Source organism: Rhincodon typus, chromosome 5, assembly GCF_021869965.1.
Source record: "Rhincodon typus isolate 14 chromosome 5, sRhiTyp1.1, whole genome shotgun sequence".
NCBI lineage: Eukaryota > Metazoa > Chordata > Chondrichthyes > Orectolobiformes > Rhincodontidae > Rhincodon > Rhincodon typus.
Window position 1 is genome coordinate 41,711,054 of NC_063336.1, and position 72,089 is coordinate 41,783,142.

The 72,089-nt window shown below is 39.4% G+C and overlaps 1 long non-coding RNA gene across 1 annotated transcript; it reads right to left on the bottom strand.

Annotated features, from left to right (window-relative positions):
* Nucleotides 1-10,101: 10,101 nt before the first annotated feature.
* On the bottom strand, nucleotides 10,102-38,972 carry LOC125483063. Its single transcript, XR_007262047.1, has 3 exons — nucleotides 38,871-38,972; nucleotides 38,452-38,568; nucleotides 10,102-10,201 (listed from the first exon to the last, which is right to left on the bottom strand). It is a non-coding gene; the product is annotated as an uncharacterized LOC125483063 (long non-coding RNA).
* Between the last annotated feature and the right edge of the window lie 33,117 nt (nucleotides 38,973-72,089).

Below are 72,089 nucleotides of genomic sequence, written 5' to 3' on the forward strand. Positions count from 1 at the left end.
CCCTATGGCTGACTGATTTCCATTTTCACCTCACAAAAGGATATTTCAACTTGACAATCATATATCCCCATTTACCTGATGTACATGCAATGTGTTTGCTGCATGAGCTGCTAATATTTGCTGCAGCTCTGATGTTGATGTAGTATGTTTGATTGTTTGATTACTCCCCAAATTCACAAAGTGCCTGCCGCTTCCTTTGTACTAAAAAGCAAGCTAAATCATAGAAAACAAAAGAAATGCTGGGTTCACAGCAGGTCAGGCAGCATGCATGCAGAGAGAGCAAGCTAACTTTGAGTCTAGATGCAATTGAGGGCCTTATCAACCAAAATGGGCAGGAAGCCATGTCAGCAGCACTGTTTTGGAAGGTGGCATCATCTGAAAAGATATGACACATCTGACCTATCACCCGTGCTTCTGCCCTTGCCCGTTCCCATCGCTCAACAGCGTGATCAGGTCCCCTTTGTTCTCACTTTTCATCCCACCAGCTTCCACATTCAAAGGATCATCCTCTGCCATTTCAGAGAGCTCCAGCAGAACGCCACCAAACACATCTTCCCCTCAGTCCCCAAACTGCACTTCGCAGAGATCATTCCCTCCGGGACACCCTAACCCATTCCTCAGCCACCAACAATACCACCCCTTCCCACGGCACCTTCCCATGTGACCACAGAAGATGCAACACCTGCCCCTTCACTTCCTCCCTGCTCACCATCCAGGAGCCTAAACAGTCTTTCCAGGTGAGGAGCATTTCACCTGTACCTCTCCAATCTTGAGAATTGTATTTGCAGCACCCAATATGGCCTACTCTACACTAGAGAAAGCAAACACAGACTGGGTGACTGCTTTGCAAAGCATCTCTGGTCCATGCACAAGCATGACCCTGACCTTCCTATGGCCGGTCATTTTAACACAGAGTCTTGCTCACATGCCCATTTGTCTGTCCTCGGCATGCTGCAATACTTCCAGTGAATCACAGCAAAAACAAGAGGATCTCATTTTCAAACTAGGCACTTTACAACCTTCTGGGCTCAATATGGAGTTCAACACATTCAAATTATGAATGCATTCCTTGCCTTTCTTTTAGCTTTGCTTGTTACATTCTCTATCATCATGTTTTCTCTCCCCTCGCCCTACTCCAGTAGGGCTATCTGTTCTTTCCAGTCTGGCAGTTAGATGCGATCTTTGTTCTCCCATTCTCACTCTAATCTCTAAATCTGAACTTTCAACAACCGTTCTCCCCAGGCACTCCAATTCCTACCCCACTCCACTATTGCATAAATGCTGCCTCCTCCACACTTCACTTCAGCTCTAAAGAAGAATCATCTGGACTTGAAATGTTAGTTTGCTCTCTCTCCATAGATGCTACATGACCACTGTGGTCTCCAGCACTTTGTTTTCAGTACAGATTTCAGCATCTGCAGTAATTTGTTCCTAAGATAAACCATAGAGATTGGCAACATGTATTGGCTGGCAGTTTCCAAGTAAACACTAAGTAAACAAGCATGAAGGAAGCAAACTAAAAGCCAATAATATGCATAATGTCTGTGTCAGCACAAACGTATCCTGTGTAGATACATGAGATACGTGCCTATCCCTTGTACCAACAGAAGCATGCAAAGAAGCAAGTTCCAAAGTAAACCGTATTGAAGACCTGGAGTGGTGGCTGAGTTGGTCCAACAACTGGGCATGATGATGTGGGGAGGCTGGTGGTTTTCAGAGGCAAGGTTGTTTAGACAAAGGATCAAGGAAAATTTTGGAGCATTCAGCAACATTTGGGTTAAGGTGCAGATAAAGCAACAGCACAATGGCTGGGACAGGCATCCTCTTCGCATTCTACACTCCTACCAATATGGTGTCATCAGCAAATTTATAAATCATACCTCTGGTTCCTTCATCCAAGTCATTTACGTAAACCATAGATGTTTGAGCATCCAGCACTGATTCCTATGGCATATTGCTCATTACATTCGACTAACTAGAATAAGGCCCATTTATGCCTATTCACTGTTTTCTGTCATTTAGCCGATCTGTTCTCCATGCCAATTTTCCACCCGCTACACCATGAATTTTAATTTTCCACATTATCTTTCACACGGTGCCTTATCAAATGCCTCCTGGAAATCTAAGAACTGGTTCCCCTTTACCCACAGCACATCTTACTTTTTCAAAGAACTCCAATCATTGGTTCAACACAATTTTCCTTTCCCAAAACCATGTAGACTCTATCTGATTGCCTTGAGATTTTCGAAGTGCCCTGTTATTACAGCTTTATTAATGAGTATTCAAGAAAATTTTATTTACCAATATTTAAATATTCTGACTCGAGGAGGAGTAAAATTTAACCTTCTCTTGGGTAATAAGGCAGGTGAAGTTATAGTAGGGGAATACTTTGGGCCTTGTGATCATAATTCAATTAGTTTTTAAAATAGTCATGGAAAAGTATAAGCCTTCCATAAAGTTTAAATTGGACTAAGACAAATTTTAATAGTATGAAACAAGAAATTTCAAAAATTGATTTGTGTAGACTGCTAGCAGGTAAAGGGATGTCTGATAAGTGGAAGGCTTTCAAAAAAGTGTGACAACGAGAGTTCAGAGTCATCATGTTCCTATTAAGAGTGAAAAGGTAAGGCTGGTAGGATTAGAGAACAATGGATGAATAAAGATATAGTCAAGAATAAAAATGAATCACATGTTCAACATAGACATCTGGGTTCAAATGGATCTCCTGAACAGTACAGAGTGGCAGGGGGGCATTCTTAAGAGGGAGAGCAGGAAGGCAAAGAGGGGATAGGAGATAGCCTTGGGTGATAAGGTTAAGGATAATCCAAAGAGATTCTAAAAATACATTAAGCGCAAGAGAGCAACTAGAGAGAGAGTAGTGCCCCTTAAAGATCAAAGTGGTCGTCTTTGTATTGAACCTCAGGAAATGGGAGAGATATTAAATAAATATTTCGTGTCAGTTTTTACTGTGGAGAAAGAAATGGAGGCTTGAGAATCCAGGGAAATAAATATTGATGTTTTGAAAACAGTTCACATTACAGATGAGGAAGTGCTGGAGATCTTAGAAAACATAAAAGGTGGATCAATCTCCAGGACCTGATCTAGTGTATCCCAGGACATTGTGGGAAGATAGGGAGGAAATTGCAGGACCCTCACAGAATTATTTGTATCACCTATAACTATGCATAAGTTGCTGGATAACTGGAGACTAGCTAATGACGTGCCATTGTTTAAGAAAGGATGTAAGGAGAAGCCTAGGAACTATAGACCAGTGAGTCTGGCTTCAGTGGTGGATAAGTTGTTGGAGGATTCTGAAAGATAGGATTTATAGACATTTGGAGAGGCAAGGAATGATTAGGGATAGTTAGCATGGTTTTGTGCGAGGGAAATTGTATCTCTCAAACTTGATTGACTTTTGAGGAAGTAACCAAGAAGATTGATGAGGGCAGAGTGGTAGACATTATTTACTTGGGCTTTAGTGAAGCCTTTGACAAGGTTCTGCATGGTAGACTAATTAGTAAAGTTAGATCACATGGGATTCAGGGTGAACTTGCCAATTGGTTAAAAAGTTAGCTTAACAGCACGAGACAGAATGTGATGGAGGAGGGTTGTTTTTTCAGACTAGAGGCCTGTTACTAGTGGTGTTCCACAAGGATCGGTGCTGGGTCCACAGTTATTTGATTTTATATAAATGATTTAGATGAGAACAGAAAAGGCATGGTTAGTAAGTTTGTGGACAACACCAAAATTGGTGGTATGTTTGACAGTGAAGAAGGTCATCTAAGATTACAAAGATTACAAGTCAATGGGCCGAGGAGTGGAAGATGGAGTTTAATTTGGATAAATGTGAGGTATTGCATTTTGGTAAAACAAGTGAGGGCAGGACTTAAACAATTAGAAGTAGGGCCTTAACTAGTTTTGTAGAACAGAGAGACCCAGGGGTTCAGGAACATAATTCTTTGAAGTTTGCATCACTTGTAGACAGGGTAGTTAAGAAGGTGCTCAGCACAGTTGCCTTCATTGCTCAGACCTTTGAGTATAAGGGTTGGGATGTCACGTTGAAGTTGTACAGGACATTGGTAAGGCCTCTTCTACAGCACTACATCCAGTTCTGGTCTCCTGTTACAGGAAGGATATTATTAAACTGGAATGGGTTCAGAAAAGATTTACCAGGATGTTGCCAGGAATGGAGGGTTTCAGTTATAAGAGGCCGGATAGGCTGGGACCTCTTTCACTGGAGTGTTGGAGGTGGAGGGCTGACCTGATAAAGGTTTATAAAATCATGATGGGTATAGATGAGGTAAATTGCAAATGTCTTTTACCTAGGGTGGCAGATTTCAAGACTAGGGGATATATTTTTAAGGTGAGAGGAAAAAGGTTTAAAATAGACATGAGGGACATTTATTTTTAAAACACAGAGATTGATTCATGTCTGGAATGAACTTCCAAGAGAAGTGGTGGAAGCGGATACAGGTACAACATTTAAAAGTCATTTGGATAAGTACATGAATAAGAAATGTTGAGGGATATGGGCTAAGTGTAGGCAGGTGGGACTAATTCAGTTTGGGGATATGGTCAGCATGGACTGGTCTGTTTCTGTGCTGTATGACTCTGTCTCTATGTCTATGATTTCCAACATCTTCCCTACGATAAATGTTTGGCCTGTAGTTTCCTTCTTTCTGCCCCTTCCCTTTTTGAATACATTAATTACATTTACTATTTTCTAATTGAATGTGTGGCAGGTGGTGCTCAAAATGTTTGGGAGATGAGTCACATTCTTCTGAGGCATCAATTTGCCCTGCTCACATTCCCAACAAAAGTCCCTCAATGTGTCCTCTGTTGTCCCCAATGATCCTTTGCCAATTTGGTCAGTCACAAGCTAGGTTTTTATGAATTGGTAGCGATGTTTGACTCTTTCAGGGATGCTTTGAGGACATTTCCAAAGCATTTCCACTGTCCAGCTAGGAGTTGTCTGTCTTGAATGAGTTCTAAGTAGAGCACTTCTTTTGGAATCTGCCCTTGTCCACAATGCTGATTTTGAGTGATTGCTTGATGTCTCTATGCTGCATTTGGCTTCGGGGAGGAGTTTGCTTTTGAACTTCTTTGCAACTATATTTGGAGGATCTTGTGAAGGGACTGCTGCTGGTAGTTTTTCAGTGTCAAGAGGCACAAATGGTACACTGTCCAAGTCGCCAAAACATAGCGATTACAGCTGCCTGGTCAACCATGAACCTTGTCTTAGTTTTGTGATCCTGGTTCTCAAATACTTCTTTCCTCAGTTGGCTAAAAGCTGACTTGGCAATAAGGCAGCAGGCAGTGTATTTCTCTCAGGTCTTCAACCTTGCATAGTATTTTACTGCTAAAACATATCACAGAATCACAGAATTGTGACAGCATGGAAAGGAACAATTTGGCTCTCATATCTGTGCAAGTTGATATCTGAATGAATAATTCAACTAGTGTCATACCCTCAGCTTTTCTGCAAAATGTTGCATGTTCTTTCTTATCATCCAAACATTACAATCAATCCAAGAAACTGAAGTTCCTCATCCTTGGAACGATTCTCATGAACTATTTTTACATTCTTTCTTATGCCTTCATATCTTTCCAAATGGCCACAGTTGAGTACTATGTGCAGTTCTGGTCGCCTCACTATAGGAAGGATCTCATTGCTCTGGGAGAGGGGGTGCTGTGGTCGTTGGTTGGGATGCAAAGGAGATTCATGAGTGTGTTGCATGGGAATGGAGCAGTTTAGCTAAGAAGAGAAGCTGGGTAAAGGCTGACACGGATCTGATTGAAGTGTATAAAATTGAGGAGCGTGGACAGGGTGGATAGGAAACGGCAGTTTTCCTTAAATCGAAGGGTCAAAAATTAAGGTGCATAATTTGAAGGCAGGTAAGCAAGAGGTTTAGTGGGGATTGGAGGAAACCAACTTTCACTCGGTGGTGGTGGGAATCTGGAAGGATAGTAGAGGCGGGAAACCTCACAACCTTTCAAAAGTACATGGATAAGCATTTGAAATGTAATGACATTCAAGGCAATGGGTCTAGTGCTGGAAAGTGGGATGGGTGTAGGTAGGTCAAAACAGACTTGGTGGGGTGAAAGGCCTCTTCTGAGCTGTTTGACTCTGACATTAAAAGGGAAGGTTCCCAATATTGGTTGCAATATCCAAGTTCAGGCCAAACTATTTTTTTTATTCAAAATTATGTAACTTACTTTTTTTTAAATATCCTAGTCTGTATTGATAAAGCTTTGAATAATAGACACTTTGTATTTAATCAATCTCTCAATTTGTCCAACATCTGCAATGACGTGCTCATATTTAGAATTCTACCTTTTAGTTTACATTGGGCTGAATCTTACTCTTTTATTGCCTTAGTTGAAGTTGTGTTGATTGTCTGGTGGAATTCTCACCATGAGGCCCAATGAGATTTCTCACTGTATCTTAGCAAAATTGCCTTAATAATGACTAACGCTACCCCTAATGTATCCCTCATTTCGGATTCTAGTCCCATGTTACTACCCGCCATTCCCAAAACAAGTCACTACTCACATGAATTCTGCCAAAAGCCCCCACACATACAAGCCTAGTCTCTCACCCTAGTTACTGTTTAACCACCACACCACAGTATATCCGCAATTAGCAACATCGCATCTCAACACCCTTTCAAGGTCACCACAACTGTGTCTCTAATGACCCCCGTAGACCTGTAGTTTGTCATTGTTCAGTGAGGGACCATCACAGAGAGCCAAGCAATTGGACAATTCCAAATAGGAGCTTTAATTTACAGCCTGCAAAATAAGCAAATATAAACAAAATGAACAGAGACTATAATTTGCCACCACAGTGCAAATCAAAATGTTGGCATCATGACCAGTGATTATTTAACACTCCATGGTGGTTGCTAGCTCTCATGGAACTAGGTTTTAATGATGTCCTTTCTGTCTTGTAGTGTAGCTGAACTCTGTCATGCACAGGAGAATTTCCTCCTCTTTGGAAGACTAACCCCATACTCCCAGATCTTCAGCATCCACACATTGCTTTGTTATCTGCTCCAAATGTCCAGAGCACAGCACACAAGGATAATGCAGCAGACCAACTGGAAGGTCCCCTAACCCAGTCCAAGCATCAGAATTTCATTTTCAGAAGCCCTATTGTCTGCTCCACCTTGGCTCTAATCGAAGCTTGGGCAGCATTGTAGCAGTGGTCTGCATCAATCAAGGGATTGCACAATTGTATTCATGAGCCAGGGTCATAGTGGGTAGCCCTTAAAACCAAGTAATCAGCTTTATAAGACATTGGACTCTCAAATACACCAGGTACACAAGGAATACTCTAGAATTCAGGTGTCATGGTAGCTGCCAGGGTAGTGGTAACAGATCACTTGAACATCAATTAATGGAACCCTTTCTTTTGATGAATTCTGTAGAGTTGTGACAAAGCCCTCACAGTGTGATGTATGAGTTGATAACCCTCTGCAACTGGAGGAAGCCAACTACATTTCCAAGTCCTACTGGCCAGGCTACAGCACTGACCTCATAATGGGACGAGCAATATGAGCTGGTGTGATCTTACACTGGCATCAGTCACATTCCTGATGTACTTATGGGTGCACAACTGAGAGGTCCCACACACATCACTTTTCTGAAGAACCACAAGGACTGAAACGCCAATTATTGCAGCAAAATTTGGTAAAATATGGTGAAAAAAAATGTGCTCAGCCTCACAGTGAGAATCACTTCTCCAAATCTGATGCAGCCAAAGCCATAAAATTCAGCCCATTGCATTTCCATTATATTTCTGTATCCAGAACCATGCACATTTTTATTCGTATTCTCAAGAAGTGGGTGACACTGTTAAGACAGTAATTAATGCCCATTCCTAGTTGCCCTGAGGGCATTAAGAATAAAATCCTTTGGTGTGGGCTTGGAATCACATGCAGTTCAGACCAGGTGAGACAAGCAGGTCCCTCCGTGAAGGACAGACATGTAATAATTGGATGTTTACAACAACTCAGCAGGTTTCATTACCAGATTTACTGCATGCAATTTCACAATTAGTTCTGATGGTTTGTACTGTAATGATGGCAGCCGTATACATGCTGTTGGGGTGCTAGTGGCGCAGTCATAGTTGCCCTGCCTCTAGGCCAGGAAGTTCAGGTTCAAGTCCTACCTACCCAACCAGAAGTATGTCATAACAAGTCCAAACTGTTGGATTAAAATAACTGTACATTCTATTATAATATAAGTTTGGAATCATTTCAGCCATGTTGCAAGAAATCTGATAGTGTAATATATAAACTGAAGCATATCAGAGCAACTTTGCAATATTACACTCTGGGTGGCCTATTCTCTGTCTTATAATTTAAACTCTAATCCCAAAATTACTTTGGTCCTTTGAGACTTTACGTAGTAATGTAACAGGAGACATTTGAGTGCAGTAATTCACAAAATTTTATTTAAGTTATACTTATCAAACAGGACGGCAACTTGACAGGTAAAAGTGCAGTTGATGCTTTCCAGCTCAGCTCTGGGCAAAGGCCAACCTATTGGTCTCTGGTATTTCTCCAACATTTTGAGGGTCTTCCACTACTTTTTGGAAGCAGAAGTTCAAACTCCTTGTATGTCTTGGTCGCTGAAAGTTGCCGCTCGGTAACACTTTCCAAGCTATAACTCACAGCATGATCAATTGCATCATTACATTCTGATTGGCCTAAAATAAGATGCGACTCATTGATCATTTGTTCCTTAAACCAATTAACAATCTCTAATCTCCAATCAGCTCTTAAGTGTGACAGACATTGACTGATGGCACATCCCACTATCTCCTGACTGGTTCCTTAAAAATTGTCTGTTATCCATGGGTCCATCTCTAAGTTTTATTATTGTCACTATTATAACTTTTTACCAGGATAAGAGGACGCTTTTTAAAAAAAAAACAGAGGCATGTGCAGTCAGGACTCAATGATTGATATCCTTGAGCTCATGTACCAATCCTTGTTGAATTAGTAAAGTTCGCAGTAAATCAGACACTTACTCATCACTGACCATTTGCTTTTCCTTAAAAGCACCTGTTCTAATTGGCTTTGTTTCTGCTATTTGAATACTTGGAAACAGTTTCATAGGCAACAGTTATGCACAGAGATGGTGTCCCTACCCCTGGATTGGAAGCCCAGTTCACATCCCACCTGCTCCAGTGGTGAGTAATAACGTCACTAAACAGATAAGAAAAATAGGTTAAAAAATATTGTATAAAATGTTGCTAATGACTTTAAAGCTATATAAAATGAATGCAGAAGGTCAGAAAGTACAAATACAAAATAAAAAGAGAGTGGAATTTTTCGCACATTTTCTTGAGTAAGATCTAAAAGATCAGACAATTATAAACTTGCCAAAGTTAACTCTAATACAAATGTTGCAATTTTTCAATTGTTGCAATTCTAAACAAGTTAAAGACAACTAGTAGAGAAACTCAGCTGTGGCTATGATTTCTTGATAAAGGCTAGCGAATTGGGAATAAATCAAATCTGCCTTCTTTGGCTTTAAAGATTGCATGTTCTCACAATCATGAAATGGGAATAAGTTTGGCAGCCTTACAGCTGTAACTGTAAAACGTTCGTGTATTATCTTCATTCTATTCTCAATCCCATTGTCCATTTGTCAGTTGAAGCTAAGCAGAGTAACACTTTACAGCACCAAGATCTGCATTGGCTATTCTTAAATAAAATAATGCAATAATTGATTAATCAACAAGTATAATTTAGCAGCATAATTATAACTAAAGTAAGTCAATCAATCATTAAGTGTTAGTTTCCCTATTAATCCTACATCAGGTTTTAACTAGCAGTCTTCATGATTTTCTTTTAGAAAGTTATTGACAGCAATTTTACTTTTTCTCAATGTATGCTCCTGACAGGTGTGTTACACCATGTGGAGCGCAAATTTATAGCAGTAGACTACTCATTATTCAGTTATGTCCAATTGACTTAATGATTTCTATTAATCATCACATGACTGAAAAGAACAATATTGTATCCACGTGTATGTCCACAAAAATTATTCATGTCACCATTGTTAGTGCTGGGAATCTTCTACAGCTGCACCACTATGGCCTTCTCCTCTTCACATTGGATACTGCAAGTTTGGTGTTGATGGTCCTCAAAGCAAGCTGAACCAAAAACTTCAGTGCCTCCTCCATCCTCTTAAAATTAAAATAAGAACAATCAATTCAGATTGACCATTTGACTGAAGTTTTTTTTACCAAAAGCAGTCTTTTTCAGGTATCCTTGTTTTTAAACAGATCATGCTGTTGTTGTGTGCCATAAGACTATTTCCAATGGAAGGTCTTCGTGGGGATTCTGTTATCATCTATGTGGGAGACATGGCTTACTTCGTAAAATTGAATTTTCTGGAAGGTGGTCTCCATTCCATTGAGCCAAGCATGATCCAGGAGCTTGATTAGTATTGTTTTGCCCCACCATTGAATTCTAACGTTGTAGGAGCAAATTATTGCAGATGCTGGAATCTGTACTGAAAACAACAAATGCTGGAGATCACAGCAGGTCAGGCAGTATCCATGGACAGAAAGCAAGCTAATGTTGAGTCTAAATGACTCTTCATCGGAGCATCAGAATTCTAATGCTGAGTCCCAGGAGTGTTTGACTGAGGTGTTCTTGAGCTTTGATGAGATACCTATATCAAATCCGGGATTCTGCACCAAAGACTTCAGTGGTCAGGTAGTGCTTGATTTTAGTCTTCAGTTTCATGTTATTTTATTTGTACATGGGATCTAGGTTTCACTGGTTAGGCCAGCACTTATGGCACATTCCTAATTGTTCAGAGGGTAGTTAAGAATCAACCACATTGCTGTAGTTCTCACATTATATGTAGGCCAGCAATTTCTTTGCCTAAAAGGGCATTAGTGAACCAGATAAGGTTTTAACAACAATAGACAGTGGCTACATGGTCACCATTAGGCTAGTTTTTTTTAAAAATTCTAAATTTTTGTTGAATTCAAATTTTATTATCTGCCATGGTGTGATTTGAAACCATATGGTTAGAACATCAGCCTCGCCTTTCGGATTACTAATCTAGTAGCATTACTACTGCATTAACACTTTTATAAACTACTCTGGTTCCGAACGTGATCATGGAATTGTCCAGATGCAGAATTCTGGATGTGTAACACAGGCAGCTTCACCAATTGTATACAGGGAATCCTATCACGTGTATGCCCATTATGGCACACCACAATATTGGGTGCAGTGTAATCAGTTGAAGTACTAACGAAATTCTGATTGTCACCATTTACTAATGATGACTAAATTGGAACACTTTGAGTATATTATTGTTTAACTCCACATATATTACAGCACACAGTCGCTCATTCTTTACTCCATTTTAGGTAACTAATCAATAATTTACAAGAAGATGGTGACTTACAATTAGCTATACAAAAATACATTAACTATTATTCTGGAAAAATATACACATCATAATTATGTGTGTATTTAAACAATTTCACCATCAATAAATGGATTTACATGCCACATAGAAAATGGGAGCAGGAGGAAACCTCTCAGCAAGATCATGGCTGGGCTGCCCAAGGCCTCAAATCCTGTTTTGTGCCAGCTCCCCATCACTCTCAATTCCCCAATATTTCAAAAATCTAACTGCCTCCTCTTTAAATACTTTCAGTGATCTGGCCCTGACAACTCAGGGGAGTAGGGAATTCCAGACATTCACTGCCCTCTGGGAGAAGGAATTATTTTATGTCTCAATTTCAAATGAATGTCCCTTTATCCTGTAACTATGTCCCCTAGCTTGAGATTCTCCCACTAATAGAAACATCTTTTCAAAATCTAATCTGTCAAACCCCCTCAGAATCTTTCATGTTTCAATAAGATTACCCCCTCATTCTCCTAAACTCTAAGGAATGAAAGATAACCTGTTAACCCCTTCTTCGCAAGAATCAGCTCAGTGAACCTTTTTTGAACTGCCTCTAATGCCAGTAATTCCTTCTTATATACAGGGACCACAACTGTGTACAGTACTACTGGTGGAGACTCACCAACACCTTGTATACCAGTAACAAGACTTCCCTATTTTGAGAACTGCAATCCCTGTAAATAAAGTTTGAAGTTCCATTTGCCCTCTTGATTAATTGCTGCACTTGCATGTTAAATGTTTTATGTTTCATGCTTAACAATGCCCAGATCCCTCTGAAATGTCCTTTTTTGGAGTTGCTGTTCATTTAAACAATAGTCTGCCTTTTACTTCTTCCTACTAGAGTGCATTACCTCATACTCTTCTACATTAATCACTGTCTGCCAAGTTGTTGTTATCTTGCAGATTTCTAATACCTCCATTATTACACAACCTCACACCTCGTTTTATGTTATTAGTAAATGTGGTACATTATACTCTAATCCTTCTCCAAGAGACTAATAATGTAAATATTTGAGGCCGTAGGATTGATCCCTGTGGCATTCTACTCAAACTAAAAATAAACCATTAATTCCAATTTTCTATTCTTCAGTATATTAACCAACTCTCAATCCATGCTAATATATTATCCCATGGACTCCTAACATTAACATTTCATGAGGCAACTTATCAAATGCCTTTTAGAAGTCTAAATACATTATATCCACCAGTTTACCTTTATCAAAACAGCTTGATATGTACTCAAAGGACTCAAGTAAATTTGTCAAACATGATTTCCCGTTCGAAAAATTCACGTTGACTCGTTTTGGCTGTATTAAGCTTTCCTAAATGCCCTGCGATTTCTTTCTTAATAATGCCACTTCTATTTTGTTATAAAAATAATACAATTTTGTTTCTTTCACAAGAAATAATAAAGAAATTTCATTCACAACTAAACATAGGATTGTTTTACTAGTTGTGATATCAAGGCCTCAATTAAAAACAAAATAACCAAGCATCAATGCAATTTGTCAAGCTTAAGTCAGTTCATGATCTGCCTAATGATTCAAGCAAGGAAAGAACTCTCATGAAATTATTTAACTTTATCAAAACCTGAGAAGCTTCAGTTTGGCTGGCCTACTCACATTCCCTCAAGCATGGTCTCAAATATTTACATTTCTGGAAATTATGGAGAAAACTAAAAGGAAAGCGTCACTTGGTAAGTATCCAAGCAATGGTTTAATGAAAATATTCACTTAAAACAGCCAGTTGGAATATCTTGTAGCAGTGATGACCCTGGGGAGGGAACAACATTCTTATATTTCTTGAATCATCTTACAGTAACCTTTTCCAAATTGCTAGTTACAGAACAATTGGTTTGATAGCTTTAGATAATGTATTGATTTTGGCTACTCCACAAACAAGTGAGGCCATGAGAAGTTCTGTAAACTTGAAAAACACAAATATGAAATAGCCATTTGATAATAGTTAGTTCATGTATCAAACTGAGAAATGAACCAACAAATGGACATCACCTATTTTGTTAAGTTGAAACAGTTACTATGTGTGTACTTGTTTTATTCGGTCTGCAAAGAACAGAGCCCTGTTTCTCAAAAATTGTAGCCTCCTGTGCATGCCATTCACTGCACAACAACCATAACAATCCAGTATTGATCGTCAGTGTAATCCTTTGTACTATCAGGATTATCCAGCAAATGTTGTCCAATTGCAGAATCACATCTAATGTTGGCAACTGTTGTGGAATACATAAACAAATGGCTTACATACCTTAAGAATAAGACCATAAGAAGCAAGAACAGGAGTGTGCCTTTTGGCCACTCAAGCCTGCTCTGCCAATCAATAGTTCATGGCTGATCCAGCACTCCTCACTTGCACATTCCTTCCCTTTCCCATAACACTTGGACTTCCTTACTAATCAAGAATATACTTATCTCAGTCTTTAAATCTACTCAAGGACTCTGCCTCTACAGCTCTCTGTCACAAAGAGTTCCAAACTCTCAGAACCCACTGAGAGAAGGGCTTCCTCCTCAGCCATAAATTGATGCTCCTTTATTCTGAGACTCAGCCCTCTGATCCTAGACTATCCCATGAGGGGAAACATCCTCTCAGCAATTACCCTGTCAAGCCTCTTAAGATTCCTATATGTTTTAATGAGATCATCCCTCTTTTTTCTAAATTCCAGTGAGTAGAGTCCCATTCTGTTCATAAGACAATCCCTCCACTGGGGACCAGCTGAGTGAACCTTCTCTGAACTTCCAATGAAAAGGTATCTTTTCTTAAAGAAGGAGACTAAAATTGCTCGCAGTACTTCAGCTCCTTCAGCTCACTCCAGACACCCTCTTCCTTTTGAAGAGAAAGGGTGGTGCCAGGAAGCCCTCAGCTGGAGGAGGAATTACACATAGGCATCCTCAGAAGTCTCCTCTCAAGACACTCAGAAGTGGCCAGCCCGACCATCTCCATCCTACCTGCCACTCTCAGCCCTGTGGGAGTACATGCCCTGAAGGGTGTACCAAAAAGAGGACAAAGGAGGCACTTCAGGTCACAAAACCAAAACTGCCAGACAAACAGACTCCACTGTAGGGGAGGCCCCACTTCACCAAAGTAACGCAGCACTGAAACTTAGTGAGAGGGTAAGAAAGAAGAAAACCTTCTGCAGGCACATAGGTGGCATGGGTGACATGTCAATGTTAAAAGGCTTTTACATTCATAAATATATGTTCAACTTTCACCATTAGCTGTGCTAAAGAATCTATCTCACTGCAGCTTCAACATTGCAGATTCAGAACCCGCCCATCCTTGTCAATACCGTGTTCAATGGTCCAAGCTGAGAAGTGAGCAGCTCCTCCACTATGTGTAGGCAATGGATAAATTACAGGTGACTGCTACTTTGGCAACTAGGCTCCATCATTCTAAATATCAAACAACTAACAAACTCCCATTTGGACATTGCCTCACCAGACTCTAAGCCACGTAAACAAAAAGAAACACTTTTGTTTTAAGAAATTGATAAATTACAATTTTCTTCCCTCATTTTTTTCTTTCTTTCTACCTTTGTAGGTGTGAATGAAGTAGCAAAACAATTTCCCTCATTTTGAATGCTTTGTTAATAAACACAAGCTTGGATTGCATCTTAAAAGTTTTTGCTGTGGGTTTGAAATTGAAAATCTGAATTTGGGAAATTCCAGCTTACCTTAGTAAAGGATAACAGTAAAATGGGAAAGGAATAAACCAAACAAAACCTCACACTAATGATAGGAAAAACAATCATAATTTAAGTTCACCATCATTCCCCCATGACATTAAACAGAAGCATAGTTTGAACAAATTTGATTGTATTAGTCACTGACATATTTTTCTGGATATAAAATATAATTTTATACACAAATTGCCCATAAATACACAAATAAGATAAAAGTTTTCATTTTTGTGTCAGTCATAGAGCTGTACAGCACGGAAAGAGACTTTTTGATCCAACTCGTCCACGCTGACCAGATATCCTAAGCTAATCTAGTCCCATTTGCCAGCATTTGGCCCATATCCCTCTAAACCCTTCCTATCCATTTACCATCCGGATGTTGTAATTGTACCAGCCTCCACCACTTCCTCTGGCAGTTCATTCCATACATGCACTACCCTCTGCATGAAAATGTTGCCCCTTAGGTCCCTTTTATATCTTTCCCCTCTCACCTTAAACCTATGCCCATTATTTTTGACCCCCCACCACCGGTGAAAAGACGTTGTCTATTTACCCTATCCATGCCCCTTATGATTTATAAACTGCTGCAAGGTCACCCCTCAGCCTTTGACACCTCAGGAAAATAGCCCCAGTCTGCTCAGCCTCTCCCTATAGCTCAAAACCTCCAACCATGTCAACATTGCCATAAATCTTTTCTGAACCCTTTCAAGTTTCCCAACATCCTTCCAATAGCAGGGAGATCAGAATTGCACACAGTTTCCAAAAGTGGCCTAACCATTATTCTGTAGAGCTACAACACGACCTTGCAACTCCTATATGTCACACACTGACCAATAAAGGCAAGCATACCAAATTGTTGAGGGGAAACAGGACTTCTCTGTTCAATCTGTCCAAGTCCATCAATATTGTTGATTAAGTCACCCCCTCCCTTTTCAAAGTCCTGTTGTATTGCAATAAGTCAAAGACTCAGGCCTTTGTGTGACAGCTAACAGACAAGAAACTGTCCCTGCAGCATGACACCACTCCACAGAAAACACCCACACTGTCCCCCCACCCTGTCCATAAGACATGTTCTACCCTTGAAATTCATCAAGGCTCCTTAGACAGCCCTTCCAAACCCACAACCACTTCCATCCAAAAGGATAAGGGCAGCACATACATGGAAACACAACCATCTGTAAGTTCCTCTCCAAACCACTCACCGTCCTGACTTAGAAATTATGTTCCTTAACAATCACTGGGTCAAAATCCTGGAACTCCGTAAGAACTCTGTGGGTGTACCTATAGTCCATGTCCCTGAATGAATGCAAAAATACCTAACTTACTTCTAGCACACATGCAGGCCATTACCTTAGGTCTGTTTCACATCTAGGAACATATGCAAGCCATCAGCCCCTCACGCATTTATGTCATTCAGTGAGATGATGACTGTCCTGATCTTAACTCAGTGTTTTTTCATATTCCCACAATCCCCTCAACCGATGTTTTGAATTTATTCCAGGAATGTTGGCAATGTTAATATAATGTTAATGCAAATTATGTCAAGATTACAATATAGTTTTCTACCATTGTGTGTATATCTGTACATCATAAATGTAATCAGGTAACCCCGGTTTCCACTGTATAAACTCTCCTTCTTTGTCACACTTTTTTTTTTAAAACCATGTTCTTGTAGATGGGTATATTGTGTTCAGTTGTTCATGTCAAATATCGCAACATAGGCTTTGGATAATAAAAGGTCAACAGAAAGAGAATTTTTTTTCCCCCAAAAGTCTTTTCCACAATGCTACTGCTAAAATTGCATCTAACATACAAGTTTAAATTCATAACCTGACCATGTGCAACAATTTAACACTAATAAATATACACCTAAAACTTCTTGGGAAGTCTTTAATATGGCGAATGGTCATGAGGTACTAGGAGTCACTTCACAATGGTTACATACCTTAAAAGCTAACCATAAACATCTTATGATATCGTTAATGACCTACATATTAACTACCGAATAGACATGAAACTGCTATAAATAGTGTATTCTGCAAATTAGATTACAGCTGGAGTAAGGATCTCAAAGACCCTTTGCATTATTACAAATATTATGGGAGAATAGAGAAACATCTTCCAGGGGCCAGATTTTTACTACCATGGTAAATAGCTTGAATCAGGAAATTTCCCGACTCAGCAGTCCTCCTTCAGTTTCAAGGACCCCATTACACCCACATTTTACTCTAGGCAGGCATAGAATTAGGCCCACTAGCCTCAGAAACAACTCACGAGCGTTCACAAATGCAGCAAGTGGCCAAAGTTCAATTGGCAAGAAGGACAAAGTTGATTCTCTAGTTTTCAAAGCTGTTAGGTCCGTTAGTCCTTATCCCCACACAGCTTTATCACACAATGACTCCCCATGCCCCCTCAATTCTAACTAATGCCCCAATATCACCTCCATGCCAAAGGACATCCTCCAAACTTCCTACATGTAACTTTTATCACTATTTAGTTTTAGTTGTGTTCAAAGAGTGATAAATTGTATATATATAGAATTGAAAAGAAATGAAAAATAATTGTTAGAAAAGAGGACACAAATCTTTATGAATGTGGAAAATCTCAAAAAGCAATTGAACCCATGGATAATTGTTGCCAAGTGACATTGTAGCAGATGAGAAACAATGAGTAAACCTTCTGACAGCCTGCGGCACTGCTGCTTTTTCTGTTACTAGGAACCTAACTTTCCCTGAGGACCAGATACGAAAGCCTTTCAAGAATTGATGAGCATAGTTAAGGAATATTATTAGACAATGCCTCCTTAATTCTGAGACTCTATCACTTTTACCTGGTAATTCAAAAACCAGGGGAATCCGTATCAGGATTTTTGACAAAGTTAAGACGACTGGCAGAAGCCTGTGACTTTGGTTTAACCCTTAATAAGATGATTAAAGACCATCTGCCAAGTGGAATTAATGATGTAACTACACAAAAACACCTACTAGCTGATGCCCAACTGGACTTCAGACAGGCTGTACAACCAGCTTTATCATTGGAAAATGTGGCAAGTTGCAGGGTATTCCGATGGAAGTCCGACTGAGCTTGAGTGCAGGCACTTGTATAGCCTCACTCAGGACATATCTTGTTCAGAATGGAATGTAGGTTGGCCCACAGCAAAACCTAAATCAAAGCCAAGCCTCAGCCAAATGGTTAAAATTTTCTTCAGGATCCTGGCCAGTAAGCCATCTTAATTGTTGCCGGTATGCGGACTCAAGACAATAAAAGAGTTCTATTCGACCTCAATTAAGTAAGATTGCTCATTGGCCGGTATCCAGAAGAGCTCATACCCCAAGTCCACCTACATCTGGTTTGGAACAGTTAAATTGTCCAGTAACATCAAATTCAGAAACAAATCAAGATAAACAAAAATAGAAGTTGCTGGAAAAGCTCAGCAGGTCTGGCAGCATCTGCGAAGAGAAAATCAGAGTTAACATTTCGGGTCTGGTGACTCTTCCTCCAAACGCAACAGGTCGGTTTGCCTTTGTTGGGATTTTAAACAAATGATAAACTGTTTTTTGCAATCCTTTGGATGGAGAATTTATATGCAAAGCTGTCAGGGGGTGCTGTCCTTCACAAAGCTCGACATGAAGCACGCTTACTTGTAATCATGTTCAGACCATAATTCCCAGAAATACGTTACAATTAATATTCATAACTGCTTGTAACAATATAGACGACTGCTATTTGGGATATCGTCAGCCTCTTCAATTTTTCTGACGATGATGTAGAACAGTTTGTAAAGTTTACCTCAGGTCGCTGTTCACCTAGTTGACATTCTAATAATAGCAAAAACTAATAAGGAACATTTAGAGAACTTGGATATAGTCCTAAGGCATTTTTCTCAATGCGGGCATATTGCCTAAGAAGGGAAAAATGTGTGTTCCAAGCTCCCCAAGCAACCCACTTGGTCTACAGAGTCAACAAGTCCAGGTTACACCTGTTGGAAGATCAAGTGAGGGCAATCAAAGATGCCCGGTTCCCACATCTGTCCAGGAGCTTACGTCATTTCTTGGGCTGTTAAATTATTATGGAACGTTCAGGCATAACCTGGCATCCATCCTGGCACCTCTGCACCAACTCCTAAAACAGGGTCAGCCTTGGAAATGGTCACATAGACAAGACCCAAGTTTTAATGAAGCTATCATCCTGTAAGGTGTTGGCACAATATGATCCCAAGAAAGATCTGATATTGACATGCAATGCCTCCCCGTCCATCATCAGGGTAGTATTACTTCATAGGTGGCTCAGAGGAGAGGACTGCCTGATAGTGCATGCATCCAGGACTTTGGCTGATGTAGAGTTTAAATACGCCAAGATAGAGAAAGAAGGATTGGTGGTCATATTCAGCATCAGGAAGTTCCACAATACCTTTATGAAATGAAAATTTGTGATAACCAGAGACCACAAACCTTTATTTGGTTGTCTTAAAGAAGACAAAGGATTATTGCCCATAACTTTGGGCATATTCAGTGCTGGGTTCTAATACTAAATGCTTCTAATTACAAGTTAGAACATTGTCCAGGAGACCAAGTAGAGGATGCTGATGCATTGAACCACTTCCCATTAGCAGATACACCTCTGCTGGTACCTCCAATGGAAGAGTCAGCGAAGATATAAAATTTTCTGGACATGCTCCCAGTCACAGCTGACAATGTTAGACTTTGAATGCAGAAAGGTCGCGTCCTTTCAAAACTGAAACAACTGGTATTAATGGGAAGCTAAAGGGTCATCACAACTAGAAATGAAACCATTTTAGGCCCAAAGACACCAGCTGATGGTACAGGACAGTGTATTGTTCTGCAACAAGAGTGATTGTCCTAAGCAAAGGTCACCATCAAATATTGGCTGAACACCACCAGGGCCATCCAGGGATCTCCAACATGAAGATGTTGGTGAGAACTTGTGTCTGATGGCCAGGCTTAGATGCAGGTACAGCCACATTGATGGGGCAGTGCCCAGAGTGCCAATAAGGTCAAAAATTACTACCAGCAGCCGCTCCACGTCTATGAGAATGGCTGGGTAAACCCTGGACTCGGTTGCACATTAACTATGCAGGTCCTTTCTTGGATTCAGTGTTCTTAGTCATTGCAGATGCCTATTCAAAGTGGTTAGACATGCATAGGGTCCATTGATCACTGGGATGACAACAGAAAAACTGCAGGCATATTTTCAACACATGGAGTCCCGGAAGTGTTGGTCACAGCCAACAGGCCATCGTTAACCTGCAGGGAATTGGTTATTTCTTAAAGCTGAATGGGATTTGACATACAAGGTTAGCTGCATACCTCCCATCATCCAATGGCCTGGCAGAAAGAGCAGTCCAATCGTGGAAGACTGGCTTGAAGAAACAGCTTGCAGCCTTGCTAGCTACCAAGCTATAATGGTTCTTATTGGAAGACCTCTCCACATGTAACTACAGGGATAGCATTGGCAGGGTTGTTAATGGGTAGAAGACACTGCATCAGGTTAAGCCTGATCCTCCTGGACCTAATGGGGAGGGTGAAATGGCATCAGGAACACCTATGCCGCACACAAGACTCCGCCAAGCAAGAGAGGCGGTTTGATACATGGGATGATGTTTGGTGTAGGAATCACAGAAATGACCCTGCATGGTTAACAGGCATGGTCAACGTGATGACAGGACCAGTGACATACAAAGTTCAGGTAGGTGTGATGGTCCTGAACAAGTACGTGGACCATCTGAAAGCTGTGAATTTGCAAACAAACAGCGTAGAGCAAAACAAGCCCTGCTCCTCGGAACAGATGGAAAGGCTGCCAGAACCTGTGGGTTCACTCTCTCCGTCGTGCGTTGACGAGTCCTCTGAATCAGAGATGGACATAATGGATATAGCCACCTCAATGCCTTTGCTGCTGGAAGAAAAAAGTAAAATTCTACCAAGGCACTCCTGGTGCAAGAGGCGAGTTCCTGTGCGTTACATACCACCCATATCAGACACCAAGTTGGAAAAACCTGACCCAGTGCTAAAGTGGCCCAGGAGGCTGTCCAAGAAAAAAGGACTGGCCTATGTCTCGGACTCTGATAGGCAGAGATATAGAGATTGTAGTGAGGTCAACCAGCTGGATCTCACAGAATATGAGTTCCCTGATTGGACCAGATTAACAGTCCCGATCAGGGAGCCCTGGCTGACAGATAAAAAACAGGAGTGTCAGAGGTGCTCACTCTGAATGAGGCAGTACAAAGATAAGGATTGTTCATGTGTAAATAAAGGAGAACTTGGTGACAGGATATCACCACTGTGGAGTTATTTCAGAGGCCTATCGGAAAAAGACGAAAGTGAGCGAGTTTTCTTCCAAACAGCCCAAACAAGTTGGATAGATCAAATGGCTTATTTCTAACCTGTGTCATTCCATGAATTTAATGAACTAATTATGGTATTTTGTGCCAAGCAACACAGGGTAAAAGCGGTGTTACACATACTTGGTATCCAACATTGCTAAGTGCATCAGAAGCTATTAAATTATAAAAGGTCAAGGTTTCCCCAATGAAGTCCAGGTTGAATGAAAATTGAATTCCTGTGAAAGGCATTGAAATTCAGACATTAGATATGATTTAGACAATAGCTATCGCCATAAATTTTCAGTGACAAAAAATCCGCTTGTACCACTGATGATAGAATCATTTGTCCATATATTAAAATGCACCTAAAAAAACTGGGAATCAGGAAAACTCACTGCTGGTTGAAGTCATACCTGTCACAAAGGAAGATGATTCCGATTGTCGTGGGTCAGTCATCTCTGTTCTAGACATCTCTGCACGAGTCCCTCAGGATACTGTCATAAGTTCAACCACATTCAGCTGCTTCGTTGATGACATTCCCTCCCTCCATCATAAAGTCAGAAATGGGGACATTGTCTGATGATTGAACAATGTTCAGCACTATATACAACTCCTCAGATATGTCAGCAGTTCATGCCTAAATGTAGCAAGATGTGGACAATATCCAAGCTTTGGCTGAAAAGTGGTAAGTATTATTTGTGCTTCTCAAATGCCAGGCAACAACTCTGTTATTGGAGATTATCTAACTACCATCCCTCATTATTTAATGGTGTATCATCACCGGATCTCCTACTATCAACATCCTGGCATTTACTATTGAGCAGAAATTGAACTGGACTAACCATATAAATATCAAGACTACAATAACAGGTCAGAGGTTAGGAATCTTGCAGTCAGTGGAGAGATTAAGGCTTAACTAAAAAAAAAAATTGGGTTGGAACATGGGGATACTCAAAGCTGATGGGGCTGACAGGGAGTGTAAGGCATTAAGGAACATGAATGTTCAGTGCAGGGTGGATGGGTCACTTAGATTGACAGGCTAAGCCTGTAACTCCCTTTGTGAAGTGCTAGTTGAGTTGATTGCATCCGTTTGCAAATGCACAAGGGAACTGAATAAAAATGACTGCTGCCAGACCCAGAGTAGGTAAATTAAGTGTTTCTTTTAATCTCCAAAGATGTAGGTTCTACCCATGAGTACTATGAGGTTCTTCAAGGGGCAATAGCATTAAACAGATGTTCATTATGTACGGGTTAAAGATGTCAATCAGAATTCTAGAAACGAACCTCATGCATTCACCAAATTCTGTCAACAAGCAATCATGACTATACCATTGATTATTGCAGATTAATCCTAGTAATGGCAGTGAAGCAGAAGTAATGAGTTGTAAAGTTTCACCTATATTCCATAATTCAGCATACTCCTAGGTCTCATGTTCTCCAATATGTCCAGAAACTACTTATTTCACATCTTGGATTATATAAAACCCACACCATTATCTTAAAGACAATCTTGCCTTTTTTTGCGTAATGTTGCGATTTGGATGGAAAAGAAATTCTCATTCTTCTAACCACATTTACAATCACCTATTGTATGTTTGTCAAATAGTTTGCACAGCATACATTCGAATCAGATCAATGATGTTCAATGTCCATGTAGGAACATCCTATTGCTTTCCTTGTCAGAGTCCTCCACTTGCTAATGGTTAGATGACGATGTTTAAACGTTGTTTATGTGTGCTGTGACTACCAATGTGATCACATTGGCGGATTTGTTTCTCATATTGGTCCCAGAGGCTCCTTAGAAGTAATAGGAATGGATCCAAGCACAGAAGTTATTGTCATCTCCGTGACTGTTACACTAAGGCCATCAAAAAAAAAGTACATGCCTCTGGAAATCCAGCACCAGCATCAACCTCCAGTGGATGTGGACCAGCCTCCTAACAGAGTTTCCAGTAGATGTACCCCTCATAATGTGACAAAAGTGGAGGGGACCCACAGTCGTTCAACTACTATGGAATGTATTACAGATGAGAGAGACGCAGTGACTTTACACTTTGTTTGGAAGTAAAGAGGTTAGAGCAGCATGCCATGTATGCAATATGTGTATGCAATGCATCATCTTTGTCCACTGCGGCCATCAAGAACGTTTCCACTACAGGATGGGATTATGTGACTCCTCATGTTTGGGGCAGTGTAGTACAGGTGGAAGGAGCAGTTAAATCCTTGTATGTCTTGTTCTGAACAACTGAAGAATGCAACGAGGATATGTAATGGATGATAATGATCAATGAGAGTCACAGCAATGTACTGGGTAGGAAATTGAAGGGTGTTCATCAGAAGATGGATTACATTCACCATCCAAATACACAACATTGTCAGCCACAGCAACTCAGACAGCATTTATTTTACAACTGCCAGAAAAGTGCAGTAGAATTTGTTATACTGTCAATTGTTGTTTCAGTTTTTAATCATCTATTGTGATGATATTCTGGCTTTAAGAGGTGTATATTGTACTCTTTTTTTAATGCTTTAAAGGTATTTTGATAGGGAAGGGAAGCAAAAGGAGCATGTGTTACTGGTTACAACACAGAGTGAAAAACTAAGTTCAAAGTATTCTGAATTGGATATTCCTCAAATTAAATTGGACAGTGAGGTAGTTCTCAAAAATTGGGATAAATTATTGAATTATCTTCCAGAGGAAAATCAAAATGACTTGGAGACATTACAGATATGTGGGTGTAAGCTGTGAAGTACTAATCTAATTATGCATAAAGTAGATATAGGAAAAGCTATTCCAATTAAGCAACATCTTTATAGACTTAACCCTCTAAAGTTGGTGCAAGTTCAAAAAGAGATTGAACACATGTTCAAAGACAATATAAGCAACATGCGTTGCAGCAAATGGAGCTCACCCATAGTAGCCCAAACCCGACAGTACTCAATAATTATATGTGGACTATTGCAAAGTCAATGCAGTTACAAAATCTGACTCATATTCTATTCCACATTTGGAAGACTGTATTGAGAAGATGGGACAAGCAATTTATATTTCTAAGTTGGACTTAATCAGAGGATACTGGCAGGTACCTATATCTGAAAGAGCGAAGGAAATTTCACTTTTCGTGACGCCAAATGGATTATACCAGTTTAAAGCATTGCCATTTGGTATGAAAAATGCACCAGCCACATTCAAAGACTGACCAATAAAGTCATTTTAGAATTATCAATTGCATGATGTATATTGATGATCTGGTGATTTTTAGTCACACATGGAAGGAACATTTGGAGCACCTATCGGAATTGTTCAATCGACTTTGGGAGGCAGATTTAGTGATAAACCTAGCTTAGAGTGAGTTCACAAAAGTCCATGTCACATTCCTGCTACATGTACAAATGGCCCCATGGGATGCAAAAACAAAGGTTATTGGGGAATTTCCAACAGCATCGTCAAAGAAGGAAGTTCTGTGATTCATTGAAAGTTTGTACTGAATTTTCGCATTGTAGATGTTCTACTGACTGACTTGTCAAAGAAATGCAGAAAATATCAGTAGACAGAGGAATGTCAAAAGGTCTCTGACAGCCTGAAAACCATGTTAACCACTGTCCCAGTGTCAGCCACACCTAATCATGCAAAGCCATTCGAGGTAGCTATCGATGTGAGTAATGTGGGTGTTGGTGCTGTACTCTTATCAGAAGACAATGAGAAGATAGAAAGACCTATTAGGTATTTTTTCCAGAAAATTGAATAATCATGAATAGAAATATTCAACAATTGAGAAGGAGACCTTGAGTTTGGTGTTGGTGTTGAACATTTCAACCTTTATATTGCCAACAATGTATCTGAGACAATTATATTTCCTGATCATGACCCCTGAAAGTTTTTGGATAGATGGAGCTTATTATTGCAGCCAAGAGAACATAATTGTCGATGTGTTGTCATGACTTTAATGAACGAAGACAGAGGTGCTCAGTGTCTGGAAAAACTGGACTGAAATAGATCGTATTAGTTAATGTTTGCATGCTTAGAGTCAATGTAACGTATATGTATTGCAATGTACTATTAGTGTAAACTAAAAGGTTTTCAAAAATCAAACCATCTTTGTTTATTGTTAGTTCTTTTTTAAAGGGGGGGATGTGATGATACAATTGTTTTAAGAGGTATATTTTGTCATCGCTTTTTTTTGTGAAGAAATGTTGAGACACAGGTAGAGGAGAGTCTGCTGAAAGTCAACAAACTAAACAGCTTGTGAGGCCTCAGCTTTTTTTTAAAAACGTTGGAACAATGGACGCAGCCTGAATGAGTGGGGTCAAGCTCCCATAGAACCACAATTTTTAGTTTTAGCTTTCAGCAGTTGCTGGAATCTTGAAGCTGGACGTGGAAACTCTTATTCCTCTCTCTATTACAGCTAAAAGCTGGGGTTCTTTTCCTGCTGCTAGAATTGTGTGAGAGATAATCTATTTTATTGAATTTGCCATTGCCAAGGGTGTGTTTTTGGGATGTTACTATATTGGAACAGTTAATAAATAGTAGCTAATTTATCTATTATTTTGTTAAGCATTTCAACAGAGTTACAGTTAAGCGAATTCTTTTGTTTTATTTTGTCTATTTTACACTACAGTTAAAATACAAAGTGTGTTTTGCTTCTTCTGGAAGTTTGCCCAATCGAATTGAACTGGAATGCAACATTTGGTTCTTGCCTTTAAAGTAAGAAAAAATTAGGGTCTAGGCTATCTTCATAATATATTTTGAGGGGATTTGGTTTGATCATAATACTATGCAGCTGGTTGCCTTTGCAAGCCCATAATCACAAAAATGGTCTTGCAATGTTGAGAAATTTATAAATCTCTATATTTACATATATTTTCAGTAGTATTTATTGGGTAATAGCCTAAAAAGATATCTACTTCAATTTTTATTTGTTCACTTTTTAAAAAAAAATAATCACACTGTGTGGTTGAAGCAAAAAGAGATCACTGGCTTTCTCCTAATGTTAAACCATTCTTTCAAAATTCTGTATTAGGAAAGACAGATTCAAAAAGAGAGATGAAAACTTCAGGCTTATTGCAGCAACAGGCCTAGTTGAACAGCTCGCCAGAAATAAAGCGGAATTACCTGAGAGAAGTATGGTACTGAAAGCCACCTTGACATCTTTGATCTACTTATGGATGGCACCTGATTGCTTAGTAACAAATTCATCTCAATATCTTGCCAGGTTTTCTATGACAGTTTTATTGTCACGTTATGGATTTTGACTGTATTTTTGAAGTGTTCAAGGAGATTCATTCATCTACCAGCACAATAATTAATTTTGCAAGCTGCAAAGCTGGTATCTCAGAATACCTGAATGCTTACTGCTGCAGTTTTCTAAGTCTTGATAAGATAAATTTCATTTTGTTTCACAATCATGAGAATTTAATCTAAGGCCAAATTAATGGCCTATGAAATAATTTTACTGGATTTGGAGGTATAAACCCCTTTTAATTGAAATATCTAGGTTCCAAATTCTTAATGCATTACAATGAGGTTTTTAGTTCTGCTGTGACCTATCATAACACCACAAGATATAGGAGCAGAATTAGGTCATTCGGCATACGAGTCTGCTCCACTACTGGATATGTTTCTCAACCCCATTCTCATGTATTCTCCCTGTAACCCTTGATCCTCTTACTATCTGTCTTAAATACACTCAATGACTTAGCTTTCACAGCCCTCTGCAGCAATGAGCTCCACAAATCCACTACCCTCTGTCTGAAGATGTTCCTCCTCATCCCAGTTCTTTCTTTCCTTCATTCATTCACAGGATGAGGGTGTCGCTGGCCAGGCAGCATTAATTGCCCATCCCTAATTGCCCGGGGACAGTTAAGAGTCAACCACATTTCTGTGGGTCTGAAGTCGCTTGTAGGCCAGACCAGGTAAGGATGGCAGTTTCCTTCCCTATAGGACATCAGTGAACCAGATGGGTTTTTCCACCAATCAACAATGGATTCACAGTCATCATTAGACTCTTAATTCCAGGTATTCATTGAATTCAAATTCCACTATCTGCCCTGGCAGGATTTGAACCTCGGTCTCCAGAACGTTATCTGGTCTCTGGATTAATAGTCCAGCAATAATACCACGAGGCCATTGTCTCCCCCTCTATAGGGTCATCCCTGTGTCCTCATCTCTCCTACTAATGAAAACATCTTCTCTACTTCCACTCTATCTAGGCCAACACATCATTCATAGATAAGAGGCTAAAAATTGTTCATAATGTTCCAAATGCAGTTTGACTAGAGCCTTATACAGCAACACCACCACAGTCCTGGTCTTGTATTCTATCCCTCTTGAAATGCACGTGGAAATAACTCCACACAGGCCAATATCCTGTCATCAACTCACCCTTTATTTACACGTGCATAATATTTGGCACTAGTCCACCTTCCTCAGAGCCAGCTGTCTGAGTGAACAGAATCTCTGAGACTAGTGTTCATATCTGTCAGCCAGGGGACCCTGATTGGACAGGTTAACAACTCCAGTCAGGGAACTCCTAAAATCGGCCGTCACGTCGCTGACTTCATTACAATCGCTTCACACGCTAACATTGCCAACTGAACTTACACGTTAACCTTAAGGAAATTTTGAACTAGGATCCCAAAGTCCCTTTGTGTTTAAGATTTCTGAGGCCTTTCCCCATTTAGAAAATAGTTTATGCTTCTATTCTTTCTATCAAAGAGCATGACATCACATTTTCCCACTTGTATTTTATCTGCCATTAACTATCTTTGTATTATCTTCAAACTTAACAATAATTCCCTTGCTTTGTCCAGATCATTAATTTATAATGTGAATAGTTGTGGTCCTAATGCGGACCCCTGCATAACTCCACTAGTCACCAGCAACCATTGAAAAATACCCTTTTATTCTCTGCCTTCTACCAGTCAGCCAATCTTCTATCCAGGCCAGGACCTTGCCCCTAACACCATGGTTTATCTTATTTAGCAGCTTCTTGTGAGACATCTTGTCAAAGGCCTTCTGGAATTCCAAATAGATGACATCCACTGGCTCTCTCCTGTCTAACTTGCTTGTCCTCAAGGAGGCCTAACAGTTTTGTCAGGTATGACTTCCCCTTGATGAAACCATGCTGACTCAGCCCTATTTTACCATGAACTTCCAAGTACTCTGCCATCTTATCTTTAATAATGGACTCTAAAATCTTATCAACAACCAAGGTCAGGCTAACCAGCCTATAGTTTCCTGCCTTCTGTCTCCTTCCTTTCTTAAATAGGAATGTTAGTTAACCATTTTTCAGTCCTCTGGGATCCTCCCTGACGATCTCCACCAATGCCTCTACAATCTCCTTAGCTATTTCCTTCATTATTCTGAGGTGTAGTCCATCTGATCCAGGTGATTTATCCACTTTCAGGTTTCCCCAGCACCTTCTCCTTACTGATAGCCATTACATTCACCTCTATCGCCTGACTCTATTGAAGTTCTGGTAAGCTTCTGGTGTCCTCCACTGTGAAAATTGATGCAAAATACCTATTCACTTCCTCTGCCATTTCATTTTTCCTCATTACTACTTCACCAGCTTCATTTTCCAGTGATTCAATACCCATCCTTGCTGCTCTCCTACCTTTTAGATATTTTATAAAAAGACATTTGCAATTTTCTTTTACATTACTAGCTAGCTAACCATCCTATTTCATACCCCCCTCCCCCACTGATTGCTTTTCTAGTTATCCTCTGCTAGCTTTAAAGGCTTCCCAATTCTCTGGCTTCCTACTAACTTTCACGATATTGTAAGCTTTTATACTGTCCTTAACTTCCTTTGTCAGTCATAGTTACCTCATCCTCCCCTTCGTTCTTTTCTTCTTGCTTGGGATGAATTTCTTCTGTACCTCGAATTACTCCCCAGAAACTCCTACTATTGCTGCTACACTGGTCTTCCCTGCTAGGTTTCTCTTCCAATCAACTCTAGCCAACTCCTCCCTCATGTCTTTGTAGTTACTTTTCTCAATTGTAATATTGATACAACTGATTCAGGATTCTCCCTCTCAAACTGCAGTGTGAATTCTATCATATTATGGTCAATGTACCCTAGGGGTTCCTTCACCTTTAAGCTGCCTTATCAAGTCTGCCTCATTTCACATCACCAAATCCAGAATTGCCTGTTCCCTCATGGGCTTTACCACAAGCTGCTCTCAAAATCATCTCGTAGACATTCCATGAATTCCTTTTCTTGGGATCAGCTACCAATCTGATTTTCCCAGTCCACTTGAATATTGAAGTTCCCTATTGTTATCATAATGGTGCCCTTCTTACATGCCTTTTTTAATCTCCTGATTTCTTCCCCACATCCTAATCACTGCTATGAAGCCTGTGCACAACTCCCACCAGGGTTTTTTATCCTTTGCAGTTCCTCAACTCTACCTGTACAGGTTCAACTGATTCTATATCTCGTTATCAATTTCATTTCATTTCTTACTAAAAAGGCAACCCATCCTCTCTGCCTATTTGCATGTCCTTTTGCTAAGACATGTATCCTTGGATATTTAGCTCCCAGCCTGATCTCCTTGCAGCCATATCTCCACAATATTGATAACATCATTCCTGCCAGTTTTTTAATCTGTGCTACAAGGTCACTTATCATGTTACATATGCTGCATGCATCGAAGTAAAACACCCTCATTCCTGCTTTGACTGACCCCCTTCACATAGTTGTCTCCTTATCGGCTATTCCTGAAAATATGTTCCCAACTCTTTCCATACTGTCCGTCTTATTACTTGTTCTGGAAGTTTTAACAATGTCTACTGAGCCATCCCCCACCTCCACCCGCTTTTATCTCTTTCAATTGCATGGAAAGTTACGGAACTGTGTCTTTACCTGTTACTTTAACTGTGATGTCACTCTTGTGCTAGGCCCCTGTTCCTCGACTTCAATTATCTTGTTGTAAAACCTTACAAACTACAAGCCAAATAAAGTAAGCAAAAAGCACCTCTTCACCCCTCCACTGAATTCTCACATTGCCTCCAAATTCCCCAAACTCTATTCTCACTAAAATGAAAGCTCTCCTTCTTGACTGTGTGAAGCTTACTATCAAACTACTCATGATTAGTTTTTTATGAAACAAGTAGAAATTAATGTTAAGCATAATTCACAAAACAAGGAAATTGCTTCAACCCAAGATCCAGGTGTTCTTAACAATATGGATGAAGTCCGATTTGCTATTTCTCTGAGTGACATTGAACTGAGATGGGTATCCATGATAGGAGCCAACATGAGTGATTTGGGGGTCAATGTACATGTTTTATAGTTAGGATAGTAAGGGACATGTTTTATAGTTAGTCTGTTGTAAATTCCTCTAACATTTCCAGGCTATGTAAATCATTCAGAACTATGGGTGGCATGGTGGTTCAGCGGTTAGCACTGCTGCCTCACTGTGCCAGGGTCCTGGGTTCGATTCCACCCTCGGGCAAATGTCTGTGTGGAGTTTGCACATTCTCCCCGCGTCTGTGTGGGTGTCCTCTGGGTGCTCCGGTTTTCTCCCACAGTCCAAAGATTTGCAGGCTAGGTGGATTGGCCGTGCTAAATTGCCCATAGTATTCAGGGGTGTATAGATTATGTGGGTTATAGGGAGATGGGTCTGGGTGGGATGCAGTGTGGATTTGTTGGGCCATAGCGCCTGCTTCCTTACTGTAGGGATTCTGTGGAAAAAAAAACACCCAAAGTCCGTCCCTCTAACTTAGAGTTGTAGACTTTTTCGGAACTTTCCAGACACCACTTAATTGAACATTGGCCATTTCAAGTTCCCAGGCAATTCTCACCGAAACAGCTGCATTGAAATTTCTGCCTAGTCCTGACATTTAACTGCTGTCTATGCTTTAGCAACTATGACCTGCCTATTGGCAAGTCTGGGCCAATGTCTTCATGAAGCATGGGTATTCTTATGTCCAATAGATCAAAGTATTAGCAAACTTAAGCCAAATTCAATGACATCATTCTTGTTTAAAGGAAGCCAAACAGGAGTTCTAAACATTTGCCTTTACTTTTAAAATTGACAGAGTCATTGACTAATTGAAATAAACATCTTGAGTTGGATAAACTGTCACCTTTACTTATCACAAACAGCAGCTTTTCATGATGACAACCGCTGTAACTATACTTAGATGGTTTAACAGTTAACTGTCTCAGTAATCCAAAGTGGATTTAAAATCTGCTGAAGATAAAGTGCATAAATATTGCTATGAAACAATATAAAACCCTTAAAATTAGTAGCATTATCAAAATTTTATAGGCTATTAAAGCTAATCTTAAATACCTTTGTAATGGACTTAGTGTCCTACCTAACAGTAAATCACATGAGGTGTTTGAATGTAAGTCAATTAAATGAGTGGTGTAGCCAAATTTAAAAGGTAGTTTCATCAAGCAGAACATTGCAAAATTAATTAATTTAGTATGTGGGAAAGGTTGTAGCAAATGGATTTCAATCTAGGCATATTTGAGCTGCTCTTTGTAGAGAAAGAAGATAGCTCTGAATGTTGTATTATTGCACAGATCTCAAAGTTACCATACATTTAAGACATCGCAACATCTGATGCTTGTATATAAAAGATTTGCATCTTATTATCCGAACAAACAGACAGACAAGCAACGTATATAATGCAACGGAAACATAAGTGAGCATAGAACACAGACTCGCTGTAAATTTGAGTTGTCACATTAGTGTATACAACTGGTTGTTAATAAATTTCCAGATATCTGTCTTCATAAGAAACCAAGCCTCTCTAGAATATGTTACATGGGCTAATGTATCAAAAACCAGGCCACATCATGGTGGCAGCAGGTGCGTACAAGGCATTGGTGACATCGGTGAGTGCTAGCAGCTTGTCACAGCAAGTTGGTACCGAAGACTGATAAAGTGATAGCAGCCGTGATGGTTGTGTAAAGTTCTATTCATAATGGGCACCCATCATCTACAGAGTTCAGAGCTGAAGGTTACATCTAACAACAAGACTAAAAGCTACAACTTGTCCTGAGGGACAGCAACCAGGATGGAAGAACAACAGTGAATATACTGTCTTTTGCTTGAAAAAAAAAGAGGCCACAGAGTGTCAAATGTAAAAAAAAAGGTAGTTTGATTTGGCAAAGTGATTTTAGAACAAAGTGCAGCTTAAATAGCTAGGACGAAAAAACAACATTTAACTGTGCACTGTTGTCAGCTGGTTTTACATTTTGTTTTCTTCAGAAACAGTGCAAAGGCAGAACCAATACTTTGTTTGCTTCAAATGCCTTGTGCAGATAATTCTCAGCTATTTCTTTTAAAAGAAGAAAAATGTGAAAAGAGAAAAGAACAGTGACAAGGACAGAAATTAAATGAAAGAAGCCAACAAAAAAAAAAACATTAAATTGCAGTTGCTCTATATACTGTCAATTTAAAGAACACAATGCAACACAGTAAGGATGGAAAGTAAACATCTGTACATGAATCGGTACTGCAGTGACAGTCTGTCAGAATTTCATTTAATCAAAGAAAGAATGAATCTTCGCAGATCAATAGCTAGTTGATAAGGAAAGACAGGCAGTCAAACTTATTATTGCATGGTGAAACAAATGATTGTGAAGAATGAAACTCTCTGGTATTTCTAATGATCATTGAAAAAGATTCTGACAAAACTTTCCAGTTTTAGAAGAGCCATTTAAGTTCTGAGTCAACTTGAGTTCATGTTATGCAGTATAATGCCAGGTGAAAATATCAATTAATTCACAGCCACTGTCGACACTAATTAATAGAACGTGATTTTCCTGAAGCTAACTAACTTCGCTCATAGGCTGATGAAACTGATTATTGCTTCTGAATCCAGCAAATATTTCTGAAAGACACTTCTGGTCAAACTTAAAGATTATCTTTTCGATACATTGCAAGAGAAAGGATGCAATTTCAAAGCGATTTTTGCAGAATGGCAACATTTGTGGTTGCTTGACTCTTCAAAAACTATTGCAGCCATTAACAGAGTCAATGATACGTGCAAATTTTGTCTGGGATGTTGGTTGTCTCACCCACAACACGTTGTCCAGCAATTTGCAACATGTGGAAGCTGTGTTCTACAAAACGACACCAACTGTACATGACACACCACATGGACTACATCAGAAAAACTGAAGTCTTTATCTCTATCCAAGTGAAATTCCCCAAACAGAATGGACAACACACACAAAATGCCAAGACTAACACTGGTGCAAGTGCAAATATAATGCCTTTATACATCTTACATGAGATGTATACAGGAAATTGATACAGTTTGGTGTAGACCACACAAAAGAAGTCATCAGGTCTAACATCTCATGCACTGGCATTCTCCAACTCAAACGTCAATACGGCTTCTCAGGATGGACATCTGAAGCCATTAATATCATTGTTGGAGCAGAATTTTTTTGGTTGAACTGTCTGTGTTTTGAATTCCATTTTGCCACCTAACACTGATAATTTTTGATTCACTTGGCCAATATCCAGCTCTCTGCCTTAAACATATTCAATGAAGCCATCTAACCGCCTTGTGAGCCTGAAAGTTCCAGAGTTGGTAAACTCGCTGAAAGATAATAATTCTTCTCATCACTGTCCTAAAAGAAATACCACTCATTTATAAATGGTGCCTCCTAGTTCTCGACTGACCCACACGAGAAAACATCCTTTTCCATGTTTACTTTATCAAGGTCATTTCAGGACCTTCTACACTGCAATCAAGTCATCCCTTACTTTCTGCATCCCAGTGGAAACTAGCCCATTGAGACCAACATTTCCTTGTCAGACAATCCTTTCAATCCAGGTATCAATCTTGTAGAACTCCTTTGAATTGTCTCATTCTTATCTTTCCTTAAATAAGGAGACTATAGCAGCACATAGTATCTGAGATACTGTCTCACAAATACCCTGTATTATTAAAATATAACATCTTTACTTTTATGGTCAATTCCTCTTACAATAATAGATAGCTTCACATTAAGCTTCTAGATTACATTCTGAACCTTGCTACTACCCTTTTGAGATCCAGGCACTATAATACTCAGATCTTTCTGTACCTCAGAAATCCAAAATTGTTCTTGATTTAAGTAATACACTTTTTTTTTTTAAATTCTCCCCTTGACTTATTACATCAGCATAAACTCGATCCTTCACACATTATTTTGTTTAAATCTTTCTGTACTTCACCAGTTAGAGAGTTTTTTAGAACACAGGTCCAAGATCACGCAGGGTCCAGATGGTTCTAAATGTAAATTCCCCACTTTTCTCATTACTGATGCCAGTGCCCATGACCAAGAGCTTTTCATGCCCCAGTCTTTGCACCATGTATTAATTTCATTAATCTTATGTACTCTCTTCAATATAAAGATTATTACCCTTGAAGTTCTGTTCTTCAGTCCGTTGCCTGTTTCCTCACACTGTCTAAACTGAACTCTAAAAGCTTAAACACATGTACAAACAGGTTCAAGAACAGATTCTTTCCCACTGTTATTGAACTGCTTCAAATTTCAAATCTAATGTTGATCTTGCTTTTGTACACCTCCTGTGCAGCCGTAACTTTGTACACCTCGCTCTGTTCAATCACTCTATGATCTGTATGTCCTTATATGTTATAATCTGCCTGTGCTGCATGCAAAACAAAACTTTTCATTGTACTTGGGCACATGTGACAAAAATAAATCAAATCAAATCAATTCAAATTAAACTCTTTCCTTGTCCTCCCTATGTCATTGGTATCTTCAAGGACAATTACAAGTGGATCCTCCCTCTCCCACTCAAGGTTCCTGTCCAGCCCTGAGGAGATGTCCCGAACTGTGCCACCAGTTAGGCAAAATACCACTCTGGACTCACCCTCTTGGCTACACAGAACAGCGTCTACCTTCAATACTGTACTATCCTCTATTATCACTTATTTCCTTTTCTCTTCTCCTATTTGAATCACTTCCTGTACTTAGCACAAATGGTCAGTTTGCTCATACATCATGCAGCCATCTGTCACCTTTTTGATGACCCTGCTTATACTTTCCTTTCACTTTATTTTTGCCTATCCCTTGTTAGTCTTCTCTTCCTTTCACCTCGGCAACAATTGGCAATGGGTTTAGTTGCCTTTTGAGACTTCCCTAATTGATAAAGATTTGTGTCCCACCACCACCTCCCCCCTCCCCCCGTCAATTCAGACACTTCCTTTAAATTTTTTTGTTATTTTCAATTCTATATTTATACATTTTATCACTAATGTGTTCGTTGATCATAACTAACATTGACCCTAAAATTGTGAGTAACTGTAATCACGTTTGTAGGTGCAAGTCACATCAGGTGAGTTTGGCACTTAAATCAAACCATTCAGCAGTAATATATACCAATAATAAACAAAAATTGATTTGATGTCTGCAGTCTTGGGCTTAAAACAGATATCTTCAAACTAGACCATTAAGGGTTGACAATTGAGGATTAATAGGACATGACATTAAGCAATTGAGGCAAAGTGGAAAAATACATGAAAGTAAGCCTGGTGTGTAAAAAAAAAAAAATGCCTGTTTTGGAGAGAGGTAACTACAAAACCTTAATTGTCTGTGGAAACCTTAATTTATGTATTTAACACAGAATCACCCGGAGATCTTTTCAACTTGTTTTCTGTGCAATAGCATGTCTGGAAAAGTTCTGGAAGTGCTCTGAAATAGTGATACAGCACACAATGGAATAGTATTAATATCAGGGAGTTGATCCCAGTCATTGGACTTTTCACCATCAGGCTGGGGTTCACAAGACAATGCCATGGAATCGGAGATAAACCTTCGAGTGCCACCATCACCAAAGTCCCTGACCAATTGAAGACAGTGTGAGACTTGCATGTTTGTGTATATGTGTACTATGTAGTTTAAGCTAATAGATTTACTCATTAGTTTGCATATGCCTCTGGTAAATAATACTAAATTAAGCTGATAAATGTGCTTCAGATTGAAGAACTTGTGTCTTCTTGTATTAATTTTGTTCAGACCTTAAAGAAACTGTTAGGTACTTTCAGCCTAACAATACAATGACTCCAGTAGAGTAGCAAGGACATTTCTTAGATTTGAGTGTACTGAGGATTTGACATAATTGCTTTGTCGACATTGTTACATTTTACGATTACAACATATTGAGGATGACATGATTGTAATGTTCAATCATCTGTGATTCTCCAAAATATTCAAATTCAGTGAAAGTATTGAAAGTTAATTGAGTAATACAATAAGCATGTTTGGATATATGATTTTTTTTTTGAGATCAAATGGATAACATACTGCATCATCTTTGAATGAGTTGGCTGGAAAAGTATCTCCAAATAGCTTCAATATTCATATGCTGCATGTAGATTTATTTCGAAGTCTGAAATGTAGAAAGATTGAACATTTTCCTGCATTCCTGTTTCTGTCAACTGAGGCAAGAGCAACAAGACTTAAGTGATCTATTTCTACAGCATGATCTGATAAAACTCCAATGATGTTGCACTAAGAAACAAAAAAGTGTGCAGAAATACTGTTAGCCTCTCTGGTTAACTTTAAGTTATGTCCTCCTGATCCTTGTTGATCCCTGCTTAAGTTCAAAGAGCAAAGAACACAAAGTGCTATACTTACAGAAACTTTCAATTTCTAGCCGCATGTTTATTCCAGACTGCAATATAGTCATGATGTTAATCTTTCAATCAGCAAGGATTAACTGTAACCAATATGGTGGGGGAGTGAGTTTACTCTTAGTTTAATATCCACCACATTAATTATATATACGACTGTGCTAAGAATTGAGTACTAGTCCACATCAGCCATTTTGGCTGGCACATGTGAAAAGCTCTTTCATAATTCTTCTTTTTCCACTTCTCTTCTCAGAGCCTCAAGTCTTCTCGACCTCTTAAACTATTCAGGAATTTTGGATGGGACTCTTCCTTCTGAGTTCTGAGTTCTTACCCACCACCTATCTGAGGCATCCATTTTCAGGGATCAACAAGGTTTTTAGTTCAAAAACGATTTACTTTATTTTGAAGTACCCTATAAAACATTCAGTTATTTGTCTAAATGTTTCTTTGGGAACCTGCTGTTAATGGTATTCAGCTGCAAGTAGCTCCACGAGCCTTAACATGTACCTTTTGCTCTTGGCAAATTAGTTCTAGGCCTTATCGTTTCTTTACCTCACCCTTGTCTGCTCTCCATGTCTATTTCCCAAACTGCCCAGGAACATTCTTGTAATGACTTTTAAAGCTAACTTTCAGTAGTTTCATTATTTCCTCACAACCATCTTTTGAAGGACAGGCAACAAATCCTGGCCTTGCCAGCAATGCCCACATCGTGAAAGAATATTGTAGAAATTTGTGTATTCCACTATAACTTATTTATGTTTAGGACACCTGTTAAAACTGTTGATAATAGGCACCAGAACTTTGTTTTTTTTGAAAAAAAAACAATGAAACTGCAGGTCTAACAGCATCTATGGAGAGAGAAACAAGGTTAACATTTTGAGTCTAGTATAACTCTTCTTCATTGTTAAAATGTTAATCTGTTTCTCTCTACAGATATGCTGCCAAGCCTGGGGAATCTTGCCAGTACTTTCTGTTTTTATGTGTTACGGTTTTTCCTAATCAACTTGTTCAGAGATGTTAAAACACACCATGGAGCTGGTGAAATTTGCACTCAGGAGTCCTGGTGCGGGGGTGTGGACACTACCACTGCAACACAAGAACCCCTGTATTTATATGTTGCATGTTGGTACTTTAAAGTTGATCACCTGAATCTATCAAATATTCAATCAGTTATATAGATAGTGAGACATTTATTCAGCAATACAAAAAAGGTCAAAGACTGTAAACCTAGGAAGACCACATGATCTTTGTGCTGAGCAGGGTCTGCTTGCTAGATTACAATAGAATGTTAAACAATTAAGCCAAGTTCAAACCCAACTCATGCAGCCTGTAAATGAGCTTGAATGAGGTTACCTTAGTGCTGGGTATGTCTCCATCCAGTGAGAGGATTTCCTCTTAATTTGCATTGTCTCCAGTTTTGCTCATCCTCATTATTTCAACATGAGCTCATGACTAATTTAATAGGGTGGCCTGAAAGGAAAAATGAACTTGAAACTGACACTGAAGATCATGGAAGGTCAATGTACTTATGACGCAAGTTATGCTTAAAATTCTCTTATCATCCAATTTGACCTATCTTGCATGATATATAAGAGAACATCTACTACATATTATTAACTTGTCAAATTATTTAGTAATGTCAGGAACTGTTGCTTAGTAACAATATAACGAGCAATACCATGTAATGAAGTTATCTCCTCTGACTTAATTTTAAACAATATTCACCAGGCCTCAAATTAAAATACTGTCAGAATCATAAAGTATCCACCTACCTGAATTAGCCTCCCTCACATATGTTAAAGCATTCCCAGCAGCATGAGAACTAAAATGCTTCTTTCTAAGGCAATAGCACAAGCAATCACATCTACCCCATGCCTGAAAAATCAAACAATTTAAACAAGGTAAATTACATTAGTAACAGCCTAAAGCAATTGCAATCATGCCCATCCCATTAATGCTTTATACATTTAGAATGTGGATGCTCAAGGAATAAACTTTTCAAAGGCAATGGAACGGTTTTAAATAAAAGGTACATTTGACATTATTGCCTAGTCTGTTGGAAAGTTTGAAGGACAGCAGTGCTGAAGTGATTTTAATTAGGAAAAATTGTGTGTGACATTCTTTCCTGCAAAATTCTCGTCTGTAGATGCATTTTTTTCTACAGGGATTTGAAGTCACCAATTAGCCTTTTAATGTGCATCTCCATTGATTGCCTAAGGGTGCTTTCACTTCACAATTGAAGTGAAACATCTCAGGGGATGTGAATCATGTGGAGTAGAAGACAACACTCAACGGTTGTATTGAATTGTGGTATTTGGATTTTGCAGGATATGTATGAACAAGTTTTATTCAAGTCTCTAACTAGTACGTACATCAATGAAAAATAATGAATAGCAATTGAATATCCACTATTAGTATAGATAATGACTGCAATATCAAACAAATCCATTAAAAAAGGAATAAATTGTATTTATATAGTACTATTATTTTCATTGTATTGTTCATAAATAGCTGTGAAATAATTGAAAATTGAATGAAAACATAAAAATTAGGAGCACAAATAGACCATTCAGACTTTTGAGCCTGCTCTGCTGTTCAATAAGATTGAGGCTGATTCTTGTTTCAAGTTCCATATTTCTACCTACCCACCTCATCCCTCCACCCAATAACCCTTGATAATAAGAAACTATATACTTTAACCTTAAAATTATTCAATGATCCTACCGTAACCACTTTCTGAGGCAGAGTTCCAAAGTTGTACAACCTTCTGAAAGGAAAAAAAAGCAGATCTGTGACTTAAAAGTGTGACCTCTAATTTTGAACAGTACCCCTAGTTCTGAACTGACCTACAAGAGGAAACAACCTTTCCACGCCCACCTTGTTAAGACGCTTCAGGATCTTATTACATTAATCAAGTCACCCCTCATATGGCTACACTCTAATGAAAAAAAATAAGTCTTCCAGCCTTTACTCACATGAAAACCTGCTCATTCCATGTATCAATCCTGTAGACTTCCTCTGATCTGCATCCATACGTTTACATCCTTCCTTACATGAGACCAGAATTGCAAATTTGAGATGTGGTCTCACCAATATCCTGTATAACCAAAGCATAACATCTTTGCTTGTACGTCCAACTCCTCGTGTAATAAAATCTAACATTCAGTTAGCCATCTTACATATGTTCTGAACCTGCATACTATCTTTTCATAATTCTTGTGTCACAATAGAAGTCCTCTCTGCCTCTTAATCAGCAGCTGTTCTCCTTTAACTAATATTCCACATTTTTATTCTTCCTATCAAGGTGAACAACTCCACATCTTCTCATATTATACTCCATCTGCCAGATTTTTGTCCACTCACTCAAACTATCTATACCCATCTGAAACTTCCTTGTGTCCTCTTCAGAAAATACATTCTGATGGTTCCATGTGGCATCTGCAAATGTAACTACATTTCTTCACTCCACTCATCTGTATGATTGATGTAAATGATTAAAAGCTGAGGTTCCAGCACAGATCCCTATGGGTCTCCTCTCGTCATATCCTGCTAAATAGTAAAAGATTCATTTAACCATATTCTCGTTTCCTCTCAGCCAGCCAATCATCTACCTCTTCTAATACGTTACCCCCATACCTCTTACTTTGTGAAATACACACCTCTTATGTAGCACATTATGAATTGCCTCCGGAAATCCAAGTGCAGTATGTCTGTTGTTCCCTTTATCCACAACTCCTTCAAAGGATTCCAGTAAATTGGTTAAACAGGATTTCTCTTTTACAAAACCATGCTGACTCTTTCCAATTACCTTGAGCTTTTCTAAGTGCCCAGCTATAACTTGCTTCTAATACCTTTTCCTCAATAGACATCAAGTTAACTGGCCTATAGTTTCTTGTTTTCCATCACTTCTTGAAAAGAGAGGCAATATTTGCTACTTCGTGCCTAATGGAATCTTTACAGAATCTACTAAATTTTCAAAATCCGCACGATTGCATCTACTACCTCATAGGTTAACTCTTTTAAGACCTGAGGATGAAGTTTGTTAGGACCCAGGAAATTGTCACCCCACAGCCTGATCAGTTTGCTAAGTGCCACTTCATTATGGTGATTATAAGTTTCCCAAATACCTCTCCTGCACCTCCTGATTTATAGCTAATACTAGAATGTGTTTGTAACATCTTTAATATTAACTTCTCATTGTCACTTTCTAGAGAACCTGTTCTAATTTTACTGTCTCTTTTTCCCTTTTAAGTACCTATAAACACTTGCTGTCTGTTTGTACACTTCTAGCTAGCTTCCTCTCATACTTCAATTTATTTTTCATAATTAATATTTCAGCCATTGTTGACTATTCTTCATTTTGTGACCTGCCTCTCACCTTGTATATATGCTTGCTTTTTCTTGAAGTTTGGTACTTTCTGTAATTCTTTCGTTTGCTACAGACGTTGTATTGTTCCTTAAGAATTTTTTATAATAGGAAAATCCTAATTCTAAATACAGCAAACTTTGTTTTAACCATCACCTTATGAACTAGCACTCTTGATAAACCAGCAAAAGTTATATGCTTCAAATACTGCAAAGTTTATTGTATTACTGTCCAATATTATAGTTATTTTTAAATTTATTTACTTCTGTATAAATATACTTGTTGTTCATTCAAATGCCTGCATGAAATATCAACAGTTGATTCAATTTCAAGTAAATTTCTCCTCAAATACCGTGATCTACTGCAATATCAGAGTATTCAGTTGAGTGTGACAGTGAGAAGGCTCTCTGCCAATAAGTCCTATTTAAGGTACTATTGCATTATTATTTGTGATTTTTGGTGTAAATAAAATACAACTAATGTATAAAACCCTGCTTTATGTTTGTATTACTTACTGAGTGTTTTTACATTGATTATGTGGACCTCTTGATTATTTGGAATATTTGATCAATTGGCACATTCCTGGTCTCATAGGTGCCAGATGATAAAAAGTTTACTGTGTCCTGAAACATCCCTTAAATGTGTACCACTGCTTCTCTATTGATCTATCTATTAGCCTAGTCTGACAGTTCACTTCAGCTCACTTAGCTTTCATACGTATACTGTCCACTTCAAAATACTCGTTTTCAAGCACCTAATTCTCCCTTTCACATTAAATGTAAATTTGAATCATATTAAAGTCTCTGCTATCTAGAGGAGCCTTTACTCTGAGTTTATCAATTAATCCTTTCACATTACACAATTACAAGTCTAAAATAACATACTCTCTAGTTGGTTCCAGCACATGCCTCAGATGGTGAGAGGGGACACTATTTTTTTTAACACATAGGTAGATAAATTCTTGTTCAGCAGGAGAATCAAGAATTATTGACCAGGCCTATATTAACTAGAATTTAGAAAGTACAGGAGGGGATATAGATTGAAATGCATAAAATTCTAACTGGGCTGGACAGACTTGATGCAGGACTCCCTGTTTGGGGAGTCTAGAACCAGGTGTTGTGTATTAATTACCACAAGTACCTTTAATTCAGCTACTTATTAAGAAATCGCATGGACAATTAAATCCTGAAACAATTATCTAAACTTCATTGCGTGTAGCAACCAAAAGAAGACCCCTCAAGTAAGCAAATAAAGCCTCATGACCCAACTTGGCTATTAGCAACTTAAAGATTGAATTTAGCTACAATGTCTGTCTCTGCATGTCCAGGAGATGATCCTTGGGCAGTGCTGTTCTTCAAATTTCTGCCTCTGAAGAGTCCTGGAGTTGAATTTTTATACAATTTTCTGTCCTTCACATTTATGGTGTGATATGGTGGATGATCTTTTAGATTCTTTCATCCACAGTATTGCAAGTCTGCAGCTTGTTTTTTCATCAGAAATAGCTCCTCTATTCACTGTTACATTTGGTGTTAGCTCTTTGTTTGATGACACAGCCTTCCTGTGATTAATTCCTTAAATTCTTCTGCAGGAAAGTCATTTGTCCTTGTGGTATAAGGCAGCCAGTTTTCAAGCAGTTTTTAAAACTGTTTTGTTTATGTAGCTTCAACTCCTCCTTTTCCCAGGCATGGCTAATTGCTTCCAATTCCTCTATAACAGTTTGTCCTTGCCCCTTAATTGTTTACTCCAGATAGAATTCCTGTTCATTGTTTCAATCCAAGAACAGTTATTAAAGTTCTAAAGTTTACACTATCACATAGGGATACAGTTTCAGGATAATAGGTTGATCATTTAGGACTGAAATGAGGAAATATTTCTTCACCCAAAGACTGATGAACATTTGAAATTCTCTACCACAGATGGCTGTGGAGGCCAAGTTGCTGAAGATATTCAAGAAAGACTGAGGTAAATCTTTAGATTTTAAAGCTATCAAGGGATATAGGGAGAATGTGGGAATATGATGTTCAGACAGGAGATCAGCCATAATCATACTCAATGGTGGATCTGTCTTGAAGAATTGAGTGGCCGACTCCTGGTCCTAGTTTCTATTTATGTTAAACACCTTCACACAGCCAAAAAGATTCTGCTGTAGGGTCTGGGAAGACCATTCATATTGCCATACTTAGCACTGATGCATAATCTTCACAAGTAAGCTATGGGACTCACAGTAACAGAGTTCACTTTTAAGATAATACTGTGCAATGTTTTGAACTGTTTGACCATTTTTCCACATAAAGTATTTGGATATCACTTGCATTAAATTGAAACATTTCATTAAAGTTCACAAATATTTGCTACTAATAAGCAATACATTACAGGTCTGGCAGCATTTGTAGAGACATAAGAACAGTTAATGACCAGGACTGTTCTTTAAATTTGGCAGTATCCCCAGTTTGGAGCCAGCAGATGTGTTCAAGTCCTACCTGCTCCAGGTGTGTAATAGCATCTTTGAATGAGGTTGCTCAGGAAAGTATCTATAAGGGCTTCCCTTGCACCAGCACAGGGACTGAAAACAGGACATGACTTTGCAAAATCTTGGAAAAGTTGCAAGGGAAGCCTTATGTGTCCAGCAATCAGAACACGACACTGTTGAATTCAAGCAAAACACATTAGTTCCCAATGAAAAGGAGGTTGCATTTGTTGTGTTGTCTAATGGAATGTGTTACAATTGTACATGTTTATTAAGTCTATTCAAATAAATAATGATTTTTAAAAATAATTGTTAAATCCAGCACATAAAATAATCATGTAGGCAATAAACACCAGGATGACCAATTGGGCTGAATGGTCTCTTTCTGTGCTCCAAGTACCTCAAAATAAACTAGTTGGAGTTATCATTCTGATTTTGAGTGAGATAGATGCAATTGAACAGTCTTTTAAAATAACTTTTCTGAATCCAATTGTGAATGTCAAATTGTGATTTTGGTACAAAGATGAAATTATCTGAAGATCATTCATTTTATACAGCTGGAAGAAGAATGCATCATTCAGAAATGAAGGCATTGAAAAAATAAAATGTCCACTTGCTACCTGTACAACCGGTATTCATTAATATTCTAACTTTAAATATGTTTCTAAACTAATTTTTAAAATGAATTTTACTTGTTTTTGGACCATTGTGGGACAGTCTTGAACAAGAGGTCACAGATATAGAGTAAGAGGAAGTAGGTTCAAAACTGAGATGAGGAGAAGCTATTTCTCTCTGAGCGTTGTGAATCTGTGGAATTCACTATCCCAGAGTGCAGTGGAGGCAGAATCAACCAATAGATTCGAGAAAGAAATAGATATGTTTCTATTGACAAGTGGGATAAAGCGCTACGGACAGCAGTTAGGAAAGTGGAGTTGAGACCAGGATAATATTAGCCATGATCATGTTAAATGTTGGAGCAGACTTGAAGGGCTGAATTGTCCGTTCCCGCTCCTAATTCCTATGCAACTGTACTTTCATTTGGGGTTAAAATAAGTGACATTACTATTTGATGACACTAGAGGGCACATGTGTTTGACCTGGATCTAACATAAAATTCACATGAGTGAAGGAAGCAACACACAGCAAGACGTTTGAAGTATCCAACCTAGTCTTGTGGATTAATTATTCAACCTAAATTCATTTTTTCTATAGCTTAAGATGAAATAGAGCCTGGTTTATGTATTGCTTTTAAAGAGATCATGTAGAAAAAGATCGCAAAGATTTTGATCACAAGATCAAAATGTTTTTAAATGCAGCATTCTGTCTGTCCACAGAGATTTAATGAAAGCTCCAAGCAAAATAAATACCAGTTTGATTTTTTTTTAATGTGCTTTTTGCACTATACACATTGCTGCAGCTTACCAGATTCTCAGAAATGCTGAAAAGCATTAATAAACTAAATTCCAGAGTCAGTCGCTACAGAAGTATTTTTTTTAGTCTGCACTGATTCCACAAACAATGAACTGAGTGGCGAGGATACCAGGAAATGCCTTAATCGTGGAATGGTGCTGTGCGATATTTAGATTCCACCTGAATAAGTAGAAAACACCTCAACATAACATCACATGCGATAGTCTAATGCTCCTTCAATTTTACTGGAACATCGGTTTAAATTATGCATTCGAGTGCTGGAAGGAAGTTTGAAAGCATAACCTTCCGACACTATCTGCTTTTATTTTATGCTTCGTAGAGCATTTGGGCCACGTGGGTCTTGCACAGCGTGCTGAAACTCCAGAGCCAGCCTGCTGGTTCACAAAGCCCGGTTGTTCAGATCTTAATAAATCCAGCAGGTTTGCTCTGTGGTTGCCGTGGCTGAGTGAGGTGTACTAGGAGTCAGCAGATTTAATACTAAATACAAATAATGCCAATCTAGAGTCACAAGTGCTACTGAGCCACAATGCTTTTGTTCTGTCAAGAACGTTTCCACAACGCACATTTCAATGAAGCTCTTAGTATCATTTTATAGTATACTTAAAACTGCAATAACATAAACATAGGTTGAGGAAGTAATTATGAAATCAATTTGCCTTGTATCATCTGTTTCTGTTTTGAAGAAGGCAGAAATTGGTGTCTGTCCAAGGGTAGGAGAGGAGGTTCATGTAGCCAAAGACTCATGGCTGACTAGTCAACAAACAGGTAAGTGACAGGAGAAAAGTTCAGGAGAGACAAATTTATAGGGGAGGTCACTCGGGTTTCATTGATCCTTCCAGAAGATTATTTTTCTCTTCTGTTAAAAAATATGACAATGTCAAAGCATTTTGTCTTGCACTCACAGGAAAATTCACAAGAATACCAATTTAAAGGAAATCAACATTTATACTATATAAGAGAAGAATGCTGATTGGTTGGTAAGTGGACTCTGGTGGCAGTATTACCATGGAGAATACAGATAGATGATGACTAACAATTAAATGCCAAGCTTTGTTTAAATTTAAACCGTGAAGTTGACACTGATTGATCAATACATTGCCCTGAGAAATTAATCAGAGAATAACGGTCATCTCCAATCAGAATCTACTTGCCAATTGATTAGCATGATCCTCTCATACAGTACAGAAGCTGTTTTCTCTCTACATTGGTATTTCTTGTGAATTATTCTGAGTGCAATACAAAACACTTCAACAAAATGTGTATTTTTAAAACAATACCAAAGTTGTTTAGTACCAAAACAAAATGAACATATCATTCTTAAACCCAAAACTCTACATGGGAATCAACTAATGGAGAGAATGTGTTGCTGGAGTGTGTTATGAACATTATCAATAAGTCTGAATCCCTGAATTTATTTTAAATGCACACCGAAGTCTTTACCAAAAACTTTCTGCTCTATCTTTTAAACTTTACCAGACACAAAAATAGTTTCCTTTAAAGTATGTCAAATATCAATACTTTTATTTTGCTGAGTTTGATTTGATTTGAATTGATTTGTGTTATTGTCACATGCACCTAAGTACATTGAAAAGCTTTGTTGTGAGCAGTACAGGCAGATCACAGTAATCAAGGACATACAGATCATAGGGTGAAAAAAGAAACTTGGGCAGAGTGAGCCTTACAGGTGATGAGCACAAAGACGAGCACAAAGCAAGATCAACATTAACAAGATCAACATTATTTGAAGTTAGAGAGTCCATTCATCAATCTAATAATGGCCAGGAAGAAACAGTTCTTGAACTAATTGGTGCATGTGTTCAAGCTTCTGTCTCTTCTGCCTGACAGAAGAGGTTGTAGGAGAGGATTACAGGGGTAGGATGGGTCTTTGATGATGTTGGCAGTCTTTCCACAGCACCGAGAGGTGTAAATGGAGTCAATGGATGTTATTCTTTTAGGTTTTTGTTTTCAAATTATTAATTCTCTTTACCAAAAATCATTGTGAAAATAAATTATTTATTCATTTCTTCTGAGGTACAAGTTGATTAAAGTCTCAGGACTTTCTTTTCTATCCGTTTGTGGGATGTGGGCATCGCGGGATGGCCAGCATTTATTGCCCATCACTAGTTGCCCTTGAGAAGGTGGTGGTGAGCTGCTTTCTTGAAGTGCTGCAGTCCATCTGCTGTGGGTTGACCCACAATGTCATTAGGGCAGAAATTCCAGAATTTTGACTCAGCAACATGAAGGAACGGCGATATATCTCCAAGTTAGGATGATGGGTGGCTTGGGGGGGAACTTGAAGGTGGTGGTGTTCCCGTATATCTGCTGCCCTTGTTCTTCTAGATGGAAGTGGTCATGGGTTTGGAAGGTGCTTTCTGAGGATCTTTGGTGAATTTCTGCAGTGCATCTTGTAGGTAGTACACGCTGCTGCTACTGAGTGTCGATGGTGGAGAGAGTGGATGCTTGTGGATGTAGTGCCATTCAAGCGGGCTAGATGGTGTCGAGCTTCTTGAGTGTTGTTGGGGCTGCACTCATCCAGGCAAATGGGGAGTATTCCATCACACTCCTGACTTGTGCCTTGTAGATAGTGGACAGGCTTTGAGGAGTCAGGAGGCGAGTTACTTGCCACAGTATTCCCAGCTTCTGACCCGCTCTTGTAGCCACTGTGTCTATGTTGGAAGTCCAGCTGAGTTTCAGGATGTTGACAGTGGGGGATTCAGTGATGGTAGCACTGTTGAATGCCAAGGGACGGTGCTTAGATTGTCTCTTGTTGCTGATGGTCATAGCCTGGCATTTGTGTGGCGTGAATGCGACTTGCCACTTGTCAGCCCAAGCCTGGATATTGTCCAGACCTTGTTGCATTTGAACATGGACTGCTTCAGTATCTGAGCAGTTGTGAATGGTGCTGAACATTGTGCAATCATCGCTAACCGAACAATGGAGGGAAAGTCATTGATGAAGCAGCTGAAGATGTTTGGGTCTAGGACACTACCCTGAGGAATACCTATTTGTGTTTAAATCCACATAAACTGCATATTTGTCAAAGCAGTGTTACTGATATTGGAGAACAAAATCAGCTATATATTGTTGGCAAATCCACATCTGAATATTTGTCCAGCAGTTTAGTTGGCCATACAGATGTAGGAATGCTGCAGTGAATCTTATATGACATGCATGTCATTCAGAGTGGCTGATTTTATGGTTATGCAGTTGAAATCTTATGTCATTCCCCATTGGGGAGGTGACGGCCTGTCGCAGGACTGTTACTCCAGAGACCCAAATAATGTTCTGGCAACCCGAGGTTCAAATCCCGCCACAGCAGATGGTGGAATTTGAATTCAATAAATATCTGCAATTAAGAGTCAAATGATGACTGCGAACCCATTGTTCATTGTCAGGATAAACCCATCTGGTTCACTAAAATCCTTTAGGGAAGGAAACTGCCATCCTTACCTGGTCTGGCCTCCATGTAACTCCAGATCCACAGCAATGTGCTTGACTCTTAACTGCCCTCTGGGCAATTAGGGATGGGCAATAAATGCTGGCCTAGCCAGTGATGCCCTTATCTCATGAATGAATGAATAAAGGATATTATTTCAAAATGAATAAATACATTTTTGGCATGTTCTTGTAAGTATTGACTAAGCTTGAATCTATATGTTAGAAAAAGCTGCCGGTGACAGAGAATACAAGAACTCAATATTTGGCCCCACACGGACAACTTTGCAGTTACTTGAATTCCTCATTTAACTTCAAATGGAAGATCAATTTCCAAAAAATAAGTGTAATGTTCAACTGTGTATTAATATATGTAATATCCGGTAGTGAATTAATATGCGCCTAAAGAACACAGTGTGCGTTTTCTTTGATATTGTAGTTGAATTCATTATGTTACCATAGATATATCCAAATGGAAAATATTTGAGAACTTATTTTCTTTTAATTGGGCATTTTGCAACTGGCATTTACTTTCTTTTAAACTTGATTACATAAACATATGACACATGTTGACAAGGGATTTATAATGGAAGACGTTTTGATTTTTAATAGACATATGACATCAGAGTAGAACAAATTAAGTGTGGGCTTGGTATATTTCGAAGCAATCACATCCATGTTAACTGAAATGGTGAATTCTAGCCCTAATTCTGAATTTGTACATATTTCAATGCAATTTGGGGACTGCTGTATTACTTGTAGAGGTTGTTACTTGGATTAATATTAAAGGAAGGTTGCTTTGGCTTGCTTCATTGATGGTGAGGCACCAAATTATTGCTTGAAAGAATTCAGAGTTTTTTAAATTTTTTTTTACCAAGTTACTCTCTCAATCAACATGCTTCATAAAAATAATTAGTTGATAGCTCATACATCTTTTTTTTGTGTGGGAGCATGTAAAACAGTTTCTGCATTTTTGACAATGAAAGAAACATCACATTCAGTGTAATTAATCACTGAAATGTTACATGTGAAATGTTTTGCAAACATGGCAATATATTAAGGTAGAACTTTCAGGCAAAAAAAAGTGGTTGAAACATCGGCAGATTCAGCAATAGGACAACCTTAGCCCTATCTGCTCAGGCACTGGGGCCACTGCTAAATTCATTAATCTTATTGTTCAGGTATTCCAACAGTGATTTTTTTTTTAAAATGTGATTTGGTTGTTAGCATATAATAATCAGGCATCTAATACCTATTTTTAGGAATGAGAACTGTTCTTCTCATGCTCAGGATTCTTTTTGGCTGTGACTGTTTCTTGGCAGAAATGAAAACGTATTTAAAAACCTTCCCTATGGAGCTGGGACAAGCGGGACTCCACAATTATTCACCCCATTGATTGCTTCAATACCACCTCTGAGGAGTTAACTATGAACAACTGCTGGTAAAATGAGCAGCCTAATATTTATCATCATCAAATGTGAGTTGTTGTTGCAATGAATCGCAAAAGTTAACTTGGGGACAAATAATCTTTAGTAGTTTATTATTTGATGCAAAACCTTCTGTTGTTCTGTATACATAATGCTGTTGCAAGAGATATCTCTGAACAGCTTGAAAGAACATTGAAGAGGGAGGGGGAGGAATCAGTTGTCGTGGTCCACACTGGAACAAACAACTTGGCAAGACTAGGAAAGAGGACCTGTTCAGGGATTATCAGGAGCTAGCAATGAAATTAAAGAACAGGCCCTCAAGAGTTATAATCTCTGGATTACTGCCCAAGCCACGTACAAATTGGCATAGGGACACAAGAATAAGGAAAGTAAACACGTGGCTAAAGGAGTAGTGCAGGAAAGAGGGGTTCCTTTTCATGGGGCACTGGCATCAGTATTGGAACAGGAGGGATCTATACCGTTGGGACGGTCTCCACCTGAACTGAGCTAGGACCAATGTTCTAGCGAGAAAGGTAAATAATCTGGTCAACAGGACTTTAAACTAGAAAGTGAGGGAGAAGGGAAGGGTAAAACTTCCCCCACTGGGGAGCAAAGCAACAGGTTAACATCTGTAGGGGTAGATTCCACTGTGTGGAAAAAAATGAATAAAATGACAGGAAAGGAGCACTCTCGAGAGTTTATTAAAGTCTCCAGCACAGACACAAATAGGACAGTGTTTGGAAAGGGTTCGAAATCAAATTTCAAGCACACGGGATAAACGAGTGACAATGAGAAGTGGGATTGTTAATACAGGACTGAAGATGTTATATTTGAATGTATAAGAAAGAAGGTAAATGAGCTTGTGGCGCAGATCGAAATTGGCAGATATGATGTGGTGGGCATCATGGAGACATCGCTGCAAGGGGTTCAGGATTGGGAACTGAATATCCAAGGATATACATCTTATCAAAAAGATAGGCAAGTGGGCAGAGGGGATGGGGTTGCCTTATTAGCAAGAAATTAAATTAAATCAATAGTAAGAAATGAAGTAGTGTCAGATGGTGTAGAATCTGTGTGGGTAGAGTTGAGGAACCACACAGGTAGAAAAAAAGGCATCGTTGGAATTATGTACTAGCCTCCAAACAATAGTCAGGAGCTGGGGCGCAAGATACACCAGGAGATAGAAAAGGTGTGTAAGAAAGGCAAAGTTACGGTGATCGTGGGGGATTTCAATATGCAGGTGGACTGGGAAAATCAGGTTGGTAGTGAAATGCAAGAAAAGGAATTTGTAGAATGTCTACAAGATGGCAGTTTAGAGCAGCTTGTGGTAGAGCCCACTAGGGATTGTGCAATGAGGCAAATTTGATAAGGGAGTGTAAGGTGCAGGAACCCTTAGGAGGCAGTGATCATAATATGATTGAATTTACTCTGCAATTTGAGAAGGATAGAATCAGAGGTAATGGTATTTGAGCTGAATAAAGGCATCTACAGAGGCATGAGGGAGGATCTGGGTAGGATTGACTGGGAGAGGAGCCTAGCAGGAACAGCAATGGCAATGGCAGGAGTTTCTAGGAGTAATTCGGGAGACACGGCAAAAATTCATCCCTAGGAAAAAGAAGCTTGGTATAGGGACGATGAGGCAACCATGGCTAACTACTGAAGTCATGGATAGCATAAAAGCAAAAGAGGAAGCATATAATGTGGCAAAGGGCAGTGGGAAACCAAAGGATTGAGAAGCTTACAAAGACCAACAGAAGGCAACAAAAAAACAAGAGGGAGAAGGTTAAATATGAGGGTAAGCTAGCCAGTAATATAAAGGAGGACTGTAAGAGTTTCTTTAGATGTAGGTGAAAGATGAGAGGCGAAAGTGGACATTCAAGCACTGGAAAATGACGCTGGAGAGATAGTAGTGGAGAACAAGGAAATAGCTGAGGAACTGAGTAATTACTTCGTGCCAATCTTCACAGTAGAAGACACGAGTAATATCCCAAAAAATCGAGTCAGGGGCAGAGCTGAGTATGGTGGCCATTACCGAGGAGAAGATGCTAGAAAAACTGAATGGCCTGAAGGTGAATAAATAACCAGGACCAGATAGACTGCACCCCAGAGTTCTGAAGGAGATAGCTGAAGAAGTAGTAGAGGCATTAGTGGTGATCTTTCAGAAATCGCTAGAGTCAGGGAGGGTCCCAGAGGACTGGAAAATCGCTAACGTGACACCCATGTTTAAAAAGGGAATAAGGCAAAAGACTGAAAATTACAGGCTGATTAGCCTAACCTCAGTCATGTGTAAGATTTTAGAGTTCATTGTAAAGGATGTGATTTTTGAATACCTGGAAGTGCATGGTAAACTAGGGTAAAGTCAGCATGACTTCATCAAGGGGAGGTCATGCCTGACAAATCTGTTAGAATTCTTTGGGAAGTAACAAGCAGGTTAGACCAAGGAGAGCCAATGGATGTTATCTACCTGGACTTCCAGAAGGCCTTTGACAAGGTGCCACACAGGAGGCTGCTGAGTAAGATAAAGGCCCATGGTGTTCGAGGCAAGGTACTAGCATGGATAGAAGATTGGCTGTCTGGCAGAAAGCAGAGAGTAGGGATCAAAGGGTCTTTCTCAGGATGGCAGCTGGTGACAAGTGGTGTTCTGCAAGGATCAGTGTTGGGACCACAGCTTTTCACTTTATACATTAATGATCTAGAAGAAAGAACTGAGGGCATTCTGGCTAGGTTTGCAGACGATACAAAGATAGGTAGAGAGACAGGTAGTATTGAGGATGTGAGGAGGCTGCAGAAGGATTTGGATAGGTTAGGAGAGTAGGCAAAGAAGTGGCAGATTATGATCACTGCCTCCTAAGGGTTCCTTCACCTTACACTCCCTTATCAAATTTGCCTCATTGCACAATCCCTAGTGGGCTCTACCACAAGCTGCTCTAAACTGCCATCTTGTAGACATTCTACAAATTCCTTTTCTTGCATTTCACTACCAACCTGATTTTCCCAGTCCACCTGCATATTGAAATCCCCCACGATCACCGTAACTTTGCCTTTCTTACACACCTTTTCTATCTCCTGGTGTATCTTGCGCCGCAGCTCCTGACCATTGTTTGGAGGCTAGTACATAATTCCAACGATGGAGTACAATGTGGGAAAGTTTGAGGTCATGCACTTTGGTAAGAAGAATAAAAGCATGGACTATTTTCTAAATGGGGAGAAAATTCAGAAGTCTGAAGTGCAAAGAGACTTGGGAGTTCTAGTCCAGGATTCTCTCAAAGTAAACTTGCGGGTTGAGTCAGTAGTTAGGAAGGCAAATGCAACTTCAGCATTTATTTTGAGAGGACTTGAATATAAAAGCAGGGATGTACTTCTGAGGCTCAATAAGGCTCTGGTCAGGCCACATTTGTAGTATTGTGCACAGTTTTAGGTCCCATATCTCAGGAAAGATGTACTGGCCCTGGAGCGGGTTCGGAGGAGGTTCACGAGAATGGTCCCAGGAATGAAAAGCTTAACATATGAGGAACATTTGAGGACTCTGGGTTTATACTCATTGGAGTTTAGAAGGATGAGGGGGCATCTAACTGAAACTTTCAGAATACTGAATGGCCTGGATGGAGTGGATATTGGGAAGATGTTTCCATTGGTAGGACAGACTAGGACCCGAAGGCACAGGCTTAGAGTAAAGGGAAGACCTTTTAGAATGGTCATAAGCAGAAACGTCTTTAGCCAGAGAGTGGTGAATCTATGGAATTCACTGCCACAGATGGCTGTGGAGGCCAGGTCATTGGATATATTTAAGACGGAGATAGATAGGTTCTTGATTGTCAAGGGTTACAGGGAGAAAGCAGGAGAATAGGGTTGAGAAACTTAAAGACATGATTGAATGGCAGAGCAGACTCGATGGGCCATTCAGCCCCTGTTTCTGTTCGCATATCTTATGGTATTAAGGTCTTGTGGACCAACTCTTTCTAGTTATCAAGTTTTCCATGAAGCAGAAATTCAAACTAAATTATTTTTAATTCACAAGAATTTTTGACAAATTTACACTTGTTGCTGAGCAGTACTGCTCTGACTGTCCCAAGCATTAAATGATTTGTTATTTCTTCCTTGCGGTCTTCTTCTCTGTTTGATTTCTAGGACAATAGGATGTACCTTCTTATATCATTCGTACAGCGAGCTCACAGGCTGGGGGAGGGGAGGAGGTGGAGGGGTGGGAACAGTGGCAGTGACAGCTTTATGAATGCCTAATCCAGGGTGACATAATTGAATGTGGCCTGGAGCAAAGCAGCTGCCTGCAGCCACTCCTGATTGTTGTTGTCAGGAGCTGAAACTTCCTGTCTTAAAAATACATTCCACTAGACTGGCTTCTCCACCAAACGCTTCTCCATAACTAATAGATGCATTCTGAAAGTAGCAATCCCTCTCTACCTCCTCAAGTTAGCAACATTTCTCTGCTGCAAAATAGTCAGTCTCAGCAAATAGCTTGAGCAGATTTTATTTGCCGATGTAACCCTTCAGACTGCAGCGGCACTTCTGTACTAAAACATAAACCAATTACAAGCACCACTTTTTGCAGCTCAATATTGAAGGCATGTTCTAGGTCCTGTAACACCTTTCTGAATTTGGTTTATAATCAAGAGTGGCAACAATACAAATATACATCTTTATGAAAATAAGTTGGAAATATTTTGAATGTTCAACAGCAAAAGTGGCAAGTGTTTCTAATGTGCTGTGAACCTATTTACAAAAATTCATGTTATTACTGAGATGAGATTGTAAAAAATCATGAATCATCTTTTGTTGCGTCTTAATATAAAATCATCCTTGTATAAAGAAAAATAATATTTCAAAACTGTTGTGAAGGTAAAGTTGCAAGCATTTGAAATGTGCAATCCAGAACAAGAGATGTTGCAAATACATAGCATAGCCATCAAGCTATGAAAGGAGAAGATATAGTTTAACATTTACCATTAACCGAACATATGAATCAGCGGTCCATTCAGCTCCTTGGGCCTGCTCCACCATTCAATAAAATTATTGTATGACTGATCTGATTATTATCTCAATCCCATCTATCTCTGATGACTTTTCAAATGCTCGTTTAACAATAATCTATCTATCTCTGACTTTAAAAAATTTCAAGAACTCTGCTTCTGCCATCTTTTCAAAGTCTCACAGTGCTCTGAGAGAAGAAAGACATTACCTCATCTCTTCTTCAAAAGTACCATATCAGACTCAAAATGATAACTCTGTTTCTCTCTCCATAGATGCAGCCAGAACTGCAGAGATTCTCCAGCACTTTTAGTTTTTCTTTCAGATTTCCAGCATTTACAGTACTTTGTGTTTAATTTTTTTTGTAAACTCCTTGTCTTCTCTTTACAACTTACTGCCCTAATTACCTTTGTATTGTCGGCAAATTTGGCAACCCATACCATCATCCATGTCTGAGTCACGCATGTAAATTATAAGAAGTTGAGGCTTCAGCACTGATTCCTGTTGCATACCATTCATTGCCAACCTGAGAGAGACTTATTTACAAATTTACACTTTGCCTCGAACATTTAGGAGTGGACAATAAATTTTTGGCTGAGCCAATGACATCCACATCACATGAAGGAATTTTTAAAAAAAGGCTAACAGATCATTATTATTCATTTCTATTTGCATTCTTGATTCATCATGAATGTGAAACTGGTTAAAAATGGGTAGATAGATAGTGTTTGAAGAATGCCTCAAAACAGTGTAATATATTCCTTTGATGTATGAATTGAAAGTGATCTTTTCAAAGGGTCAAGTATTGCAGAACTTCTTATTAATTGGGTACAGGAAAAACCATAAAGAGACATATTCTTAAAATGTAGAAGGTATTCTCACTGGAAAAAAAAACTTCATTAAGTTTAGGCAGGTTTTGATACCTTTGGGATTTTTGAAGAAAGATTTATATTTTTTGGCAAGCTGAATTAATTTTTTGCTCCTGAATAGTCTATGAATTTCTCAAAAGCAAATGATGACATTTGATGAATTTAAAATTACAAAGATGATTTGTAGGATTAAAAATGTACACAAAATATTATATTAAAAATAAAAATTAACATAATAGAAAATATTACTTATAGGTGCATTTTATTCTAATTCCTAATGTAAATCTTTAAGAAGATTTTAAAATATGTGGCCATCACTGGCTTAATATTCATTGATCATTCCTAATTTTCTTGAGAGTGATGGTGAGCTGCCTATTGTAAGAGATGCCTACAATTGGCACATCGTTGAGAGAGGATCTCCTTGCACTATTGGGATAATGCATACAAATGCATTAAATAGGAACAAAAGTAGACCATTTGGCTCCCCAGGCCTGGTCTGCCATTGAATAAGATCATGTCTGATCTGTCTGTGTCTCAGATTCCACATTCCCCATCTACCCCAATTCGCTGCCTAACAAAATCTATCCACCTCTATCTTATAATTCAATGACCTTGCCTTCATTCTTTCTAACTTCAGTAGAAACAGGAGTAACCATCCAACCTACCCTTAAAAGACGACCCATTTATTCCAGGTACCAATCTAGTAAACCTCCTCTGAACCACCAAAGCATTTACATCCTTCCTAAAATATGAGACCAAAAATGCATCCAAGATTCCATATTTGGTCTCGTCAATGTCCTGCATAACTGAAACATAACAACATCCTTAAAGTTACACTGCTGTTACCTGTTACACCGGCATGATCCCTCACCTCTTCCTCTGCTACATTGATGACTTTTCGGTGCTGCCTTGTGCTCCCACGAGGAGCTTGAACAGTTCATCAACTTTGCCAACACCTTTCACGCCAACCTCAAATTCACTTGGACCATCTCCGATACCTCCCTCCCCTTCATGGACCTTCTGTCTCCATATACAGTAACCGCCTCAGCACCAACATCTATTTCAAACCCACCGACTCCCATAGCTACCTGGACTACACCTCCTCTTACTCACCCTCCTGCAAGAATACGATCCTTTACTCCCAATTCCTCCGCCTCCACCGCATTTGCTCCCAAGATGGGGCGTTCCAATCCCAGACATCCCAGATATCCTCCCACTTCAAGGATCGCAACTCCCCATCCCCCCGACCCCCATTGATCGAAAATGCCTTCAACCACATCTCTTGCATTTCCTGTATTTCTGCCTTCAAACCCCCTCCTCCCGACTGAAATAAACACTGGGTTCCCCTGGTCCTCGCATACCACCTCACCAATCTCCGCATCCAGCACATCATCCTCCGCCATTTCTGCCATCTACAATCCGATCCCTCCACCAAAGAGAGATTTCCCTCTCCATCCCTATCCGCTTTTCGTAGGGACAGCTCACTCTGCAACTCCGTCATCCCTCCACACTCCCCACTAACCCCACCACGCCCGGCATCTTTCCCTGCAACTGCAGGAGGTGCTACCCCTACTCCGACACCTCTCCTCTCACCTCCATCCAAGGCCAAAGACAAACTTTCCATATCCGATAGAGGTTCACCTCTACATCCTCCAACCTGGTCTACTGTATCTGATGCTCCCGATGTGGCCTCCTCTACATCAGTGAGACCAAGCATAGACTCGGTGACCGATTTAAGGAACACCTGTACTCTGTATGCTGTAATCTTTCGGTCGCTAACCATTTTAACTCCTCCTCTTACTCCCTGGGTGACATGTCCATCCTGAGCCTCCTCCAGTGCCACAATAATGTCACATGCAAACTGGAGGAACAACACCTCATCTTCCATCTCAGGAGCCTACAGTCCGATGGCCTGAACACAAAATTCATCAGTTTCAAAATCTCCCCACGCCCCCAGCCTCATCTCATGTCCAACCCTCCTTCCCATCCTGGTCTCCTTGTCCTAAGACTACCTGTCCATCTCCTACCCCACCTATCCGCCCCACCCATCCCACTAAAAAATCCCCACTACCCATACCTGCGTCCACCTATCCCCATCCCACCTACCTTCCCCCAGCCCCAATCCTCTTTCCTCTATTTATTTCCCAGCTCCCTTCCCCCTCCTCAGGCCTGATGAAGGGTGTAGGCCCGAAACATCGACTCTCCTGTTCCTCTGATGCTGCCTGACCTGCTGTGTTCCTCCATCTCCACACTGTATTGATGTCCTTAATGTTCAATTCCTTTTGTAATAAAGGAGAGCATCCAGCTAGTCTTCTTGATTATGTGCTATTCATTCTTATTAACTTTATGTGTCTTGTGTACCAGAACACTCAAATCCCTTTGCACACGATCTTTATGGCTGTAGACTGCAAATGTGTTTCACTGAATATTTTGTTAGTGCTGTTGGTGGGCTATTGTCCTGTCCAGATAATCTTTTACTTCCTCAAAGTGTTTAATTGATGACAATTGAGTTTGTGAAAGAAGCAATCTTCTTCTTTTGATTGTGTCGTGAGGTAGATTTAGGTAAATATCTTACACTATGACACCTACCCTTAGCTAATTGTCTTGGATCACAGCGTGTATCCAAGCAGTTCTTTTCAGATTCAGGTAAATATAATTAACAGAAGGCTCAGCCACAGCAATTTGTTTAAATATAAATATTTATTAAGTAATAATAAATGATTATAATGGCAATAATAAATGATTATAGTAGTAAAAATAAATGGAAAAGAAAAGAAGAAAAGAGCAACAGGTCTCACGCCTTTCCAGAAAATTCAACAAGTCTCATGTTCTTCTGCCTGTTGGGAACGCCTCCATCAATGGCTGGTCTGGAGGCTGAGGTTCGCTCCTGGCACTGTTCACTATTCTGAGCCAATGTGAAGTCTCGCAGCAGCAGCAGCAGCTTGGAATGAAACTCTCTCCCTCATACAGTGTGACAAACAGCCAGCACAAAGAAAGCAGATTAGGAAAGACAAAACTGCTGGCTGGTACAGACAACACAGGATGGGAAAACAAGTGCAGGTGTCATCCTCAGCTCATAAAGGAATGTTCACAGGATTCATTCGAGGTCATGTAGCTTATCAAGTATTATCCTAAACTTTCCCAGCCTATTTCCCAATCCTGTACCATCTATTTTCTCATGCAGCTGTCAAATACCATCATTAACTTTTAGCTCTTCGTCCAATCCGAAACACCAACGTCATGATTTTGTTTGGTTTCTTCACTGTCAGTGACACTAGCTGTTCAGCATCAGGAATTGTTATGCTCCTAGCTGACGGGAATATTGGACATTTCAGAATGAAGCCTGGCCTGATGGATTGTAAGTTTTATTTTTGCAGTTTGGTTACTGTGAGGTTAAGTCACTTAACGTTCTCACATGAGGCTGCTAATATTCTTTAATGAAAGAACACAAATTTTTTACACAAGAAAGAAAAAAAATCGCTATGCATTTGTATAGGACAGTTCATAAATATTTTAACATAACCAGCAAAAAAAATTACTATTTTCCATAGCAACTTCTTTTACAGACCTTAATGATATTTACTTCTATCCTAACTCTTTACTTTCTTTCTTAGCAGTCACTTCCCAGTTTTGGTGGCCTAGAAACTCTAGACTCAAGGGATTGTTTTACTTGGAGATGTCTGCAAACTCTCATAACCTGGAAATTAGCAAATTGCCCTTCTGTTGATATGACATTTCTTCTAAAGTGGAACACGTTTCTGAACTCAAACTGTCATTGACCTTTGGTCTGACAGTAAATATACTAGGATTTTCAGAACAATCACATTCTACACAAATCCATTTTGATCAAAACATTTAGGTTGCAGCTAAGACCTGTGCATAGGGAAGGAAATCTGCCATCCTTCCCAGTTTGGCCTACATGTGACTCCAGACCTAGAGCAGTGTGGTTGACTCTTAGCTGCCCTCTGGGCAATTAGGGATGGGCAATAAATGCTGCCTGGCCAGCAACACCCTCATCTTGTGAATGAATAAAAAAAAAATAAATATGGCACAAGTGGCACAAATCCCAGAAAATCCTGGCAACGGGGTATTCTTCCATCTCTGGAGAATGCAAAATAGAGTCAGAGCAGAGGTGTGGTGCATACCTCAATGCAACCTGTTTAACTTCGGTGGTGGGGTATCTTGCAGATAGAATTAATACAAATATGGAAAGTGTGGGTTAATTCAGAACAGTCAGCATGGAGTTTTTTAAGGGAAAGTCATGTCAATCTATCTTGCTAAAGTTACTTTGAAGAGGTAACAGATGGTTGATGAGGGAAAGACTGTTGATGTGGTAAATGTAAATCCAAATGCGTTCAATACAATGTCACACATCAGATTTGTGAAGAAATTTATAGATCATAGAATAAAAGGGACAGGAGCAACTTGGATACAAAATTGGCTGAGTAGTAGGAAATGAAGTAATTGTTAATGTGTATTTTTTGAGCTGGACAAAAGTTTGTAGTGGAATAACCAAGGGATCGGTATTGGGATCTTTGTTTTTCCTAATATATAATAATAATCTGGATATTTGTGTGCTAGGGACAGTTTTAAAGTTTACAGATGACACAAAAATTGGTAGAATTGTAAACTTGAGGAGGATAGTGTAGAAAAAAAATTGACAAGTTGGTGGAGTGGGCAGATAGGTGACCGATGACGTTTCATGCAGAGAAATATGGGCTGATAAGCTGATATAAAGAACATGAATAGACAGTATAAAATAAGGGGCACTGTTCCAAAAAGTATACAGGAGCAATGAAATCTGGGAGTATATGAGCATCAGTCATTAAAGGTGGCAGAACAAGTAGAGAAGTGATAAAAAGTACTCTAGGCTTCATTAATAGGGTATAACTACGAGAACAGAGAGGTTGCGCTGAACCTGAATCAGACACCAGTTCAACCTCAGTTGGACTATAGTGTACAGTCCTGGATGGTTCACTATAGGGAGGATGTGAATGCAATGGAGAAAGTGCAAAAGAGGATTTACAAGAATGGTTCCTGCAATGAGAAACTTGATTATGAGGATAGATTGGACAAATTGGGAAAACTCTCCTTGGAGAGGAGAAGACTTCGAGGAGGTTTTGTAATATTTTCAAAATGTTGAGGTGTCTGGACAAGGCAGATAGGAAGAAACTTTTCCCACTCCTAAAAGAATTGAAAAGCAGAGGGCACAGTTTTGAAGTATTTTCTGAGAGAAGCAAATAGAAGGTGAAAAAAAAACCCTTTCACAAAGTGGGTTGACTGGGTTTGGAATGGATTGCAGGCGGTGTGGTTAGACATGCATTTTTGGTTTGGTTCATTGTTCATTGATTTTTTTTTGTTGTCCTTTACTCTTCCACTGAATGTGATTTAACAATGATTGTCCTTGAACTGAATGACATACTCAGCCTTTTCAGATAACAGTTAAGAATCACACACATTAGCGCAGATTTGAAGTCTAACGTGGAACAGACCAGATGAAGATGGCAGATTTCCTTCCTTAAAGGGCATTATTGAACCAAGTGAATTTTTACAACAATTGCTGATAGTTGGCATGGCCACCAATACAGAGACTAGCTTTCAATTCTAAACTTCATGCTCAAATGCAAATTCCACCAGCTGCCATGGTGGATGTGAACCCTAAGCTGGATTTCTGATTTTCAAGTCTAATGATATTACCACTGTGCCACTACAAATTGGGAATGTATATTTTTGGTATTTGTTATTTAGACATATCTTAATAGATGTTTATGCATACACAGCCAGTAACAAATTGATGGCACACAAGCCAAATAGGTTAGATTCTCCTGTTTTCAGGCCATGAATAAGGATGGTGTTCAGTTTTGATTGCAAGCCCATCATTATGTTAAGATCTCACTGGTGAGCTTCTTGGTTTATGATTGACATTGACAGTGGAGTTCTAGATTGACAGAGGCTGCTGGTTAATCAATGACCTACAGCAGCTGGGCCCTGCAGACTGTTGGTCAGCGCCTAATCTTCAGGGGATCTAATGGTGAGAATGCAAGTGTTTTTCTTCTATTTTTCATGGGATTGGGAATGCAGTAGGGGGTGGATGGGGGCAAGAGCAGAGGTCTGAGATTCAAAGGCTGTCCCCTTGCTCCTCTTTCATCCCTTTAATTGCTCCCAGATTAGGACAAATGGAGGCATCTCTCACCCCCTGCAATTTGGCTAGCAGGTTGCCTGCACTGTCAGTTGCGAAATCAACCATTTTTCTAACCTGCTGGGAAGATTTGCGTTGAGGCCCTTGCATTACTACTTTTTTATTCATAGTTGCTAGCAAGTCAAGAAAGTCCTCACTGAAACTGCTCATAACTCATGAGGTGGTGAAAGTGGTGGCAAGTATCTCTCCAGGACCAGCACACACAATTATGTCCCCTTCTTACCACTGCACTCACTACCTCCAAGGAGGGAAAATGCACATCATTTCTAAGTTGTTTACATTCATTTTCGAATTCCATATATTTTTCCCATTTGTTGACACATGGATTCTAAGCTTTTGGTGTGACTGCTAAGATTTAACAACTATCCAGTTTTCCATTTTGTTATATCTTGACTTCTATTATTTTTACAGTCCTTTTGTGCTCTTGATTTCCTTTCCAAGCCTCTTGCTATTGTTGACATCTCGATTAATTACATCATATACAAGATCAAAATCTTGGAACTCCCTCCCACACAGCACTGTAGGTTTATATAGACCATATGGACTGGAATTATTCAAGAAGGTGGGCAGTTACAGATTGGCAATAAATGCTATCCTTGCCAACAAAGCTCACGTCGCATAATTTGATGTTCTTAAAATTGCATATGTTGAGAACAGATGTAATCTTTTATATATCAATAAAAAAATCTCCAAATGCATAACAGTCTTACAAATATTTTCTTTTTGTTGCATTTCAATAATAGAAAACAAAATAGTCAGGTTTCAAAAATAATTTTAGCTGGTGAGTTTCTTTTTAAAAATTCAATCAAATATAGAAAATGACATTTTTAAAAAGTAATCTCATGCATCTGAAATATTCATGACTTTATAATAAACAAAAGATCCTTGTGAAAGAATCCAAACAAACACACACCTAAATGTGCCCTTCACCTGTTTTCTACTCGTAGACACTGGTTCTCAGAAAAATGAGAAGTAACGTTGTCAGGGGCATTATAGCTCCTAGGGACACTTTGTTTATTGGTGGAGGTCTCAGGACGATAGCACTCATGTGCAGATTTTGAGAGTCTCTCATCTTTTTTTTATATCATTTTTTACCCACACATTGAAGTCAAGTAATTGATTACATTAAAGCTGACATTTAGTGACTTCACATCAGGATTTTTTTTGTTGCCAATAACAAAAGTACTGAGCAGCTGCTAGCTATTGGTTAATATCAGTGTAAAAGAATCTTTAAATCATTTGCTAAGTCAAATCATATCAATGTGGAGACCAACGTAATTCGGCCATGATTTCAAACACATTGTGATCTATAATATAAATAGTAATGAGATTGTGCTTCAATTTGGCCTGAAGAGGCTGCATGCTGTGAAGGGTACTAACAGAGACTCTTGTCTGCTTTGTAAACACTGCCCATATGCTCCAGTATAATCACGCAGACAGCCAACTGAAATCACTGGTGTGTATTATTATTGTTTGAGGATTCCTGAATTTAAAGTTTTGTGCTGTCGTATCTTGAATATTTTCAATATTGAACACAGTATGAACATAACTAAGAGATGCTACATAAAACAAATATATACGTACACTTCAGTGCTTATTCATATCTGTATATAACATGCACATATACATTTGCACATTTGTCACCAAAATACACAGAAATAGTAGAACATTGTATAACATGCATCTTATTCAATCTCAGAAAGTAGCATATTTTGTAGATTTAGAATATTTCTCCATTTAGTTGCACTGAATTTTCAGAAAAGCAAGACGTTAAATCAAATGAAATATTAAGAAGAAAACATTGGTCATATCTGATATTAATTTTATTACAGACAGCTTACTGAATGTATCAAAGTATACATTTGGGCTGTGAAGAGATTACAAACCACTTGTTCCTTCCACTTGTCACCACAATAAAATTGTGGTGAGCTCCTGGGATTTGACTGTAATGTACAGTGCCCAGGGCTAAGAGTGATGGAACCCTATAAAATGATATGAAAGGTCCCTAATTAAGCACTTAGCATTTCAATGTTGATATCACTTTGCTTTCCCTGCTAGCCATAGACAGAGTTGGCATTCCGTCACCACCGATAGGGCCAGCAAAATGACTAACGTGAGTTGAATCGAGTCTTTTGTACTGCAGGGAGCAGCCCTGAGGCACATCCTGATCTTGTGACCCTCTGATTCCTTTCCCTTGCCAGACGAAGGTGGAAATCAGATGTGACAATTTTGCACAGGCAAAGTTTTTGAGATTAGGCTTAGGGGAAAGTTGTGATGACAGTGGCCATGGCTTGAGTGATCTGGTTTGATTTGTCATCTGCTTCCACACAAATCATAATTGAGCAGTCAAGCAGAAAAGCAAAGATACTTACAAAGAAAGGCATCCATAATTCGACATACCATTTACCTTCTAAGCTAGTTGGACCGAAGGGTCTGTTTCTGTACTGTATGACTCTGACTCTATAAAACATTTGCAATGGAAAATAAAATGTTTCTCCGACTGATCCAGATAATTGCAATAGTTGTAATTTATTGAAAAGACACATTTTTCTCAAACTTGGTTGGAATATTTAACTTTCATTGTACTTTTAAGCCCATTGAATGAGTCGAAGTCCAATTCACAATTACAAAGAAGGTTACTTTTTTTTTGAAACGGATAAATAATAGCCAATCGTGACACACTGGAAATAGAGATTTTACTTTTAACACAATTCAAGCAGCCAACAAGTCATTTAAATGAATTAAACATCAAAGGTATTGAGACTGCAGCCATGAAGTGAGTAGTATTTCTGGATATGATTCAAGGACAAGTAAAGTAATCTTTCAAGTTGTGTCAGAAGGCTCTGTAATTGATTATCCTGACCTGTTTTTGGATAGTGTGATATGGGCCAACATACATTAACAAATGTTGTCACCTGTCACTGAAAGATTGACTTCCATGATGACTGTTCTGGAGAACTGTCCAGAGAAATTTTCATAATTTAAAAAGCAGTACAGAGCCATATTTTATTTGTAGCAAAACAAAATGCAGCACTGCTATGAAAAGTATTGACTTTCATGTAGCAGGCAATATAGTAGAAGTAAAAGTAGTGTCATGCAAATGACATTGTGTGGTTAAGGTAGAGTGTTCCTGATCAGAAGTAATCTGTGAACAAAATCACCCTGACCAAATCCACATTACTCATGCTTGTAAGTAAAAATTAACACAAAAGAAGAGAGCAGCTTGCAAAAGCTATTGTGCCAAATACCTGAATTGATTTATTTTTGCATGTAATGTATGATCATTTACAAATTAGCCTTTTTGTTGCTCTGAGACTCGAACTGAATATTCTATTCCAGTTCCTCCTAATATTAGGCAAATGCTGCCTGACCAATGAGAGTCAGAGATAGTAGGAACTGCAGATGCTGGAGAATCTGAGACAACAAGGTGCAGGGCTGGATGAACACAGCAGGCCAAGCAGCATCATAGGAGTGTTGTCTGCACTTTCTTTATATCACTTAGAATCATAGAATCCTTACAGTGTGGAAACAGGCCTTTTCAGTCTATTGAGTCCACATTGCCTTTCCAAAGAGCATCCCACCCAGACCATCTCCCCACCCCACCCTATCCCTGTAACCCTGCATTTCCCATGACTAATCCACTTACCCTACATATCCCAAGATGCTATGGGCAATTTAGCATGGCCAAGCCACCTAACCTGCACATCTTTTGGCTGTGTGAAGAAACCGGAGCACCAGGAGGAAAGTCGCACAGACACCGGGAGAACATGTTTCTTATTAATGGAATAAAAGTTCTTGGTCCATCTGGGCTTTGTGTGAACCTGTGAGTCTTATTTTTGCCATCAATGGTCAATTAATCAATGATTTAAATTTGTTTTATTTTAATTTAATGTGTCATTGCTATTTTTGGTGAGGACAGAAACGGATATGTTGACCTTGCTTAACAATACAGCCAAGGCTTATCTGGTACATTTGCAGGCACCTTCCTAACTCATGATCTGTACCACCTAGAAGGACAAGGGCAGCGAACATACAGGAAAACCACCATCTACAGGTTCCCTCCAAGCCACATCCCCAATCCCAACTTGGGGCTGTTCATTCAACCTCAATGGGTCAAAATCTTGGAACTCCCTACAGCATGGTGGGTGTCCCTACATCAGTGGGTCATGAGAACAGCTCACTGCCACCTTCTCAAGGGCAAACAGAAATGGGCAATTAATATGCCAAAGAATGGTGAATGTTGGAGATCTGAAACAAAACAGAAATGGCTGGAGAAAATAAACAGGCCTGACAACATCTGTGGAAAGAAAGCAGAGTTAATGTTTTGAGTCAAGTGATGCTTCTTCAGAACGTGAAGAAGTGTCACTGGACCCTAAATGCTAACAGTGGACAATTAATGCTGATCCAGCAAATGAAACTGATGTCCCATTAATGAATAAATAAAAATGAGTACAATGCACAAATGTTGTCTGTGCTTTCCAGGAAGGAAATATAGACAATTTTTTGACTGAATATGGAATGTTGGCTCTTCTTTCAAAGGGGCTGGAGTATAAGAGTAGGGAAGTCTTAATGCATCTTTATAATGTACTGGTAAGGCCATATCTGAAGTACTGTGAGTAGTTTGGGTGCCTTTATTTAAGAAAAGACATCATTTCATTGGAAGCAGTTTGGAGTAGGTTCACAGGGGTGATCCACGGTATGGAGCAATTGTCTGATGAGCAAAGATTAAACAGATTGGGAATCTACTCACTGAGATTTAAAAGAATTAGATATGATCTCATTGAAACATACAGGGATTCTTAAGAAACTTGACAGAGTAAAAGCTGGGAGGATGTTTCTCCTCATGTGAGCGTCTAGGACCAGAGGGCATAGTTTCAGAATAAAGGGGTATCAATTAAATCCTGAGATGATGAGGATTTCTTTCTTCAGTGGGTCGTGAGTCTTTGGAACTACTTACCACAGAGAGCTGTGGGCACAGAGTCCGAGTATAGATTTAAGGCTGATATAGATAGATAGATTCTTGATTAGAAGAGGAATCAAGGGTTACTGCAAAAATGGAGGAAAGTGGGAATGAGGAATTTGTCTTCATGTTAAACCGACATTTTTCACTGGTCATCGCCAAGTAGGAGTGCCAGTGTCTTCAGCTGTGCTTCATGAGGACAGTTACAAGTATTGTGGCTCTGCAGTCAGATGATGTTAAATCTGGCATTATAGAAAAATGCTATTTCAAGCAAAACATTCCTTTCCCCTGTACAAGTATGATACTTGGTTTCAAATGCACAGACTTAATGTTGAATGAGATTTTAGCTTGAAACTTGGAAGGCAGAATGTTGTGTATCAATGCCCTTATTATCATATATTGCACGTACATATTGGAACTCTCATGCATTCAAATGAGGCATAACATGAGCTTCCAGAATGATAAGGGTCATTTTATCAATTCGTGTTCTTGATATGGAGTTTCATCCAACCCGAACATCAATTCATGAAATTTGCTCCCACCCTCACCAGAGCAGTGTGCAGTTCTCCTATGGGAAAATAAATAACAGAATCTTCCAACCTCCACTCTCTGCCCTGGTTGCCTAAGAGCATCAGCTGCTGTGAATATACTGTAAATTTGTGAGAGTAGACAAAAGGCAAGCTGGATTGATAATTTAGCATTCACACAGCCACCCACACCATTATCAGAATGCAATATATGCAGAGGGAACACAAGTAGTCTGTTGCAAGTCTTTTCTCTTTTCAGCCAGTCTTTGTTCTGCTGATTAGTGCTATTGTTTTGTATTCTCATTTCAGATTTCTTACAGTACCAGTGGCTCAACCTTGTGTTCTTGTGGATAAGTGTGAGCTGTATCAATTTCTTTTTCACTATGAGACCCACAATATTTTCTCATTGTCTCTTACCAAACTTTCCTCATTAACTACCTATCTAACCCCGATGTCACCTCTCATGTCCAAATGCAGCCCATTCTTACTACACACAGTTGCCAGAACAACTCGCCACTGCCAGCATATTGTGGAACTAAACAGCATCCCTTGCAACAGTGCCATCTTTAACAGCTTGCTGTGCATCTAGACGACTGCTGTTGGTTTAGAGCTGCCTTGCCTAGTTCCTGACATTTGTTCCAGACGTCGCAGACGTGTGCAAAATGGTGCCTGCTTTGCAGGCAGGGACTGAGGTCTTGCTAGACAGTGTGGTGCAGAGGGAACAGAAAAGCCCATCATTGTACGAAGAAATCCACTCCACCAGTGTGTTGCCATCTTCTTTCTAACACTTCACCTTCGCTCTACCCCTGCTGCTGTGCCACCACCCACAAAGGTTCATGCTCCACCACTTGCACTTATAATAAGCAACATCTTCTCCCACTCGCTGTCACCCATGCTAATCTCAACACCACTAACTCTGTCGGCCCTCTGCACTATCTACTCACTTGCTCGAGACTCCTCCCCACCTACATGCAAAGCAATAGCTGTGCCATCACATTCATCAGCCTGTGTGTCTTTTATTCCAGGAAGAAAGCAGCCCACAAAATGGCAGAAAGAGTCAAGAAGGTGGTGGGCTGTCCGTCATTCATCTCCTCACTCCCTAAGTGCCGAGCATCCTGATTGTGACTGCTCTGAGTAGCTGGCTGATTGCACCCAGGCCCCTGGACTGGAATCAGAGGCTGCTGTTGTCTTACTGCACCAGCAGTCCCTGAGTGAAGGCTATTTCCCTTGAGTTGACTGAGCTCTGCTGACAAAGGAGACTGTGGTACTTTGACTGGTGACTCAAACTTTTTCAGATTCTCATTCTTACTGATTTCTTCTTCTCTGCTTGTTCAATAATGTTTGTTCCTGGCCCAGTGTTTGGACAGCTATTTGCTGCTGGACCAGTTGTTCTCTAGGAGGTAATCACATTTGTCCAAATTTTCTGATGAAATTCACGTTGAAACATAAGCACAGACCAAAGAGTAAAGTTGTTTCTTTCCAAACAACGTGTACATTTTCAAGTCTCATGTACGTTACATTCTAGTGTAACTGGAAGCATTTCTATCTTTCTGACAGTTACTCCATCTGTGCCATGTAATCTTTTCTCTGTAGGTTGTAACTTGTGCTTCTTCAGCCATGGTAACCGCTCTAATAGGACATTATCACTTGCACAAAATCAAAGATCTGTCTCTTCTGGCTCATCTGGATTAATTACTTTTCCTCAGGATGCTTCAAGTATCTGCTCCAATGGAGGTACTTCATTAAATGTAGGCATTTAGGCGGTGGGTGATTTCCAATTTTATACTTTTTATACATGTGACCACGAGTTCACTTCCATTGTTCTGAAAACATGAATTACTTCTATATCTTCTGAAAGTGGCCTACTGTTTTGCAACTTCAACAGTCCTCAGTGATGGTTGGATATTTTCTGTGCCTGAGAGCCCTTGTTGTCCTAAAGGTTGACAATGGATTTTAGAATCATGTTCTTGGCTTGTTCCCTCTATAGGCTTGGCACATGCCTCTTGAGTTTGTCCATGCCTTTTAAAGTGAATAGACTCTATTGCCTTCTTGAAGTAGTATTGGTCTTCTCCTTTGAGATTTGTCAAGAAGTTTTACTGCTTTCTTCTCCCAGCATGATTTAAACAGTTTTCTCTATAGTTGAAACTTATTTGGTCTGTATGAACTCAAAGTTTCTCAAGAACTCCTATAACAGTCCTGACTCTTGTGAATGAAAGCAAAATACTGTGGATGCTGGAAATCTGAAACAAACACCAAGAATGCTGGACAACCTCAGCAGGTTTGGCAGCATCTGTGGACAAGTTAATGTTTTTAAGTCCAGTATGGGTTTTCTTCAGAATTGAAATGTGTTGGAAAACAGGCTCTTCTTTATACTTACGAGAGAGACAGAGGAGGAGCAAGAGGACAGATGGTGTTGATGCCCAGGCAAAAGGCAAAGAGGTTGTTAATAGTGGAGAAGGAGAAAACAAAAAGATGTGAAAGGGAGAGAATTGTTCCTTTCTACTCAGTGCAAAGGAAAGAAGAGACAAACACAACTCAACTGTGCGGGAGGTGGGAAGAGAGAATGTAAGAAAAAAGGAAAACAGATTCTTATGACCTCCGATTTCAAAGCTGCATTTTTACAGTTCTCCACTGATCTGTACAAGTCATTAATGACATTGTTTATGGATTCTTCTGAAAGCTGATCTCTACTGTTAAATTCAAGAATTTCATTTGTTCTTCAATCAAAGTAATTATCAAAAGTTTTCAGGACATTTTTAAAAGTGGTTGTAGCCTCTTTAATGTTTTCTCTGTTATATCCATTATCAGATCCACTGAGTATGCATCACCATCTTCTCTCTGCTACCTCAGACTCATTCTGACACATCTACTGTACCTATTGCCCCAAAGCTCATGTTCTACTACTTTCACTATTGCACACAGCATCTTCACTCAATGGCTCTTACCCACCACAACTGTATGACTTCTGCATTTCCTACTCACTCACTTGGGACACCACACAGCCTTTCCCCTTTTGGACCAGCACTAACAACTGTGCCAGCTACTTTTTTCTCAATTAATCTCTCCTCCTTTGTTTCATTCCAGGAGAAACAGTCCACAATAATGTGAAGAGAGCCAAGACAAATGGCAGGGTGCAAGCCATCTAGCTTCCCCGCCACCCACCCATCCCAAAGAGGAGAGAATCTTTGCCCTAATGGGAAAGAAGCATGGACACTCATGAAATGATGCTGAGATTTCAATGTCCCAAAAACAAGTAAAACTCTGTTTCATGTTCTCTACTGCTTTCCCATTACCAGAACTGTGAATGTATTCTTAAAATGCCAAAACTTCTACAACTATTTCTGAACATATCCCCTCTTTTAATTACTGCAGGTACCAGTAGCATCCACATACTCAATGCCATGAACAGATCTCTGAGGAAAAGACACAGATCCCTCAGAGGATGCACTGAAAAGGCCATCTTCTCCACCCTTCACCAGCTCAAATACTAAAACCTTGATGGGTACGTTAGTTATAGTACAGGTGGGAGCACATTTGGAGAACACTTCGCAGCCACATCTCCACAGCTGGCCAAGGAAGAAGCACACAGGAATGTCAGAGACCAGGCAACTGCTCAGCCCCAGGAAGGAAAATCCTGTGGACTTGTCTGTTAACTTCATTCAAGTGCACAAGCAGACCAGAGAGATCCAGGTCCAGTAGTCTCAGGCTGGACTGGAACATACGGAAAGACATAAACTCTATTAATCTAAACATTGATGCCCAGCACGATTGGCAATGCTACAGGGAGACCTGGAACCCTGACCTCACTCCAGATGCACCTTCCTCACAAGGTGTCAGAACAGTAGCCAGAGGAACCACATATAAGCCTCACAGAAGGCTCCTTTCAGGATACCCCAGACGGTCTAGCCCTTCACCTCTATCCTGCGTATCCTCTCCATCATCAAACATGTCAGTGACTGTCACTTAAATTGCATCGACAAGAATTAACATAGTGAGTACCATAAGTCATAGGAGCAGAGGTAGGCCAGTCAGCCCATCAGCCCTGCTGTACTGTTCAATGAGATAATGGCTGATCTGATAATCCTCAACTCCACTTCCCTAACCCTGCCCCCATAATCCTTGATTCCTTTAATGATTAAACATCTGTATGTCTCAGCCTTGGCAGCATGCCATGGAAAGAATTCCATAGATTCACAATCCTTTCCAAAAAGGAATTCTTCCTCATCTCCATTTTAAACGGTAATCCCTTACTCTGAGATTATGGTCACTAGTCTGAGCCTCGTTCATAAAGGGAAATATCTTCTCACCATCTATCCTGTGAAGTACC